The sequence below is a fragment of the Hevea brasiliensis genome, chromosome 15 (genome assembly GCF_030052815.1).
Source record: "Hevea brasiliensis isolate MT/VB/25A 57/8 chromosome 15, ASM3005281v1, whole genome shotgun sequence".
NCBI classification, from domain to species: Eukaryota; Viridiplantae; Streptophyta; class Magnoliopsida; order Malpighiales; family Euphorbiaceae; genus Hevea; species Hevea brasiliensis.
Window position 1 is genome coordinate 45,708,154 of NC_079507.1, and position 72,089 is coordinate 45,780,242.

General features: G+C 36.8%; 1 long non-coding RNA gene across 1 annotated transcript; it reads left to right on the forward strand.

Annotated features, from left to right (window-relative positions):
• Positions 1–5,664: 5,664 nt before the first annotated feature.
• Positions 5,665–35,979, forward strand: LOC131174136 (uncharacterized). Its single transcript, XR_009144375.1, has 3 exons — positions 5,665–6,335; positions 35,035–35,098; positions 35,687–35,979. It is a non-coding gene; the product is annotated as an uncharacterized LOC131174136 (long non-coding RNA).
• The last annotated feature ends 36,110 nt before the right edge of the window (positions 35,980–72,089 follow it).

A 72,089-nucleotide genomic window follows, 5' to 3' on the forward strand; every position in this document is an offset into this window, starting at 1 on the left:
TTATGATAGCATAATGCACCCTTTACATTCCTCTATTTCATCCATCATGAATTGATCCTATGAGTTACATACTCATTTAAAGCTCTATTCTTCTGTATGATAGAGCCTAAATACTTGAATTGATTGAATTTAGGTGCTAAAACTCCATCCAAACGAACCTCACCTCCATTCTTTCTACAATAACTAAATTCACACTACATATATTCTGTCTTACTTATGTTTAGCCTGATACTCATGCTCTCAAGAGTCCTTCTCCATAATTCAAACTTCTTATTAACTCCTTCACCAGTTTCATCCACGAAAACAATATCATCTACAAATAACATGCACCATGGGATATCAACTTGAATATGACTAGCAAGTTTATCCATAACTAAGATAAATAAGTATGGACTCAAAGTCGATACCTGATGTAAACCTACTATTATGGAAAACTCATACGTATCCTCTCTCAATATCCTTACACTTGTGATCGCCTCTTCATACTTGTCTTAAATAACATATATATACTTAAGATTGAGTTCTTTCTTCTTTAGCATCCACCAAGAACTCTTGTTGATACCTTTTCATATGCCTTTCTGTGTTAATGAATACCATGTGAAGATCCTTTTTCCTTTCCCTATATATTTCCATTAACCATTTTACTGAAAAGTTAAGCTCTATTGTAAACCTACCAAGCATAAAACCAAACTAATTCTTTAAGACCTTTGTAATGTCCCTCAATATGCACTCATTTACTCTTTTACATTGCTTCATTGTGTGACTGAAACAATTCAATACCATGGTAGTTTGTACAACTTTGGATGTTTCATTTGTTGTTGAAGATAGGAACCAAAGTTGTCACGACCCAATATATGGGCCGGACCGGCATTAGGACCTAGGCCAGCCTAAAGCCCCCGAGGCCCGTAGTAAGCCTAACTATTCCTTAACCCAACTCTAAGGCCCGTTTGGGCCCAATTTCAAGAATTCAGGACAGAGTCCGGCCATAAAATTGACCCTTTAACGGGGAGTTTTTGACTCACCCGACTTGTAAACATAATATATAATCAATTGGGGAGCTCAGCTCACCCTCCACATACTCATAATAATATAAAGTCAAATGGGAGCTCAGCTCCCTCATCCAGTCCAACATACATGCATATAATAAGTTTACAGGTTCAACCTAACAAATTATTTTACAATCCCAAATCAAAAAAATATTTCTAACACATGCAGAAATTCTAGGAGTTAACAGAATTACACAAACATAAATAAACGACCTGCGAAGAAGAAAAGCAGGTTAACCACAATAATAATCTTCCTGTAGCATGGAAAAATAATGAACAGAAGTGAGTGTTCGACTCAGAGAGTAAAATATCAATTTTAACCATAATCTCTATAACTATCTAAAACTAATGCACCCTATAGAGTAAAATGCAACAATTTCAATATTTTCACGTCATAACAGCAAAAAGGTAATATGGAGCACTCACACACCCGATAAGGTCAAACAATACATATATGGGAGCTGATCCCCTATACAGCCCTCTTAATCCAACCTTTGCCAGCGAAGAACTCAAGCCAGACTTTCGGTTAAATAAACCAAATCGGGGTCCCAGTGAAGAACTCAAACTGTGTCTACCTCAAAGGACCGGGTCCCAGCAAAAATCTCAAGCCGTGTCTACCCGTCCTATCCATAGCCAACACCATACCACACGCACACCAACTCACGCACACTGCTCCAAATTACCACAATAACATCCATAGCACTTTAACAGTTGTGAATGCAACATAAAGCGTGCTTAGAGTTTAACTACATAGATACATATTTATAAGTGATGCACAGGCATGCTTGAACATATAATAATATCGAAATTACAATTAAAATTAATATTTTACTTACAGACTTAACCGCAGTCATTGTGGCAACTGGGTGGAGGAGGAAGGCTATCCCGGCTCACCTGACAATTTTATTACAATCATTTAATAAATTTGACTCAATATAAACAAAGAAAAAGATCAAAGATGTCCTAAGTCGTGCCGAAAATCCGGCAGAGTCTCCCCTATACCTAGGACCTACCCAACTTGCAAATGGGTTTAAAACGCACTTCTATATTCATAAACCATACATCCACAACTCAATCACATCACACAGCCCCTCCTGGGCCCATCCAAACAATCAGTAATCACAATATGTAAAATTACAGTTTAGCCCTCATAATTTAACCCTTTTGCAAAAACTACCAAAATGAATTCCAAAAATTCTAAAACTTTGCCTCGCGGCCCTTGGCATCATTACTAAGCTAATGCAAAAGGAATTATAATTTTTTGAGCTACCACGAATATTTTATGAATTTTTTAATCCAATTCAAGCATTAGAAAATTACAAAAAAGCAAGGTTCGGGTTTACCTATGTCGATTCCGACTCCGGGGACGCGCTCAGGACGTCTGACAACGGTGGGGTAGCCAAAATCTCAATCCAATTCCAAGACTTTTCGGTAGCCGGTCTGTCTGGCCGAAAATTCACAGACCCGGGCAACCGTCGAATTTCCGAGAATTGAAGGTACCTACATGAAGCCCACAACACGGGGGTTACTATATAATTTTTACGAAATTTTCTAAGCTCATTTAATGCTCAAAAAAATACTATAAAGTTTTGTGAGACCCAGCGAAAAACGGTGTCGAAAAATTTTGAAATTTATATTACCGCGAAGCTCTCGATGAGTGGAGCACTCTGGTACTCTCGGTTTTCTCTGGGGTTCACGGTTTGCGATAAATCTAGCAAAAAAATTGAAATAGGCTAAAACTTCCCAGATAAAAATTGGGCAAACCGCTCGATGGATTTTGGTGTTCTTGGTGTCAATAGAAGCTCTCGAGGTGTAGATGGTGTTCAATACAAGACCCGGCCCAATCGGTGGCCGGATCAGCCGGATTATGGCCAGGACGCTGAAGCAATGCACTGCGCATCGGGGGTCTTCGCGCGCGCTTTATCGGATTTCCAGGCTGCGGTCGGCGAGGAGGGAAGGGCAAGGTGGCACCCCGGCGAGCTAGGGAGGCTGGGGCGGTGGCTGGCCAGCGTGGGGAGGAGGGAGGAGAGAGAAAATGTGAGGGGAAGGTGGGATGTCAGGTGCGCGCAAGGGAGAAAGAAGAAGAAAAAGAAAAGACCAGTCCGATTCGATCAGTTCTATTCGGTCTGGTTCGATTCGGCCGGTCTGATTCAAGATACAAAATTTTGAATTTTTACTCTGCCTTGGGTTCAAAAATGAGGCCCAAAAATTCCAAAAAAATTCTAGAAAACTCAGAAAATTTGTAGAGTTCAAATATATTTTTAGTTTTTACATGTGGTCTTTAAATTAATTTTTAAAAATCATCAAAGTTTCATAATTTCGAAAAATCGAACTTGATTTTTAAAATCCAAAAAATTTCAAATAATTTCCTAAAATTTAAATAATTTAAAATATTAATATTTACTCATAAAATAATAAATTTAAAATTAGGGGTGTTACAAAAGTACTCTTCCTCCATTCATTTGTAATATTTCCTAATATTAGTATATACCACTGAATAACTTCGTTAGCCAAGCTACTCCAACCTCCCTAAGGTAATTCCATACTTCTATAGGGATACCATTTGCACCGCAATCTGTCCCTATCTTCATATTTTTTAAAGCCTCTTTGACTTTGACAAATATAAATTTGCAAGTGTAGTTAAGATTCTTCTTTATCAAAGGAACATTAAGATCAATAAAATCATTCTCATGACTCACATTGAACTACTTATCCGAGTAATATCTCCATCTCTCTTTAATCTCCTGATTTATTGACAAAACTTGTTGATTATCATCCTTAATGAACTTGACTTGGTTCAGGCCTCTACTCTTCTTTTCCTTAAGCTGTGTTAGCTTATACATCTTCTTCTCCTCCTCCCATGTCCTTAACTTTTGGCAAAAAGTGGCTAGAAATTTTCCACAAGCCTCAGTAACCACTTGCTTAGCTTCGTTCATTGCAAACTTATATTTCTTGAAGGCTTCTCCATCTTTTTCCACTATGTAACTTTATATACCATTTCCTTTTCATTTTAATAGCCTTTTGAACCTCCACACTACACCATAAATACTCTTGTAAATATGGTCCTCTACCTTTGTGTTCATCTAGTATATCCCCTATTGCTTTCTTAATGCAACTTGTCATTTCCTTCCATGTGATATCAACGTCTTCATCTGCAATCCAAACCATTTCTTTCAATAGCTTCTCTTTGAAAGCTATTTCGTTTGTGCCTTTTAGGTTCCACCAACAAGTTCTGGGCTACATATTTCTCTTTTCCTTCCTTTCCCCATTCTTAATTTTCACATCTAAAACCACTATCCGGCGCTAAGTGGTTAGAGCCTCACCAGGAATAACTTTGTAATCTTTACATAGAGTTTTATCTCCTCTCCTAGTGAGAAAGAAATCTATTTTGCTATAGCCACCTCCACTTTTAAGGGTAATCAACTATGATTCCCTTGTTTTTCTTGAAAAAAAAGGTGCTTGCCAAAGAGATAATCCTATCACCAATTGTCCTCACTTCCACCACCTTGTCTTTAAGTCCATGTTCTACTATGATTCCTCAACTCCAGAATACCACAACTTATAACTTCTACTAACATTCTCTCTAACCTTTTCCCCATCCATTTAGTTTCTTTGAAGGCAATCTTATATGTTAACCATCATCCTTTTCATAGTATCACAAGCTCTATTGACTTTCTAGTTAAGGATCCTAGGTTCCAACTATCTAGGCAAATCCTACACTCTTGGACTAGCTTCCCTACCCATACCTGTCCATCAAGATGTGGGAACCCTTTCCTATTCTTATTTTGCGCCACACTTGAGCGCCAATGAATTGGGACTAACTTCCAACTACCTAAACAATTCCTACACTCCTGGACTAGCTTTCTTACCCACACCTGTCCATCAAGATGTGGGAACTCTTGCCTATACTCTGACACACTTGAGCAACAATGTGACGAAACCCCTTACTCATTTAATATTATACCCGAGTGCTAATGTAACGTGCGCCAAAGCGAGCACACCCAAACGTCTATATCATATGGATCATATCATGAGAAATGACTGAGTTTTACAATAGTTGTTAACCTATCGAAACCTTCCTCTTTTTTTTGGCTTAGAACTAGCTATGTTTTGCTGAACTTAGATAGGCCAAGTTATAAAATTATAAATTATGTATTATAAGCTTCTTTCATGAATTGCAATATTATTTTTGAATTATTAATAATTAATGTAATCTTTAAATTAATATTTTTCTCATGATTTTATTATAAATATTACATCAAGCATAGAAATACAATATTCATTTCATATATAAATATTAAAAAATTTCTCACGTATTATTGCAGTAATTAAATTTAATATATATATATATATATATAATAAAATTAATATAAATTGATTACCAATTAAAAATGTGCTTAGCAATTACTAACGAGCTAGAGCGCACATAACAACCTAAATTTTTAAGTTAATAAAACAACATCTTTTATTAATAATAGTGATATTACTATATTCTATTAATATTTTAAGAATATAATTTTTATTTAAAGAAATTATTTTGATGAAAATAATAATAGTACTACTACTCTTTTACTATTATTTTACTAATTTTCAAAAGGAAAAAGCCAATTAAAGCCAATTAAAACAATTCCCTGACTTTCTCCCTTCCTTCCTCTGTTTTCCTAACCTATGAAGACCAGATGCCACCGACAATAGATTTAGGGACACATATGAGTTCTGCCACAAACCTAAGTAGCAGTGACGGCAATGGACACGACTTTTTTCTGATGGTGCAATGGAGGCAGTAATTTCGACGCTTTTTTGATCATTTTGAGCACTGAATGGCCGCGTTTTGAATGGCGACAGAACCCCCTTGATCCCAGCTTCCTTTCTCAACCAACCTCAACTCAAACAGCAGTACGAGAAGAGAGAAAACTAGAGTTTTCCAGTAATATCCTGATCAACTAGTAACCAGTTTGGACAATCAGACTTAAAGATGACAACCCTTATACCTCAGGTTTCAATTTAAAACCAACTACGCGTTGATTGGACACCGAAAGACACAGTTTAAATTAGCCAATTTTCCCCAATCGAAGTGGAGTTTTAGGGGACGGACTTTGGATTTTGCCATCAATGGCTTTTGGGCATCTCAAAAGTGCCTTGATCGGCAAAATTTCACCGACATCCAGATTGGATTTTTAGCTTGACCGAGGAGCTCAGTGGACCATCCCAGAAAGTGGTTGTGCTTACAAGCGATCATACAATTTTTCAAATGCTCCAAATGGATTCCCGATAGCTACATCACTTGAGGTAAACCCAAATTCCAACTCTTTACCTTTACCTAAATAATGAGATAACTCGATATTAAATAAAATATTTTTTTATTGGTAAAATAATTAAAATGAATTATAATGACTCAAGACGATGTGAAGGACCCAAGAATATTATTAAAAATTTTCAAAGGACAAATAATAATCATTAGGCGATTGTGAAGTTTAGGTACTGAACTCTTCAATAAAATTTTTATTTTTATTTAAAAAATATTTTTAAAATATTATATTTTTTAAAATATAAAATTAATTAATTAATTTTATTAAAATAAAAAAAATTAAATAATAATTTAATTGACACTAAAATTCTTAATTATAATAAAAAATTTGATACAAAAATTAAAGAGTTTTACAAAAGTAATATATAAAAATTAAATAATAATTTTTATTATATTATATAATATATTTAATTCTAATATATATATATATATATATATATATAAAAGAAATTAAAATATAATTAAAGAATTTTGAGCTCCGTGATGACTTGGTCCGACATGGGATAAGTTTGCCCCACAAAACTGTATTATCGTAGACCTGAAAAGTTAAAACTAAGTCCGTCTCCAAGTCATTTAACTGCAGACTTTATTTAATGTTAGTCAAATGCAATAATATTATGTATCCAAAGAGGGTCTACCTCAGAAAATTGCTGTTCAAAAAAATTCAATATTTTAAATATAAAATTAAAAAATATATATTTTTATAAAATATCATTGTAAATGTTACTAAAAAATATAATTTAAAAAGATTTATTTTATTATTTTAAAATTTTATGACTAATATATGTAAAATTCAATTTTAAACTAATTTTTAATTTTTAATTATATAAAAATATTTTTTCTCAGTAACAATTTCATTAATAATACCAAATATAGTTATACAGTCTTCCATATGGAAAAAAATAAATGATCTATAGTTTTTTCAATGATTTAGATTCCGTTTGTTTAACAAAAAATAATTTTTATATTTTTTAACATTTAGAACATTCAAAAAAATTAATCAATAAAAAATATTTTCTAAATAAATAAGAAAATTAAGTTATTTTTAAAGTAAAAAAGTTATTTTTTATGTTTTAAATTTTGGTAATCTTATTAAAATATGAAAATATTTATATATATATATATATATATATATATATATATGAAATAAATAAATAAAATTAATTTAATATTATATTTAAATTATAAAAATTATTCTCATGAAAAAAAATATTTTTTATAAAAATATTTTTTATATATAAATTATTTTTTGTAAAATAAACAAAACTTAGCACTGATATTTTCTTTTGATTCTCACCAAACACAATTCCCTAACATAATAATAATTAAAAAAAAACATAAAATCAGCACAAACCAAACGACTGAAATGTCAGTGGACTTTGAAAGAGTGAAGCTAGGTTGCAAGTTGCAATCATATTCTTTTGTTTATTAAAAGTCAGTATTGGGCATTTGAAGATATTGTGGGAACACTATATATCTAAAGTCATGGTTTGCGTTTTTTTCAATATGCTGTAGCCAATAGTTGTTTGTGCGATGTCTCTGTCGACTGTGAAGAATCACCTCACTAAGTATTGGTCACGTGCGAACGAAAATTCTTTCTTTGGATTTTGGAAAAATTAATCAAGAAATTAATTAATGAGAAGAAAAGTAAGGAAATTTATTAGAAATGTCTCTTAATTTTGATGTGATAAGAACCTTATTGATAATGTCAAGATATATCTAGATGATTGCTGCTTGTATTACTGTTTGCTTGATAAGTAAAGAGTGTTTCAGTTTCCTACGTTCTTACCTATATCTTACTGTTCATATAATCGATCAATAAAAAATTATTAATATATATTTATATGTGAATTTTATATATTATAATTTTAACTAATATATTATTTATAAATTATTTGATTTTTATACACTCAAATGTAAAAAACGTCTCACTCATCAGGTGTTATTACATTAATTCACTTTATCTTTGAAAATTGGTGCAGGTTCCCAATATTAACTCCTAAGTTTCTCATAAAGTTATAAATTAACAACAACTAAGCTTTAATTACAAATTAATTGGATCCGCTATATAGATTTTTTTTTATAATTTAGTTTTATTAGACGCCAAGTCCGTATTAATATTCAAAGTTTGTAAATTCTTTGATACAACTTCCTTTTACGTCGTCTAAGTCTTCACCTTGCCCTTCTCCTTCTCCTTCATTCACCTACTAACATATCATACTTTTGTACTAGAATATTTGTTTCTTTATGTTGAAAGTGACAAAACTATGTTAATCGACCTTTTCTCATTTTATGCATTCTCTGACAAATGTGATCATTCTTAATCTTATTCATTGTTGTGTTACTTTTAACATGCACATTTTTTGCAGACTCATCTTGTGGTTATGTTGTGCTTTAGATGTCCAATATTCATTCCCATATAACATAACTAGTATGACCACAATCCTATAGAATTTACCTTAATCAACCAATTCTTATGATCACATGATACATCGGTCACATTCCTCCATTTCATCTATCATGTATTGATCCTATGAGTTACATGCTCATTTAAAACTCTATTATTCTATATGATAGAACCTAGACACTTGAATTGATTGAATTTAGGCACTAAAACTCCATCCAAGCAAACGTCACCTCCATTGTAACACCCCCGTTTGCATAGCCTGGTAGATTTCACTGTTCCGGTGACCGGAGTTGGTCCGGACAATTAAGGAGATTAGAACCACACTTAAGACAATTAGAGAAGCCATAAACACAAATAATTAGTAATGTTCAATTAGTTGAGTATAAATAAGAAAAACAGAACAGAAGAAGTTAAACGAGCCGAGAGTCACAGCGATGGGTGACCTTCTCGGGAAAGACTGCGAAGCCATTTTAAACTCAAATTTCGAACCGTAAAAAGTGACGTTGCAGTCCTTAAGACCCTTATGAACACAGTGAAAAAGAGAAAATCACGAAGAAGAACTGTTAAGCCAGTCAAATAATTAGGTCAGCGAGCCAGAAGAAATATGGAATTAATTACAAACCGAGATGAACCGGCGAGGGGCAATTTGGTCAATTGACCCCGAGAGCTGACTCCTGACCTAACTGTCAAATAAAATCGGAGAAAAGAAAATTTCGGAATCGAAAATTAAATTAAAGAACTAATAGAAAAAAAAAGAAAAAAGAAGGAAAATGAAAAAGGTGTAGGGAAATGACATCATGCATGACATCATGCATGATGCCATAAATCCCATAATTAATAATTTGATTAAATGGATTTTTGGGTCTTCCATAAGGCAAAAGACATAAAGAAAGAAAAGAAAAAAATAAAAATAAAACACAAAGTCTTCTTCTTCAAAACGTCACTTTCCCTCTCCCTCATATCTCCATAGTTAAACCTCCATTAAAGCTTGTCTTCAAGCTTTGAAACCCTTACCAAATCCCAACTTCTTCTATAATCACTCCATAAAACCTTATTCCCTTCCCTTGAGAAAGAAATTTAACAAGAAAGAAAGAAGAAAAGAGGAGAAAAATTGAAGATTGGATATCAAAGTTGAGGTAAGCACATCAAATTGAAAGTTTGAGATTAATTGTTGTGTTTTTAGCTTGAATAACTTAGAAAAATGCTTAAAATGAAATAAAAATTTGTTGAGGGACCATGAATGATTTTCAGCCAGCATGTATATGGGAGTATATTTGCATGGTTTGATGGATTTAATTGGGTATGTAAACGTTAGTTAGTTGAATGACTATGGTTAGAGGCATGGAATCAAGTAAATGCATGAGGTTAGTGAATTAGGGTTTGGACATTAGGGTTTAGAGACCAAAAATGTGAAAAACTTGTAAATGGTGTCTTTGACCTAATGTGAAGTGAAAAATGGTCATTTGTGACCAAGTGAGGTGTGTTAGAAGTGTTGGAATTAAAAACCAATTCGGATTGGATAAGGTCATGTCTTTGCAAAGATGACCAAAATTTCCTTTGAGGGACCAAAAATGAAATTTTACAAGTCCAATGGATATGGGACCAATTGGGGATGAAAATAGGCACTAAATGACACAATTTTCATTTCGGAAGTCTGCCCAAAAAGTGACTAAAACCTAGTGAACAAAGTGACCGAAGTTTAGAAATTGCAGGCTGCCTTGCACAACCTGACCAAATGAATAGTGTTTGTTCATTTAGTCATAACTTGAGCTAGACAGGTCAAAATGATCTGAAATTTTACTAGTGGTTAGATGAGATATAGACCTAAAACTTTCATGAAGAACACCAACCAAAATTATGCCATTAACCCAATCAAATTACTGATCCAATTTGGGTCACTGAATCTGCAGACTGCAGATTTGCCATTTGAACAGTAAAGTTTCAATGGCTACAACTCTCTCTAGAAAACTCCGATTTAGGTGATTCTTGAACCGATGGAAACCTAAGGCATAGTAGAACATTTCATATGAAGAAAGTTAGACCAAATTGTCGCAAGGTGTTTTGCGGTCGCCTGGACGAACACTCACCGAAGTGGGAAAAGTGAGGAGTCGCCACTTTAATTTTAAGGGAAATTAAAGAAAACCATTTGTGAAAGTAAGTTAACATGAAACCACTTCAAAAACAGAGATTCTAAGTTCGGGTTCCATAAACGGGTAGGGAAGGTGTTAGGCACCCCACCTCGTCCCTCAATGAGGGTAAGCAGATTTAACTTCACGTTCTTCATAGTTAGGAGGATTTGAATGGAAATGTTAATCCTTTTGACAAAAAGGAATATTTGATTTTTCACTAATCCGGATTACCCAGATACATAAGTAAATGAGACAACCTTAGTGAGTTGCTGTTGCGTATTAATTTTATTTCAGGGGGGATCATCTTACGTATTTATTGAAATTTAATTTAGGAATCGGATAAGAACTCTCTTCCGATCTCCTTAAAATATTTATTAAAATTTTTAGGCTTGAGAATCGGATAAGAACTCTCCTCCGATCTCTTTGAAATATTTATTAAAATTCTTAGGTTGAGAATCGGATAAGAACTCTCCTCCGATCTCCTTTTTCAAAATATTTGTTACAATTTTTAAGTGAGAATCGGATAAGAACTCTCCTCCGACCTCTATTAAATATTTATTAAAAATTTTAGGTGAGGATCGAATAAGAACTCTCCTCCGACCTCTGTTAAATATTTATGGAAATTTCGGGTGAGGATCGGATAAGAACTCTCCTCCGACCTCTGTTAAATATTTATGGAAATTTCGGGCGAGGATCGGATAAGAACTCTCCTCCGACCTCTATTAAACATTTAAATGGGGACCGGATAAGGACTTTTCCGATCTCTCGAGGTTTAATTACAGCTACGCATCATAAGAACCTGAGACTAAGAGTTCCGGCATTCAAAGATGCCAAGGGTCGGAATAAGGCTTCTTTTAACTTGTTGGTACCTTGTGACCAGACATAGGATACCAGACTAAATTTTACCGATCTCCTATGTAATTACCTTACCAGTACCTTTTTATACCTAATCCGTTCTGTTTATTTATCTGAAATTTAGTTTCATTCCGCTTTATGACGTCATACTGAATCACCTTCTATGTTAGCCTAGTGATTCAACTCTATTATTTTCTTGAGGTATTATTCAGGCCTTCTATTTTACAGAAACACTTAAGACACAGCTACCTACATTTTATCGAACTACTTATACGCTACTTGAGATGAGGACTCTCGCATTTAGAAGTAGCAAAGCTTAACAAAAGGAATGGACCAGTTGACAAAGAAAGTAAACTTCGAGAATAACCTTCATTACACCATATAAATTTGACGAAGATTACAAACATAAAAGTAAAGGGAATGCGTAAAATAAAGAGAGCTTTTAGTGAAACGGAGATATAAACACTCACCTGTAAGGAGCCGAACCTACTGAATTAATCGCAGAACGTAATAGGAGCGCGGGCTGTTTAGCCTGAAGGCTGAAGCTCTCCTAGAAACGAAGGATGCTTAGCTAAACTGCAATCAGGTTTAAACAACCAAGTTGAATGGAGTTGAGCTTGGAGAATGAGTATGGAAATAAAGATAACAAAGAACTGAAAGTAAGAGCGTCACAGGATAATGAATGAACTGAAAATGGAGAGTTCCAGTATTTCATGAATCCCTTTTGCAAGAAAACACTTTAGAAAACTGGTTTCAAAAGTTTTTCCTTATCAAAAGCTTAAAAACAGCAGAGTAACGAGCTGAATTAAATTTCAGAGTTCTTCCGCTATAGTAACTACCTCTCTTTTTTGCCCGTCCCTTGAACAGTTTTCATGCAGGTATTTATAGGAACCGGGTGCTTCCCCTGAAGGGCGAGGATCTATTTTGAGGGAGATGGAGGGTTAGGATTTCGAAGGACATGATCTGAGGCTCAGGAATTAAAAAGGATCAAAACGGACGGCCGAGATCCCCTTCAGAATATTTGTACTTTTCCTCGTCTAATCAGACGGTCCCAAATTCTCTTATCCGGGGCGATCCGAGGGCTGAGAATAAAAGGCGCTGGTCTTGTCATCTTCTTCTTTGATCCAAGGGCTCTGGACTCGTCCTTACAAATGAGATCAACGGTGGAGATTGAGATGTACAGCACTGTCATGACATATTCTGGCACTTGTCAGGAATGCGGGCGATTCTGAGGCGTGCGGTGGGGATCTCGTCTGCCACGCTTTAACTACCTGGACTCTGATTATGACGACGGTTAGCGAAAGTTTGTCTTATTCTTTTTGCTATCCGACCTCCTTTCTTTTTCGATCTTCCTAACACGCACTTTTCCGATCTTTCATGCCGGTCTCCCTTCTACCGATCTTTACCACACCGGTCTTCCTTTTAGCGGGTTTGGTCCAGTCAAAGCATTTACTTCCCTCATTTCTCGAGGCGTCCGCCTCGTTTTCTGCTTGTAATAAATGCTCAAATTTTTCCTATATATACCTTCAACCGGTAAGCCCTACCTCATTTGACTTTCTCCCCTATTCTCCTCATTCTTCCTATTCTAGCTGCTCCGGCAACAATCCCGGACAAGATGACAGTTTTTAATCTTTTTCCTGTTGCCCTTTTTGTTCCTCGCTTGAAAATTTACGATCCCGGTGATCAAAAAATCATGATGACCTTATCTGATGATAGTGAGAGAACTGGACTAATTAACCGATCTGGATCGAGGACCTCGATCATACCGATATCGAATCGTTCGCCCGATATAATCGGCGAACTGATTTTGGGCAAGAATACTGCTAATATTCCCCTCAACGCCGGTGTTTGCTCTTTGGCGTTCATCTGGTTCCTCTCCACACTGGGTGTTCCGACAGCGGCTCGGTTTCGAGCGGTAACTTTGATGATGACCTCTCTCATTCTCATGGGAGTCATAGTCCCCTCAGCCGGTCTCCTAGTCAAACACATCTTTTGACTCAGCCACGAGACTAGGCTTTGATATAGGCCTTTTAGATAGGATGTTCCACCGATCTCTAGAGATCGCCCTTATGATGTAATCAGACCTTTAATGTAATCCGATCTCTAGAGATCTCCCAAATGATGTAATTTGATCTTTAATGTAATCTGATCTCCAGAGATCGCCCAAATGATGTAATTTGATCTTTTGGAAATAAAATTTATTTTGTCAATTATCACTTTATTATTATTGATTGTTCTCCGATCTCTAGTGTGTTTATCCGATTTGGTCTCCAACTGAACAGCCCTTATCCGATCCGCACTTCAGAACGTTTGCCTTAATTAGCCGATCCCTAACTAGCCAGTCTCTCCTTATGGAATTTTGGAATATTCATGAGACGTGTCAGACAGCTGGCGAGTCCCGCTAACCGATGCACTGCCTGGAACATCGTGAGCATTAAATGCTCGGACGACTATAAATAGGGGTGGGGGTTAGCCAGTTGCTCCCTTATGTCATTTTCAATCTCTCACGGACAACTTCAAAATTCTCTCGTTTTCTCAAGTTTTTCTGACACCGATCAGACTCCGGTAAGAGTTTTGATCCTTCTTTTTGTTTAAATTCTTTATTTCTTTTGAAAATGAGTGGCGCTGAGGGTTAGAGAGCGACGAGCCCTCCTTCCATTCAGTTCTCGTGGTCGTCTGATGAAGTAGAGGTGGTAGGGCCAAGCGCGCGACCCGAACCTCCTAGGGTTTCCGTTCCAGCTCGGGGGCAAGCAGCATCATCGAGGCATGTACCTTCTTCGGGGAGGGAAACTCTTCCCATGGACAAGTTGCCATCGGTCCTTCAAGAAACCAATCTGCAGTCGTTCAGCCAGGAGTATAACATTCGACCTGATTCCTACGAATTGATTAAGTGTCATGGCGATCTTCGTGCCGATCACTTCTTCGAGGAGAACGATATGATCGTGGTCTACGACGAACAATTAAAGGCCGGTCTGCGATTCCCTTTGGACGACTTCTTCAAAGAAGTTTTGAAATATCACCAAGTGTGCATCGCTCAAGTTCACCCGAATTCGTGGCTGATCTTGGTAGCCTTTCGAGGCCTCTATCGAGCTAAGGGACTCCGTCCTACAGCTAAGGTATTTGCCGAACTGCATAGGTTGACTCGTCGGAAGGACGACGAGTATTGGTTCTTCCAGGCGAAACCCCATTGTGGACTTTTTATCGACCTACCTTCCTCCCTAAAGAATTGGAAGAACCGCTTCTTTATCCTGAGGAGCAAAATTCCGAACAGCTTTGAGGGCTTCCCCCGCAGGTGGCTGCACCAAGGTCCCCTACTACCGAAACGCATCACACTAAATAGAGAAGAAGGCCTGATGGTGATGGAGCTAAAGGAATAGGTGGGCAGAGAGAAGTTCTCTTGCTTGGATGCAGTGACGGCTGAGCTGCATCATTGGACTCTGCAGCTGGTCATTGGCCAAGATCGCGGGCTTCAGCTCTCTGATCTCGGCATCGGTATTTTCTATATCTCAGATCTTTGGACCTTAGCGATCTCACTGACCTCTTCTTTGTGCAGGTATGGCAAGCGGCGAAGCCTCTAAGGAGAGCCGGAAGCGAAAGAGAGAGATCTCCCGGAAGGTACGGGAGATGAAGCATTCTGAGCTGCTTCAAATGCCTGGTCATGAGCCCGGGGAAATACAAGAAGGCTCGTCTCAACCTTCTGGGCCTCCGGTCATAGAAGTGGTCCGATCTCCTCCTCGCCAAGAAGAGCCGCCTCCACCTCTTCTAGTCGCTCCAAGTGCGGAAGGGGGTCCTTCTCAACCTCCTGTAAGGTCCCTTTCCCGCGGTGCCCAAGTCTTGATCCACTCACTGGAGAAGAATCGCACGGTTTGAGAAAACCCTGGTTTCGTTAAGGTCTTGGCATCCTCCATCTGCCTTCGAGAAGATTGGGATAGGCTGTCTCCGGATAACCTTGATGACATCTTGACCAGATCTATGAGCCTGAATGTGGAGTGTTTGGTGAACCAGCACATGGTCTGGGAGAAGGCTCATCGCCTGGGTAAGGAAGTCGAGAGGATGGGTCATGAGGTGTCTTCTCTTTGATCCCAACTTTCGTCCGCTCAGGACTACATATCCCAAATTGAGGGACGAATGAAGTTTTATGAGGACAAGCTGGCCGAGCAAGCTCATGTTCTGGCTGAGCGAGATCGTGTTCTCGAGGAAGTTCAGGCGCTCCGAGCTGATGAAGCTGCTCAACTCGCTCATCTTGCTGTGGAGCTTAAGGCGAAAGAAGAAGAAATGGTGACTGGAGTGGCCGGCGCTTATGTGAATGCTCACAGAGATCTCCTGGATGAGCTCAAGAAGCGTTATCCTGAGGAGGACTTCTCCTGGATGGCCAATCTGGCTCCCGAGGACGAGGGTGAGGGTAGCGAAGAGGAGGCTGAAGGTGAGAGAGAAAATGAACTACATGTAGTTCAGGCTGGGGGATCACCCCCAGCCGAATGACTTGTATAAATTTTGAAATGAAATGAAAGTTCACCTTTTGTTCAATGATTGATTGTGATCGGAAAGTTTCTAAATTGTGTAAGCACTTGATTGTTTGAACATATTAGAATGACAACTGAAAGTGATTATTAATCTAAGTATAGGAGATCGGAAAACACAATATGCATGAGATCAGTTACGAAACGGGACTTAATTAAATTTAGAAATTTGGCTTTGAACACTTAAGATCGGGATCATCTTTAAACCGAGTCGAAACCTTTATCATTCTCAAATTTTTAAATGAGAGACCGGCAATAAGACTGGTGGTACGAAGGCCTTATGTTGGTTCAATCTTATTTGACAAGAAAGATCGAAAATATAATTAAATAATCAGGGGACTCGGGAATTGGTTTGAGGGATCGGTGAGGCTTTAAATGACCTGGAGACTTGATATTAATTAAATTCCTTTTGAGGGGAGATCGGAAGTGTGGTCGGTTGGCAAAGGGGATTGTGTTGGGGATCGGCTTCAAAGTTTATTAATTTCGGGGGGATCGGCCAAAATCTGGTGTCGACAGCTGCCCCTCTTTACATAATTTCTATTAAAGGGAAAAATTTTCCCGTGAAGGAATTATGTAAAGATTCAGACCCATATTTTGGGCGGTTAGGTATTCAAGGTTAGGAAGCTAAAGCCTACTTAAGTTAGTGACCTAGAGATTGGTAACCGGAGTTAAAATGCTAGAAAATTAAAAATCAACTTGGATCAAGGAACCAGAGGTTGATAACAGGAAATTTAAAATGCTGGAAAATTAAAATCAACTTAGATCAAGGAACCAGAGGTTGATAACAGGAAATTTAAAATGCTGAAAAATAAAATCAACTTAGATCAAGGAACCAAAGGTTGATAACAGGAAATTTAAAATGCTGGAAAATTAAAATCAACTTAGATCAAGTAACCAGAGGTTGATAACAGGAAATTTAAAATGCTGGAAATTAAAATCAACTTAGATCAAGGAACTAGAGGTTGATAACAGGAATTTTAACTGCTGGAAATTAAAATCAACTTAGATCAAGCAACCAGAGGTTGATAACAGGAAATTTAAAATGCTGGAAATTAAAATCAACTTAGATCAAGGAACCAGAGGTTGATAACAGGAAATTTAAAATACTGGAAATTAAAATCAACTTAGATCAAGGAACCAGAGGTTGATAACAGGAAATTTAAATGCTGGAAATTAAAATCAACTTAGATCAAGGAACTAGAGGTTAATAACAGGAAATTTAAAATGCTGGAAAATTAAAATCAACTTACAAAGCAAGTCTAATCTCGATGCGAGAAGTTCCCCCCTGATGAAGTGTACTTAACAAGATCCCGAAGGCCAATGATTAATGGAGGACGAGTCACAAGACTTGACCTACGACCTCCTTTCTTCGAACGCTCCTTTTCTGTTCTTGACTTTCTTCTTACTTTACGAAAAGCGCCCTTGCGGGTTTTCACTTTTCCTTTCGCCCATTTGACTAGAAGCGCCTTTTCAGGTTTTCACCTCTAGTTTTTTTTTTTTTTTAGGCCATTCCCTGCAAATCTCATAGCAAAGTACGTGAGGTTATCAATTTCAAATCCTAATCTTATAGCAAAATTTTAAATGATTAATAGCGCATTAGATAAAGAGATTGAAGAAGGATAAGATTAAAAAGTGAGTATATGGGAGAACAAAAGCAAAGTGAATAAAGTATAACTTTATTATGGTTGTGAGAAACAAAGGTACAGTTTTAAAGGGTACAGGGGTAAATCTCACATATTCATTGTAGTTAGCTGTAAAATCCCTTAACTGTCATTTTTCAAGTACTCTGAAGCCTCATGCCATGACGGTTTATTTCCATCCTCGGTTTCATAACCCATTCCTTATTTCTCCCTTTTGGTTCTTGGGATGCCCTTCTGGGTTTTCACCCCTAGACTTTTGTTTGCTCTTTCAGGACGCCCTTTCGGGTTTTCATCCTTCACTCTTTTTACAGAAAGTGCCCTTCGAGGGTTTTCACATTCTTTCACACATTTTGCTAGGAGGGCCCTTTCAGGTTTTCACCCCTACTTTTTTTTTTTTAGGCATAGTATCTCTTGACGGTGTCAGTATTCACAGGTTTTGGAAATTCTTCACCATCCATATGGGTCAAGATCAAGGCCCTACCAGAAAATGCCTTTTTAACCACATAGGGTCCCTCATAGGTTGGTGACCATTTACCTCGAGGATCATTTTGATTTAGGAGAACTTTCTTCAGAACTAGGTCCCCAGGTTGAAACTCGCGAGGGCGAACACTTTTGTCAAATGCCCTAGCCATTCTTCTCTAGTATAACTGCCCATGACACATTGCTGCTAACCTCTTCTCATCCAGTAAGTTTAATTGGTCCAACCTTGACTGGACCCATTCCACCTCATCAATCCCGATTCCTTCAGAATCCTTAGGGAAGGAATTTCAACTTCGATAGGTAATATAGCCTCCATCCCATAAACCAGCGAATAAGGGGTTGCCCCAGTTGATGTTCTTACGGAAGTCCGGTATGCGTGAAGGGCGTAAGGGAGCATATCATGCCAATCCCTATAAGTGATCGTCATTTTCTGAATTATTCTTTTGAGATTTTTGTTTGCGGCTTCCACCGCTCCATTCATCTGGGGACGGTATGGGGAGGAATTGAGATGTTGAATCTTGTATTGATCACATAACTTCTAGATCTTTGGACCATTCAAGTTCTTGGCGTTGTCAGTGACGATTTTATTGGGGAGGCCGTGCCGGCAGATGATATTATTTCTGAAGAATTTGAGAAATGTGTTCTGTGTAATGTGAGCATATGATGTCGCTTCGACCCATTTAGAGAAATAATCGATAGCCACCAGGATAAATCTATGCCCATTGGATGCCTTAGGGTTGATGGGACCAATCACATCGATGCCCCATATTGCGAAAGGCCATGGTGAGACGAGGTTGAACAATTGGTGAGGCGGAACATTTATCGGATCCGCGTATATTTGAAACTTATGGCATTTTCGGAAATACTCGACGCAATCCTTTTCCATGGTAGTCCAAAAATATCCTCGTCTCGTGATTTGCTTAGCCATCATGTGTCCATTGGCATGGGTTGAGCAGTTTCCCTCATGAGTCTCGAAAAGGATTCTCTTTGCCTCTTTTGCATCCACACATCTCAGCAATTCGCCGTTAGAGCTTCTTTTGTATAAGGTTTCTCCACTGGGGAAGTATCCCAATGCTAATCTCCGAATCATCCTGTTTTCGTTTTTGCTTGCCCCTGGAGGGAATCCTCTGGTTCTGATGTAGAGCAAGATGTCATGGTACCAAGGTTTACCATCAGGTTCTTCTTCGATCATGAAGCAGTAAGCCGGCTCACTTCTTGCTTTAATCTTTAACACCTGAGTCGTTTGCCCTTCTTCCATTTGAGCCATAACAGCCAGGGTGGCCAAGGCATCTGCAAATTGATTTTTGTCTCGACTAAGGTGAGTGAAAGAGATTTCTTCGAATTTCTTAATCAGCTCTAGTAAGTACTTCTGATAGGGGATTAGCTTCGGATCCTTAGTTTGCCATTCTCCCTTGACTTGGTAAATGATCAGAGCTGAGTCTCCATACACCTCCAACTTTCTGATTTTCATTTCGATAGTATCTTGTAGACCCATTACGCAAGCTTCATATTCTGCGATGTTGTTGGTGCAGTCAAATCTCAACTTGATAGCTATCGGAAAGTGTTTTCCATCCAGGGATACCAATACAGCTCCGATTCCATTACCAGACAAATTGACAGCTCCGTCGAAATACATTTCCCAAACATCAGCTGGCTCTTCTTCTTCGCAGTCTACTTCATTAATATGCTCATCAGGGAACTCAAAATCCAAAGCTTCATAATCTTGGATAGGGTTTTCTGCTAGGAGATCAGCGATCACGCTACCTTTCACTGCTTTTCAGGTCATATAGACAATGTCATACTGGGAGAGTATGACCTGCCACTTGGCTATCCTTCCTGGCACGAATGGGCTTTCGAATACATACTTGATAGGATCCATTCTGGAAATGAGCCATGTCTTGTGATTCAACATGTAGTGATTGAGGCGATTCGCTGTCCAAGCTAGTGCGCAGCAAGTTTTCTCTAGGAAAGAATACCTTGACTCACAATCATTGAACTTTTTGCTCAGGTAATAAATAGCTCTTTCCTTCCGTCTAGTATCATCATGTTGCCCCAAAACACATCCCATCGAGTTTTGTTGGACTGCCATATACAGGATCAGAGGCCTTCCTGCCACTGGTGGAACCAACACTAGTGGGTTTGACAGGTAATGCTTGATTTTCTCGAAAGCTTCTTGATAAATCGAATCCCATTGAGTGGTGTTGTTCTTTCGGAGTAGTCTAAAAATAGGCTCAGCCTTAGCGGTGAGATTGGAAATAAACCTTGATATGTAATTCAATTTCCCTAAGAAACTGCGCACCTCCCTTTCTGTTTTTGGGGATGGCATCTCTTGAATGGCTCGGACTTTGTCCAGATCAACTTCTATTCCCTTCTCGCTTACTATGAATCCCAACAATTTCCCAGATCTAGCTCCGAATATGCACTTGGCAGGGTTCAGTTTCAGCTGATATTTCCTGAGTCTCTCGAATACTTTCTCATCACCTGCACATGGCTCTCCTCTCCCCAGGATTTAATGATCATATCATCCACGTACACCTCCACTTCCTTATGCATCATATCGTGGAATAATGTGACCATGGCGCGTTGATAGGTGGCTCCAGCATTCTTTAGCCCGAAAGGCATGACCCGATAACAAAATACCCCCCATTGAGTGATAAAAGCAGTTTTCTCCTTGTCTCCCTCATCCATTGGGATTTGATTATACCCTGATGCCCCATCTATACACGAACATCTGCCCAATCCCGCAGCATTGTCTACTAACACATTAATGTGAGGGAGAGGGAAATCATCTTTCAAGCTCGCCTTATTAAGATCCCTGTAGTCAACGCACACCCTAACTCTCCCATCCTTCTTCATTACCGGGACAACGTTAGGGATCCATTGGGGATATTTGACTACTTCCAGGAACCCAGCATCATACTGTTTCTTGACCTCATCCCTAACTTTAAGCATCGTGTCAGGGTTCATTCTTCTTAGCTTCTGCTTTACCGGGATTGTCCCCGAAATTAGAGGAATTTTGTGTGTCACTATCTGGGGGTCCAAACCAACCATATCATCATAGCTCCAGGAAAACACGTCCAGGAATTCTTTGAGCAAACTGATCACATCTCCCAATTCTTCACTATCCACAACCTTAAGTTCCCTTTTCACTCCTTCTATGCCTAAGTTTATGGTGCGCGTTTCGTCTCCACAAGGCACTAGGGAAGGTTCATCCCTTTCATCCCTTTCTTCTTTGAGCTCTACCTCAGAATCACTTGAAGTAATGGCAATTATGGGGATTTCAAAATTAACCAGAGGAATTTCTGAGTCTATTGAATTATTGGGTGTTAATTGAGGAATGGTCCTAAATAAACGAAAATAGAATATATTATAAGGATGGAATTCAAATGGAAAGAAAAAGAGAATTGGATATAAATGCGCTATTAATTCATTAAGATTTATGACATAAGAAAAGGGCCCATTTACAATGTTACACTTGCCACTATGGACAAAATGATCAAGTGTAGATAACCAAAGGTACTTTACTCGAAATTAAGTATAGGGATGTCCTCTGCTGTCCAGTTGTCTAGTTCTTGCCCCTCAGCTATTGGCGAGACCAGAGCCTCATACAAGGAATCTAGGTGGATGACGTCGATGGATGGTTCATCAGGTGATTCTTCAACCTCTGTCGGATTTTCGATGACCGGTTTAGTGAAGACCTCTGTGATTCTCGGGACTAGTTTCATTTTCCCGATTTTCTGGTCAAATCTCTGATCTCGAAGTCTATTCCTCATCCAGAATCGTCCATCCATGAGGGCATCTTCCTCATATCCCAAACCGCAACGGCCCACCTTCTGGATAGCCGGTATGGGTTCAACAATTCCTTGTAATGTGGCGCCTAGGCCTTTGCCTTCTTCATATCCATTCTTCGACATTATCTTGGCTACCATAGCCATAGCCCCTTCATTTCTGGTTTCTTGTAATTCGAGGGCCTGGAAAGAGCTTTCCAATGACTCCTCGACAGCTTCCACATAAGGAAGTGATTGTGGCTTGGCAACCAATATGGCTTCTTTCCCTTTCACAGTGATGATCTTGCCGTCCATAATGTACTTTATCTTTTGATGCAAAGTTGAAGGAACGGCATTCGCTGAATGGATCCACGGCCTCCCCAGCAACATAGTGTAGGCCGGTTCAATGTTCATCACTTGGAATGTGACGTTGAAGGTGCATGCGCCAATCTGGAGTGGCAAGTCGATGTCTCCCAACACTTCTCTTCTTGTACTGTCAAAGGCTCTTACCACCATAGCACACTGACGTATATTTGATTGGTCAACTGGCAGTCTAGCCAAGGTAGCACTAGGCAGTACGTTGAGTGCTGATCCATTATCAATAAGGACCTTGGCCACTATACAACCTTTGCATTTCACTGTCACATGGAGGGCTTTAGTGTGTGCCAAGCCTGCAGGATCTATCTCTTCTTTAGAAAAGGTAACAAAACTGGATGCCTGGATTTGTCCCATTATTTTCTCGAATTGCCCCGGTGTGATGTTGGGGTTCACAAAGGCCTGATCTAGGATTTTCTGCAGGGCTTGACGGTGCACCTCAGAGCTCAAAATCAGCGATAACAGTGAAATTTGGGCTGGTGTCTTTCTCAACTGTTCCACCACATCATACTCACTCTGCTTCATTATTTGGAGCAACAGCTCCTCTTCTTCTTTAGGCCCGGCGGGTTCTACTTCCCCCGTTTTCTCAATCCCATCTTCTGTACTTTGCTGTAATTCTCCCATTTTTACTTTCCCCTTCTTCTTTTCTTTTTCATCAGACCCGTAACATCTCCCACTTCGAGTTATAAACTCGACTTCTTGCTCAGGTGGGGAGAATTTTGTGGCAGCGACGGGCTGAGGATTAGGTTGGGGAGTAGTATTGCTAGTAGGTCTGGCATATGTCATTCTAAAGTGCTCATGGGAAGTGAAGCACGGTTTTGGAGGTGCCAGAGGTGGAGCAAGATTAGGAGCCGACGTACTGCTCGATGCTCCTTGGGTAAAAACTTGGAAGTTATAATTCCAAGGTATGGCATGAGTATTGGTGACAGGAAGCTGGGGCGGGGTTCGGATAATTGTTACTGGTGGTGAGGCCACTGGAGGTGAGAAGGTGATTCTGGGTTTGGGGGTTGAGGTATTCTGGCCAAACCTGGCGGTGTTTACTTCGCCCTCCACTTTCGATCTCCTTTGGCATCTTAAAATTCGGAGGGATAGCAAGTTCTAGACCTTTTGCCGGAATCCCTCACAGTCTCGCAGCTCATGATCAGCTGCCCCTCCATGGTAAGGGCATCCCGTACCCTTTTCTGATCCTGATACCTGAGGGCAAAGGTAACCTTCCCTCATCGCCATGGCAAAAATTTCCTCAAAGTGGGGAATCAGCTCGTCTACCTCTGGTATCGACCTCTCCCCGTCTGATTCTATCATGTTTATACCATTGCCTGTATTATGATTAGGCAACAGGTTTGAGGTAACATTTGGGAGAGAACCATTCCCTTCAATCTTCAACCACTCGTTCCGGATTAAAGCGTGCACTCTCCCTCTGAGTGCCCCGCAGTTGTCAGTTGAATGCCCTTGTGCCCCTCCATGATATTCACAACAGGCAGTGGCATCATACCACCTGGGGTATGGTGGCTGAATTGGGTCTAGGGGAACTGGTACTATCTGGTTTATACCGACGAGGTATCGGTATATTTCACTGAGTGGGAGGGGAAGAGGCGGATCATAATTTCTTGGTGGTCTGGGGTTATTTTGAGGTGGTCTGGGTTGGGTAGGTGGAGGAGGAGGTCTAGGCTGGTAATTTGTAGGTGGTGGGTATTGCAAGCGTGGGTGTGGATAATTAGGAAAAAGAGGTGGAATGTTTGCAACTGTTTGGCCATGAGGGGGAGGACATGGCCGGTAGTTATTTTGAGGAAATGGGGAGTAATTATTTTGACGGGTGATGGAATGCACATCACCCTCCTTCTTTTTGCCAAAACTGGCAGTTTTCTTCGCAGGATTCTCAGTCAACTCCTGCAACCGTCCCATCCTTAAATTAGCTTCTATCCTTTCACCGGCTTGGATGATGTCAGAGAAGCTGTTGGAGGTATTCCCAATCATTAGGTTGAAGTAAGGAGCCTTCAGTGTTTCGATGAATAGGGAGCAGAGTTCATTGTCGGTCACTGGAGGATATACTTCTACAGCCTTCTCCCTCCATCTTTGGGCATACTCTTTGAAGCTTTCTCTGTCCCTCTGCACCAAGTTTTGGAGATCTCTCCTCGTGGGGGCCACGTCGCAGTTGAACTTATATTGCTTCAGGAAAGCATCAGCTAAATCCTTCCAGGAGCGGAGTTTGCTTCTATCCAACTGAATGCACCATCTCAGGGCTGCTCCGGAGAGGCTCTCGTGGAAGAAGTGAATTAGAAGTCTGTCATCTTCTGTCAAGGCAGACATTTTGGCAATGTAGGTTGCCAGGTGAATGCGGGGGTCTGAGTTCCCGGTGTACTTGTCGAAGTCCGGGACTTTGAATTTGGGTGGCACCACCACATCTGGCACCAATCTAAGTGATGCCACATCGACTGAACCATACATGTTTAGTCCCTCTATTGCTCTCAGTCTTTCCTCTAGAGCAGACAGTTTTTCATTTTCCTTGGTCTTATTTTCTCCTCCTACTGCAAAAGATACTCCCCCAGCTGGGAAATGAGAAGTGGAGTGAACCGGAGGGATCAGTATTGGAGGGTATGGATCGGCATTTGAGACGGCTGGGTAATGGGAAAAAGGTGGGTCATTATTTATAGTAGCCGGATTGACAGTGATTGTCGGATCCGGGATAGATGACTGAAAAGTAAAAGAAGTTAAAGCTTGATGCGGATCATTCGTTGTAGGTGGTGGGGGAGGTAATGGTAGGTTAGGTTCTGAAGCTGATTTATTTTGGGACATCTCCCTCATTAGCCTCATGAGTTCTGAGACCTGGTCTTTCAGCTCGGATACTTGCCCTTGTAAGTTCTGTACTTGTTCCTGATCTTCCGTTATCTTTTTTGTTCAGGATCTTGTTAAGTACACTCGCTTGGGTTGAACTGTGTGCTTGATCAGACTTGCCTTGTTTGAAGCAATATTGATTTTCTGTAAGGAAATAAATAAAAGCTTTTAGTGAATTTTGAATTTCATAAAAACTAAAGGTCCTGGTTCGAACAAAGGATACAGTGGCATTTGGGAGCCAAAATGAAATCTGCAGAAGGATGGTTGCATCAATTTTATCATGGCATCATTCGATAGTCTGACTGTGAATGACTGGATTGAATGCGCATTTATAATACCTGTTCATATGGCACATCCAATTTTTCGCATAACCCTAGCGAGGGGGTTCCTACGGGAGTTATACTATTCATTCATCATTTTGCTAAACAATGGCCCAAAAATCATTCTATTAACTGAATATTTATACATAGCACCCTTTACATTGGCCTAAGCTCAGGGATGTTTTTTTATAATGAGATGACATTTCCTGAGATACTCATATAACCTTTCTTCTTGTTTGGCAGGGTCGAACGCTTTCAGAGCATACTCGGATTCAGGTAGGAGTTCTTGTTTTCCCTGTGCTATCGTTCTTTCCAGCTGGTCAACATTCTCCTTCAGCTCTTGATAGAGAGCAGCTTGTCTTTCTTTTTCCTTTCTTTCCTTAGCACATTCTTTCAGGTTATCGTTGATGAGCAGTGCCTGTTCCTTCAATTCAAGCTTCTTCTTTTTGTTTTCTTGTTTATACTCTTCTACGAGTATCTCTTGGTATTTCATTTTTTCCTAAAGCTTACTATTCTGCCCTTCTACTTCTCTTATCACAGCTTGGAGAGAACCCTTTTCCTTTTCCCACCGTGCTTCTTGCTCTTCGAAGCCCATCTTTTTGGCCCTTGCATCTTCCCTGAGTCTTCTCTTTTCTTTTAAGGTTCTGCCGTTGGTCCTCTAACTGCTTTATTTGTTCTTGCAGTTGCGAGTTTTCGGTGTTTGCTTTCTGTAGTGAGTCAGCCAAATGATTATTAGCTTCTTCCGATAGGATGTTTCGGCGAGGGTCGCTGTTTTCGAATTCTGCAGTCGAGTGTTCTTGGTCCCTGTCAGCCCTCCATTTCAGATAGTCGCCCGTGGCACTCGGACCTTTAGGCGACCTCTCCATCAGAGTGATGTTTTCCCAAGATTTGCGAGCTATTTTCAACCCCTCCTCTTCCTTGAGCTCATGGTAGAAGTGACCTTGGTGGCATTCTTCTTCATTGATTCTGAACTGTGTTGAGCCGAATTGCCTCATTACTAAGGCCGGAGTGTAGCTTGTGTACCCAGTCACTCCGATTAGGGATACTGATTGATTGTTCCCCGTGCTGATCAAAATGGATTGACTTGACGTCCACAATTTCTTCCAACAATAGTTATGGCTATTGAAGCTCAAAATCCGTTCTTGCCACTGCGGCTCATCCTTCGGGCTGATTACCAATCGGGTCATTTTCTCGATGAGAGGCTGGTCAAGATACCAAGTTAATCCCTTCGTTTCCACAGGACATATATGACTAATAATCCAGAGGTGCAACAGCTGAGAACAACACTTAATGGACCCCTTGCCTTGCTGTCTACAGTAAGTGAGGGTTAAGAAAGTCTCGGCAAGTATTGCCGGTACTGGATTGACTTTCTGTTTCTCTACCGCCCGGAACATTTCCACAACACCGCAGGTTATGATTCCGGAAGGCCCAGGGAACAAGATCAAGCCGTAAATTGCTAAAGCGAGAATCAATGAAGCTTGATCCCACTGTTGATCTTGGATGCATTGATCCAACCCTTTCTTGAGGTAAGTCCAATACCATCCATGCATGTTTCCTTTGATGGTTTCTCTCACCTTTGCTTCTTCTGGTGAGATCCCCAGCATATGTACGAGCTGTTTCCAGGTCTGCCTATGTTCAAGGTGTAGGTAAATCCGATTCTGCGCCGCATAAGGGATTTCTAGCAATGCTTGATATTCTTCGATAGTGGGAGCAGTATCGATGTCGTTGAAAGAGAACACTCCAAACTTAGGGTTCCAAACTGGCAACATGGCCTTTAATGCCGGGACCTGGACCCTAACTCGCATCAAGGTTGCAATCCTCCCGTATTTCTTGTCAAATTGTGCTTTGACCTGATCGGGAAACGACTTCCAACCATCGGCCAGACTCTCGAGACTGTTCATCCTGACTTCAATCTTGCTCAGGTCCAATGGAGGTAATGAGCTAATATCCCTTTGTGGGGGCACTGAGCTATGAGATGATTCGGGCCACGGTTTAGCATTCTGTTCTGATTTAAGAACTTCTTCTGCCGACTGACTCGAGGATGCCATGTTAAAAATTATGCTTATCCTTTTACAGACCTTATTTTGGTGATGCCTGCAGGAAAAAAACTAGTTAGCGGGATAAATTCAGGTAATCTTGAATTATACTGTTAGCAGAGTGACGCCTACACATTTATCAAAGTAGGAAAATGTGTAGGTTTTCTTAACAGTATGATTCAAGATTACTCTTAAAAATAAGAACAAAATAAAATAAATAGAATAGGGTAAGAGTAAGTATGCCCCCTTTGTCTTAAAGTAAAGGAAAGTCCTAATACCGGCTGGGTGCTATCTAGTTGGACAGTTCTATCTTACAAGGTAGCTCGCTACGGCTTCCAACTATTATGATAGTTTAGCTCAGGGTCTAATTTTCTAAAAGCCACAGGTTCCCAAATTGCCCCTACTGTACACAGTAGAGCCCCATTCTATCCCCCACGATACTATCGGGAAAATTCCACGGGTATCACGGTGAATAGAACGAGTTTCAGTTTGAGCAGAAGCCTTCACGGATACTAACAGGGTAAAACCCACGAGTACCGCTACATGACTCCCTCCTACTTTCCTAAAAGGGTAAGAAAGCCCGGGTATAGAGCTGAAGTGTGTGAGGACATCGTGTGAGTGTTCAGTGTGTGAAGGGACACCTTTACCTCTTCCCAATTCAGGGGGATTTTTATTTTTCCTTTTTTTCCTTTTAAACGAAGAGCGTTGTAGAAAGTAAACAAGCAAGGACAAGCAAAATGGTTAGCAGAGATAACAATAATTAATATATAGAATTTCACGGAGTGAGCCCATCTAACTATGATTTGATTACAAAATTAGATATACTTTTGGACCTCTAGACCAGGTTAAGTTAGTCAAACGTCACCAGTGGAGTCGTCAAGCTGTCGCAAGGTGTTTTGCGGTCGCCTGAACGAACACTCACCAAAGTGGGAACAGTGAGGAGTCGCCACTTTAATTTTAAGGGAAATTAAAGAAAACCATTTGTGAAAGTAAGTTAACATGAAACCACTTCAAAAACAGAGATTCTAAGTTCGGGGTCCGTAAATGGGTAGGGAAGGTGTTAGGCACCCCACCTCGTCCCTCAACGAGGGTAAGCAGATTTAACTTCACGTTCTTCATAGTTAGGAGGGTTTGAATGGAAATGTTAATCCTTTTGACAAAAAGGAATATTTGATTTTTCACTAATTCGGATTACCCAGATGCATAAGTAAATGAGACGACCTTAGTGAGTTGCTGTTGCGTATTAATTTTATTTCAGGGGGGATTATTTTACGTATTTGTTGAAATTTAATTTAGGAATCGGATAAGAACTCTCTTCCGATCTCCTTAAAATATTTATTAAAATTTTTAGGCTTGAGAATCGGATAAGAACTCTCCTCCGATCTCTTTGAAATATTTTGTAAAATTCTTAGGTTGAGAATCGGATAAGAACTCTCCTCCGATCTCCTTTTTCAGAATATTTGTTAAAATTTTTAAGTGAGAATCGGATAAGAACTCTCCTCCGACCTCTATTAAATATTTATTAAAAATTTTAGGTGAGGATCGGATAAGAACTCTCCTCCGACCTCTATTAAATATTTATGGAAATTTTGGGCGAAGATCGGATAAGAACTCTCCTCCGACCTCTATTAAACATTTAAATGGGGACTGGATAAGGACTTTTCCGATCTCTCGAGGTTTAATTACAGCTACGCATCATAAGAACCTGAGACTAAGAGTTCCGGCATTCAAATATGCCAAGGGTCGGAATAAGGCTTCTTTTAACTTGTTGGTACCTTGTGACCAGACATAGGATACCAGACTAAATTTTACCGATCTCCTATGTAATTACCTTACCAGTACCTTTTTATACCTAATCCGTTCTGTTTATTTATCTGAAATTTAGTTTCATTCCGCTTTATGATGTCATACTGAATCACCTTCTATGTTAGCCTAGTGATTCAACTCTATTATTTTCTTGACGTATTATTCAGGCCTTCTATTTTACAGAAACACTTAAGACACAGCTACCTACATTTTATCGAACTACTTATATGCTACTTGAGATGAGGACTCTCGCATTTAGAAGTAGCAAAGCTTAACAAAAGGAATGGACCAGTTGACAAAGAAAGTAAACTTTGGGAATAACCTTCATTACACCATATAAATTTGGCAAAGATTACAAACATAAAAGTAAAGGGAATGCGTAAAATAAAGAGAGCTTTTAGTGAAACGGAGATATAAACACTCACCTGTAAGGAGCCGAACCTACTGAATTAATCGCAGAACGTAATAGGAGCGCGGGCTGTTTAGCCTGAAGGCTGAAGCTCGCCTAGAAATGAAGGATGCTTAGTTAAACTGCAGTCAGGTTTAAACAACCAAGTTGAATGGAGTTGAGCTTGGAGAATGAGAATGGAAATAAAGATAACAAAGAACTGAAAGTAAGAGCGTCACAGCATAATGAACGAACTGAAAATGGAGAGTTCCAGTATTTCACGAATCCCTTTTGCAAGAAAATACTTCAGAAAACTGGTTTCAAAAGTTTTTCCTTATCAAAAGCTTAAAAACAGCAGAGTAACGAACTGAATTAAATTTCAGAGTTCTTCCGCTATAGTAACTACCTCTCTTTTTTGCCCGTCCCTTGAACAGTTTTCATTCAGGTATTTATAGAAACCGGGTGCTTCCCCTGAAGGGTCAGGATCTATTTTGAGGGAGATGGAGGGTCAGGATTTTGAAGGACATGATCTGAGGCTCAGGAATTAAAGAGGATCAAAACGGACGGCCGAGATCCCCTTCAGAATATTTGTACTTTTCCTCGTCTAATCAGACGGTCCCAAATTCTCTTATCCGGGGCGATCCGAGGGCTGGGAATAAAAGGCGCCGGTCTTGTCGTCTTCTTCTTTAATCCAAGGGCTCCTGACTCGTCCTTACAAATGAGATCAACGGTGGAGATTGAGATGTACAGCACTGTCGTGACATATTCTGGCACTTGTCAGGAATGCGGGCAATTCTGAGGCATGCGGTGGGGATCTGGTCTGCCTTGCTTTAACTACCTCGGCTCTGATTATGACGACGGTTAGCGGAAGTTTGTCTTATTCTTTTTGCTATCCGACCTCCTTTCTTTTCCTATCTTCCTAACACGCTCTTTTCCGATCTTTCATTCCGGTCTCCCATCTACCGATCTTTACCACACCGGTCTTCCTTTTATCGGGTTTGGTCCAGTCAAAGCATTTATTTCCCTCATTTATCGAGGCGTCTGCCTCGTTTTCATCTTGCAATAAATGCTCAAAATTTTCCTATATATACCTTCAACCGGGAAGCCCTACCTCATTTGACTTTCTCCCCTATTCTCCTCATTTTTCCTGTTCTAGCTGCTCCGGAAAGAATCCCGGACAAGATGACCGTTTTTAATTTTTTTCCGGTTGCCCTTTTTGTTCCTCGCTTGAAAATTTACGATCCCGGTGATTGGAAAATCATGATGACCTTATCTGATGATAGTGAGAGAACTGGACCAATTAACCGATCTGGATCGAGGACCTCGATCTTACCGATCTCGAATCATTCGCCTGATATAATTGGTGAACTGATTTCGAGCGAGAAGACTGCTAATATTCCCCTTAACGCCAGTGTTTGCTCTTTGGCATTCATCTGGCTCCTCTCCACATTGGGTGTTTCGACAGCGGCTCGGTTTCGAGCGGTAACTTTGATGACGACCTCTCTCATTCTCATGGGAGTCATAGTCCCCTCAGCCGGTCTCCTGGTCAAACACATCTTTTGACTCAGCCACGAGACTAGGCTTTGACATAGGCTTTTTAGATAGGATGTTCCACCGATCTCTAGAGTTCGCCCTTATGATGTAATCAGACCTTTAATGTAATCCGATCTCTAGAGATCGCCCAAATGATGTAATTTGATCTTTAATGTAATCTGATCTCCAGAGATCGCCCAAATGATGTAATTTGATCTTTTGGAAATAAAATTTATTTTGTCAATTATCACTTTGTTATTATTGATTGTTCTCCGATCTCTAGTGTGTTTATCCGATCTGGTCTTCAACTGAACAGCCCTTATCCAATCCGCACTTCAGAACGTTTGCCTTAATTAGCCGATCCCTAACTAGCCAGTCTCTCCTTATGGAATTTTGGAATATTCGTGAGACGTGTCGCATACCGGCGAGTCCCGCTAACCGATGCACTGCCTGGAACATCGTGAGCATTAAATGCTCGGACGACTATAAATAGGGGTGGGGGTTAGCCAGTTGCTCCCTTATGTCATTTTCAATCTCTCATGGACAACTTCGAAATTCTCTCATTTTCTCAAGTTCTTCCGACACCGATCAGACTTCGGTAAGGGTTTTGATCCTTCTTTTAGTTTAAATTCTTTATTTCCTTTGAAATTGAGTGGCGCCGAGGGTCAGAGAGTGACGAGCCCTCCTTCCATTCAGTTCTCGTGGTCGTCTGACGAAGTAGAGGTGGTCGAGCCAAGCGCGCAACCCGAACCTCCTAGGGTTTCCGTTCCAGCTCGGGGGCAAGCAGCATCATCGAGGCATGTACCTTCTTCGAGGAGGGAAACTCTTCCCATGGACGAGTTGCCATCGGTTCTTCAAGAAACCGTTCTGCAGTCGTTCAGCCAGGAGTATAACATTCGACCTGATTCCTACGAATTGATTAAGTGTCACGGTGATCTTTGTGCCGATCACTTCTTCGAGGAGAACGATATGATCATGGTCTACGACGAATAATTAAAGGCCGGTCTGCGGTTCCCTTTGGACGACTTCTTTAAAGAAGTTTTGAAATATCACCAAGTGTGCATCGCTCAAGTTCACCTGAACTCGTTGAGGATCTTGGTAGCCTTCCGAGGCTCTGTCGAGCTAAGGGACTCCGTCCTACAGCTAAGGTATTCGCTGAACTGCATAGGTTGACTCGTCGGACGGACGACGAGTATTGGTTCTTCCAGGCGAAACCCCATTGTGGACTTTTTACCGACCTACCTTCCTCCCTAAAGAATTGGAAGAACCGCTTCTTTATCCTGAGGAGCAAAATTCCAAACAGCTTTGAGGGCTTCCCCCGCAGCTGGCTGCACCAAGGTCCCCTACTACCGAAACGCATCACACTAAATAGAGAAGAAGGCCTGATGGTGATGGAGCTAAGGGAACAGGCGGGCAGAGAGAAGTTCTCTTGCTTGGATGCAGTGACGGCTGAGCTGCATCATTGGACTCTGCAGCTGGTCATTGGCCAAGATCGCGGGCTTCAGCTCTCTGATCTCGGCATCGGTATTTTCTATATCTCAGATCTTTGGACCTTAGCGATCTCACTGACCTCTTCTTTGTGCAGGTATGGCAAGCGGCGAAGCCTCTAAGGAGAGCCGGAAGCGAAAGAGAGAGATCTCCCGGAAGGTACGGGAGATGAAGCATTCTGAGCTGCTTCAAATGCCTGGTCATGAGCCCGGGGAAATACAAGAAGGCTCGTCTCAACCTTCTGGGCCTCCGGTCATAGAAGTGGTTCGATCTCCTTCTCGCCGAGAAGAGCTGCCTCCACCTCCTCCAGTCGCTCTGAGTGCGGAAGGGGGTCCTTCTTAACATCCTGTAAGGTCCCTTTCCTGCGGTGCCCAAGTCTTGATCCACTCACTGGAGAAGAATCGCACGGTTCGAGAAAACCCTGGTTTCGCTGGCATCCTCCATCTGCCTTCGAGAAGATCGGGATAGGCTATCTCCGGATAACCTTGATGACATCTTGACCAGATCTATGAGCCTGAACGTGGAGTGTTTGGTGAACCAGCACATGGTCCGGGAGAAGGCTCATCACCTGGGTAAGGAAGTCGAAAGGATGGGTCATGAGGTGTCTTCTCTTCGATCCCAACTTTCGTCCGCTCAGGACTACATATCCCAAATTGAGGGACGAATGAAGTTTTATGAGGACAAGCTGGCCGAGCAAGCTCATGTTCTGGCCGAGCGAGATCGTGTTCTCGAGGAAGTTCAAGCGCTCCGAGCTGATGAAGCTGCTCAACTCGCTCATTTTGCTGAGGAGCTCAAGGCGAAAGAAGAAGAAATGGTGACCGGAGTGGCCGGCACTTATGTGAATGCTCACAGAGATCTCCTGGCTGAGCTCAAGAAGCGTTATCCCGAGGAGGACTTCTCCTGGATGGCCAACCTGGCTCCCGAGGACGAAGCTGAGGGTAGCGAAGAGGAGGCTGAAGGTGAGAGAGAAAATGAACAACATGTAGTTCAGGCTGGGGGTGATCCCCCAGCCGAATGACTTGTATAAATTTTGAAATGAAATGAAAGTTCCCCTTTTGTTCAATGATTGATTGTGATCGGAAAGTTTCTAAATTGCGTAAGCAGTTGATTGTTTGAACATATTAGAATGACAACTGAAAGTGATTATTAATCTAAGTATAGGAGATCGGAAAACACAATATGCATGAGATCGATTCTAAACGACTTAATTAAAATTAGAAATTTGGCTTTGAACACTTAAGATCGGGATCATCTTTAAACCGAGTCGAAACCTTTATCATTCTCAAATTTTTAAATGAAAGACCGACAATAAGACTGGTGGTACGAAGGCCTTATGTTGGTTCAATCTTATTTGACAAGAAAGATCGGAAATATAATTAAATGATCAGGGGACTCGGGAATTGGTTTGAGGGATCGGTGAGGCTTTAAATGACCTGGAGACTTGGTATTAATTAAATTCCTTTTGAGGGGAGATCGGAAGTGTGGTCGGTTGGCAAAGGGGATTGTGTTGGGGATTGGCTTCAAAGTTTATTAATTTCGGGGGGATCGGCCAAAATATGGTGTCGACACAAATTATGGACCTAACTTGATCAAATTGCTGAACGAAGTTGGAATTAACGATCTGCCAGAACAAAATTCTGCAACATGAACAGTAAATGTAATTTGCTTATAACTTGAGCTACAAAACTCCAATTAGGGTGATTCAAAAAGGAGAATAAACTTGAGACAATAGGGAACAATTTCTTTGAAGAAAGTTTTGTAAAATTTCAACAGTAAACTGACCAATGAAACAGTACAATTAGGGATGCAAAAACTCAAAAATTGGCAATTTTGCCTAAAAGACCTAAGTTTTGAGAAAATGACCAAAACTAACAAGTTTAGTGACCAAAATGTGGTATGTGGGTAAAGTTGGAGTTCCCATACCTATTAAGCCTTAGAAAGTCAACTATTTGACTTGAATAGTATAGTGAATAGTAACTCGAAACACAAAAATTTCGAGAACATCGAATTTAGCACGTTAGAGCTAGGTAAAAGTGAAGTTAAATTTATTTTTTGATTTATTCCAAGTTATGGTACTGAAACACTGTTAAATTGTGTTTTTCAGTTGAAAAGAATACCGGAAAAGAACCCGAGGAACCGAGTCAAGGCCAAGAGGCGACTCGCTTGAGGTTTGTGCACAACGTATACTTTTTATAATCATCTTTTGCATACTGTTTTGAATAATGTGAAATATTAGATTATGGCATTCTTATGATATTTGATTTAAATTGTGAAAGTTACTGTGTATATTTGAAATGACAATGTTTAGCAAATTGTTAAGATAAGTTTTGAAACCACAGTGTCATGACCATATATTTAAACACCTCACTAGCACGACTAGTGGGGGTAATTAGTTTCGAATTTTGATTCCTTCTCTGGAAAAGTGTTGAGGTGTGCCAGTAGAAGAGGATGTGAATGAATATCCATATATTTGAGCTAGCTAGCCTTGTGATGTGATTTCTCTTTAGCCTCTGGCTATTGAGATTCTATTTGTTTCGAATGGCATGATCTAACTGTGGGTTTTATGAAATGTGTTTTGATACTTCGAAACGAACTTGGTTTGCATTAAAATCTCATAACCCATGTTTTGTGTTTAATTCTCATGTTCAGTCAAATTTTTGAATAAATGTGATTTTAAGTTCTGCATAAAGATTATTTTAGTATGTTGTGCACCACTGAGTCCTAGTACTCAGCGATAGCTTTTATTGCTGTCGCAGATTTAGAGACTAGAGGAGCAGCAGACTGAGCTGCTGAAGATTGAGGATCATTCAACTTGAAGTCTTCGGGTATAATTTATACCCTAACTGTAAATATTTCTTTTGATGTATATATTGCACATAAATGTATGGACATGTAAAAATGGGTCTTGAGCAGCTTGCACAAAATTTGTATGAAGTTTGTAATAAAGTTTAGTTTGTGTTTCTTTTGATGTAAATTTGTAAGGATGTATATAAATTATTTTGTCTTTAATGAAATATGAGTGGAACTATTTTATTTAATTTGAATGAAATGTATTGCTAGTATTTTGAGGATTATTGAATTTTGAACTTGAGAAATTGATTGAATGATTGAGAAATTGAAGTAGTTGTTGAGAAAACATTTTTAGAAGTGCTTTTTACAGGTATTTGAAGAACTGTTTTCTCAAAATACAAAGGGAACTCTGTCAAAATTTTTATAAAATTTGCATAAAAATAAAATGGGCCAAAAATATTAACTAGTTTTAATTTTAACTAAATGTTTTAAGTACTTATTAGAAAATGCTCACCACTTATCAAAAGTAAGAAAATTGTTTTAAAATCCCTTATAGGGTACTTAATGAGTTATCGGTAGGTGAAGTTCGGTAGTTCATTAAGTATTCTACGGGATCATGTTATGCCTTATAGAGGGGTAAGGTGTGACATCCATTCCTTTTGCAATAACTAAATTCTAAATGCATATATTCTGTCTTAGTTCTATTGAGCTTAAAACTCATAATCTTAAGAGTCCTTCTCCATAATTCAAACTTCTGATTAACTCCTTCACTAGTTTCATCCACTAAGACAATATCATCTACAAATAACGTGCACCATGGGGCATTAACTTTAATATGACTTGTAAGTTCATCCATAACTAAGATAAAAAGGTATGGACTCAAAGCTGATACATGATGTAAACCCACTATTATGGGAAAGTCATTCGTATCCTCTCCCAATATCCTTACACTTGTGATCACCCTCTCATACTTGTCTTAAATAACATGTATATACTTAAGATTGAGTCCTTTCTTCTTTAGCATCCACTAAGAACCTTTTTGGATACCCGGTTATATGCTTTTCTAAGTCAACTAATACCATGTGAAGATCCTTTTTTCCTTCCCTATATATTTCTATTAACTTTTTCTCCGAAAAGTTAGGCTCTATTGTTAACTTACCAAGCATAAAACCAAACTGTTTCTTTGATAGCTCAGTAATGTCCCTCAATATGCACTGCATTACTCTTTTACATTGCTTCATCGTGTGACTCAACAAGTCAATACCATGGTAGTTTGGACAACTTTGGATGTCTCCTTTGTTCCTAAAGATAAGAACCAAAGTGCTCTTCCTTTATTCATTTGTAATATTTCCTAATATTAGTATGTGCCATTGAATAGGTTGGTTAGCCAAGCTACTCCAATCTCCCTAAGGTAATTCCATTCTTCTATAGGGATGCTATCTGCACTGCAATCTATCCCTATCTTTATATTCTTCAAAGCCTCTTTAACTTTGTCAAATCTAATTTTGCAAGTGTAGCTAAGATTCTTCTTTATCAAAGGAACATTAAGATCAGTAAAATCATTCTTATGACTTGCATTGAACTACTTATCAAATTAGTATCTCCATCTCTCTTTAATCTCCTAATCTATTAACAAAACTTATTAATTATCATCCTTAATGAACTTGACTTAGTTTAGGCCTCTACTCTTTTTTCCTTAAGCTGTGTTAGCTTATACATCTTCTTGTCCCCCTCCCATGTCCCTAACTTTTGGTATAAAGTGGCTAGAAATTTTCCATGACTCTCACTAACCGCTTTCATAGCTTCTCTCATTGCCAACTTATATTCCTTAAAGGCTTCTCCATCTTTTCCCACTGGTAAATTTGTATACCAATTCCTTTTCAGTTTAATAGCCTTTTGAAGCTCCACACTCCACCATAAATATTGTTGTAAATGTGGTCCTCTACCTTTGGGTTCATCTAGTATATCTACTATTACTTTCTTAATGCAATTTATCATTTCCCTCCATGCAATATCAATTTTGTTATCTATAATCCAAACCTTTTCTTTTAAAAGTTTCTCTTTAAAAGCTATTTGGTTTGTGCCTTTTAGGTTCACCAATAAGTTCTAGGTTACATATTTCTCTTTTCCTTCCTCTCCCCATTCTTAATTTTCACATCTAAAACAATTATCCTGTGCTAAGTGGTTAGAGCCTCACTAGGAATAACTTTGCATGTAACACCCCTATTTGCATAGCCTGGTATATTTCACTCTTCCGGTGACCGGAGTCGGTCCGGACAACTGAGGGGATTAGAACCATATCTAAGACAACTAGATAAGCCCTAAACACAAATAATTAGTAATTATCAATTAGTTAAGTATAAATAAGAAAAACAGAACACAAGAAGTTAAATGAGCCAAGAGTCACAGTGATGGGTGACCTTCTCGGGAAGGATTGCGAAGTCGATTTAAACTCAAATTTCGAACCGTAAAATGTGATACTGCAGTCCTTAGGACTATTGTAAACACAGTGGAAAAGAGAAAATCACGAAAAAGAACTGTTAAGCCAGTCAAATAATTAGGTTAGGGATCCGGAAGAAATATTGAATTAATTGCAAACCGGGTCGAACCGGTGAGGGACAATTTGGTCAATTGACCCCGAGAGCTGACATCATGACCTAACTGTCAAATAAAATCAGAGAAAAGAAAATTTCAGAATCGGGAATTAAATTAAAGAACTAATAGAAAAATTAAAAAAAAAAGAGAAAAAAAAGGAAAAGTAAAAAGTGATGACATCATGCATGACCTCATGCATGATGCAATAATTATTATAACTAAAATTTATTTTATTTAAATTTTGGTCTTCCTAAGGGATAAACTAGTAAGAGAAAAAGAAAAGAAAAAAAAAATAGAAAACACTCATCTTCCATTCCTTGCCGTCTCTCTCTTTCCCAAGCTCTCTCTTTCAAAATCCTCAATGAAAGCTTAAATTCAAGCTTTCAAACCTTCAAAGTAACCATATATTTCCCTAATTTTATTACTTAAAACTTGTTTTGACTTCTTGAAAAGAAGCTTGAGTAAGAAAGAAAGAAGAAAAGAAGAAGGGAATTGAAGATTGAAAATCAAAGTTTGAGGCTAGTGAGCAAACTTCCATTTCTTAGTTTAATTTCTATGTTTTTGGTTCAAGTAGCTTAGATTTTAACTTAAAATTAAAAGAAAATAATTGTTGGAGGACTAGAGGAAAATTTGGCCAGCTAGGGTTTGTGATGATAATATATGAATTTGATTGAATAAATAGTGTAGGTAAGTTTGAATGAGTTAAGGAAGCATGTGTATATGTGTTTAACTAGTTAAATGCAACAAATAGGTGAATTAGGGTTTGGCACCTAGGGTTTGGAATACAAAAAAGTGAGAATGTGTTAAATAGTATGTTGGACTTGGTTTGAGGTGAGAAATGGTCATTTGTGACCAATTGGAGTATGTTAAAAGTGTTGGAACCAAATGCAAATTCGGATTGCTTAGGGTCATGCTGCAGGCAGTAGGACCAAGGTCCCTTTCAGGGAGCAAAATTGAAAATTTACAAGTCCAATTGGTGTGAGGCCAATTGAGAATGAAAATAGACATAAAATGGAACATTTTTCGTTTAGGAATCATGCCAAAAAGTGACCAAAACCTAGTGAACAAATTAACCAAATCTGGACTTATGCAGTCTGACTTGTACAAAAATGACTAAATGAACAGTGTTTGTTTATTTGGCCATAACTTGAGCTAGGCAGGTCTAAATGACCTGAAATTTTATCAGTGGAAAGCTGAGATATAGACCTAAAACTTTCATGAAGAACATAAACCCAAATTGTGCTCTTAACCAAGTCATTTAGCCACCCAAAATTGGTGACCTAAAACTGCTAGAACCAGTTAGGTGCCCAGAAATCTGGGTTAAGTCTAATCCGGCAGCTATGATTCAAATAGCTATAACTTGAGCTAAAAAACTCCAATTGGAGTGATTCAAAAAGGAGAATAAAGTTAAGACAATAGGGAACATTTTCTATGAACAAAATTTTGCCAAATTCTAACAGTAAAATAACCAATGGAACAGTGCAACATAAGACACCCAAAATTGAAAATTTGCAAACTTGCCTAAAAGACTTAGAATTTGAGTAAACAATTAAAACTAACAAATTTAGTAACCAAAATATGATATGTGGGTGAAGTTGGAATTCCCATACCTATTAAGCCTTAGAAAGTCAACAAATTGACTTGAATAGTATCGTGAATAGTAACCCCGAAACACAAATTTTAAAGAACGTCAAGTTTAGCATATTAAAGTTAGGTATAAGTGAATTTAAATTTATTTTTGGACTAATGATGAGTTATGATACTGAAACACTGTGAAACTGTGTGTTTCAGTGGAAAAAAATACTAGAAAAGAACTCAAGGTGTCGAGTCAAGGCAAAAAGGCGACTCATATAAGATTTGTGCACAACGTAGAATTTCTGTAAATTTTCTTCTGCATATTGTCTTGAATAATTTGAAATATTGAATTGTGACATCATTGTGATGAAATATTTATTATGCTTTTGATTTAAATTGTTGAAAGTTATTTGTGTATATTTGAGATGGCATAAATGTTTAGTAAATTGTTAAGATAAGTTTTGAAACCACAGTGTCATGACCATATATTTGAACACGTCATTAGCATGACTAGTGGGGGAAATCAGTTTCGAATTTTGATTCCTTCTCTGGCTGAAGTGTTGAGGTGTGTGCCAGTAGAAGAAGAAAAAGAATGGGTTTCCATATATTTGAGCTAGCTAGCCTTGTGATGTGAGTTCTCATAAGCCTCTGGCTATTGAGATGATATTTGTTTCAAATGGCATGATATAACTGTGGGTTTTATGAAATTGGTTTTGACACTTCAAAATGAAATTGTTTGGATTAAAATCTCATAATTTATGTTTTGTATTTAATTCTCATGTTCAGTCCAATTTTTGAATAAATATGATTTAAATTCTGCATAAAGATTATTTTAGTATGTTGTGCATCATTGAGTCCTAGTACTCAGCGATGGCTATTATTGCTGTCACAGATATAGTGACTAGAAGAGCAGCAAAGTGAACTGCTGAGGACAGAGGAGCTACCTACTCTGAAGTCTATTGGGTATATTTTATACCCTAACTGTAAAAATTTATTTTGATGCATGTTGTAATGTATGTAAAGGTATGGACATGTAAAACTGGTCTTGAGCAGTTTGTATAAAGTTTGTAATAAATTTTAGTTTGGATTTTCCTAATGTAAATTTTTAATATGATGTATATAAATTGTTTTACATTTAATTACATATGAATGGAGGTATTTTATTTTAATTTGAATGAAAGTAATTAGTAATATTTTGGATGATATTTGAATTGGAAATTGTAGATTTGAATTTTTGGAAATTGATAAATGATGTTGAAAATGATTGGGATGGTTGTGAATTTGAAGAAGTTGTTGAGACAAATTATTGGAAGTGCTTTTTTATAGGAATTTGAAGAACTGTTTTCTCAAAATACAGACGACACTCTGTTGAAATTTCTATAAAATTTGTGGAAAAATAAAATGGGATAAAATTTTTACTAGTTTTAAACTTTGAATAAATGATTTTAATATCTATTTAGAAAAGCTCACCACTTATAAAAGTAAGAAAATTGTTTTAAAATCCCTTGTAGGGTGCTTAATGAGTTATCGGTAGGTGAAGTTCGGTAGTTCATTAGGTATTCTACAGGATCATGTTATGCCTTACATTGCAATCTTTACATAGAGTTTTGTCCCCTCTCTTAGTGAGAAAGAAATCTATTTGGTTGCAGTTACCTCCACCTTTAAGGGTAATCAACTATGATTCCCTTGTTTTTTTTGAAAAAAAGGTGTTTGCCAAAGAGATAATCCTATCACTAATTGTCTTCACTTCCAACACCTTGTCTTTAAGTCCATGTTCTATTATGATTCCTCAACTTCAGAAAACCACAACTTATAACTTGTGTTAACAATCTTTCTAACCTTTTCCCCATCCGTTTAGTTTCTTGAAGGCAATCTTATATGTCAACCCTCATCCTCTTCATAGTATCACAAACTCTATTGACTTTCTAGTTAAGGATCTTAGGTTCCAACTATGTAGTCAAATCCTACACTTTTGGACTAGCTTCCCTACCAACACCAGTCCATTAAGATGCGGGAACCCTTTCCTATTCCTATTCAGTGTCACACCTGAGCGCTAATAAGATGGGACTCCAACTACCTAGAAAAATCCTACACTCTTGGACTGGCTTTCTTACTTGCACCTGTCCATCAAGACATGGGAACCTTGCCTATTCTTTGACACCCCCGAGCGGCAATGTGACGAAACCTCTTACTCATTTAATACTACACCCGAGTGCTAATGAAACATGTGCCTAGGTGAGCACGCCCCAACATCTATATCATAAGGATCATATCATGAGAAATGAATGAGTTTCATAGCGGTTGTCAACCTACCAAAACCTTTCTCCTTTTTCTGGCTTAGAACTAGCTATGTTTTGCTAAGCTCACGTAGGTCAAGATATAAAGTTATAAATTATGTATTATAAACTTCTTTCATGAGTTGCAATATTATTTTTTGAATTATTAATAATCAATATTAATCTTTAAATTAATATTTTCTCGTGATTTTATTATAAGTATTACATCAAGCAGAGAAATACAATATTCATTTCATATATAAATATTAAGAAATTTCTCATGTACTATTGCATTAATTAAATTTAATATATATATATATATATATATATATATATATATACATACATATTAAATAAAATTTATATAAATTTATTAATAATTGAAAATGTGCTTAGCAATTAATAAGAGTGCTTATAACAACCCTAAATTTTTAAAATAATAAAACTACATCTTTTCTTAATAATAGTGATATTATTATATTCTATTAATATTTTAAGAATATTATTTTTATTTAAAGAAATTATTTTAATAATAATAATAACAATATTACTACTACTACTTTATTATTAGTTTACTATTTTTTCATAAGAAAAAGCCAATTAAAACACACCCAGCTAGCCCCTAACTCCCTCCTTCCCTGACTTTCTCCCTTCCCTTTTCTGTTTTCTAGCATGTGAAGACCAAATGCCACTGACAATGGATTCAATGACACAGATGAGTTCTGCCACATACCTAAGTAGCAGCGAGGGCAATGGAAGCAACTTTTTTCTGATGATGCAATGGAGGCAGTAATTTCAACAACTTTTTAGGTCATTTTTAGCACTAAATGGCCACATTTTGAATGGCGACAGAACCCCCTTGACCCCAACTTCCTTTCCCAACCAACCTCAACACAAACAATGATAGGAAGGGAGAGAAAACTAGAGTTTTCCAGTCATATCTTGATCAACTAGTAACCAATTTGGACAATCAAACTTAGAGATCCCAACCCTTATACCTCAAGTTTCAATTTAACATCAAATATGTGTTGATTAGACACCAAAAGAGAGATTTTAAATTAGCTAATTTTCAGCAATCGAAGTGGAGTTTTAAGGGACAGACTTCGGATTCGCCATTAATGGCTTTTGGGCATCTCATAAGTACCTTATGATTGGCAAAAATCTCAATGACTGCCAGGACCAAATTTTTAGCCTGACCGAGTAGCTTGGCGAACCACCTAGAAAGTGGTTGTGCTTACAGGTGATCATACAGTTTTTTAGATGCTCCAAATGCATTCTTGGTAGCTAAATCACTGAAGGTAAACCCAAACTCCAACTCTTTATTTTTACCTAAATAATAATATAACTCAATACTAAATAAAATATTCTTTCCTTATTAAAAATAATTAAAATGAATTAAATGACTCAAGGACAATGTGAAGGACTCCAAGAATATTTCTAGAATTTTCAAAGGACAAATAATAATCATTATATGATAGTGAAGTTTAGGAACCTGAATTAGAGTATGGACATCGAACATAGATTAGGGTTCTTGTAATGTCCAAAAAAATTCAAGTGTAGAGTATGTATATAATTAGAAAAATAAGCGAAAATGATTTGATGGAGTGCCTAATTTTCATGAATGAATTAAGATTTTATATACTATGAATAACTATAAGAAGTGAACCCAAGAAATTCACAAACATGAGATGTAGGTTAAAATAAAATTTTTCCTAGTGAATAATTATTGGAATAAATATCCATTGTGTTTTTATATTGGTGGATATATGAGATGATGTATAATTGTAACGACCCAAACTAGAAGCCATTATTAGCGCTAGGGATTGGGTCAGCTTAAGGCTGCTGGAACCCGTAACTAGCCTGAAACTTGTGGAACATGCATATATTCTTGCGTCTCACCATCTTAACGTACATCAAACCATTACTCCTTAATCTTTTCATCCATAAATAAGCATTCATAATGTAAAAATGATTTATAATTTGAACCTTAACATGCATAAGATCCAAAGTGTAATGGCTCATCATGCATACCCTCAAAAGGGTTAACACAACACATACATCATCTTAAGCAATTATTACATTTTTACTTTAATCACTAGTATAATACTATCCATTCACAAATTACATGTCCATCTATCCATACATCATACATAAAGAAGGACTAAGACTACCCCTGATGCTCTCTTTTCAAGAGCTCTTCTAGTCCTGCAACCTTGCATCTGGGGTTTAGGGGAAAAGAGTAAGCTTACACAAGCTCAGTGAGTAAACTAACCATCATTTAATTTCATTATTCATTCATACATGTGCAATGCATCATTCACATGGATTTTCACATTATAAACATTTCATGTAAGATGGACATTATCACCAATAACTCTCTAAACTTTCCTTTTAAACATGCCTTGTGTCATGTAACCAGGGCCAACTATAAGATCTCCCTTAAAAGGCAACATCAAGATCTCCTCTTAGGATTTACTTATGGATCCATAACATTACATAACATAACATGGGGGGAGTAAATGGTCATCCAATATCCATCAATGCACCAATAGCAATTTATGCAAATATGCAACATCTTTGTGTTTTAGATACATAGATCTTAAATAAATATGACATGATGCATGAGGATGCGCTTTAATTACCTGTAAATAGTTTTCATTTTATTAAGGTTAGAGTTACTCACCTCTTGAAGCCTATTATTCTCCTTACTCTAACAGAAGCTATCCTCGAATCCATACTCTTTCGAGTCCTTTAATCCCAATCCTATAAAATTGGACGCTAAAGTATTATACAAGGCTCTAAAACTCTATACATAAAACATTCTATTCTAGACCCTTAGGAACCATGAAATTAGGTTTTGGAACCTTGGAATCAAAGGAGAAAATAAGCAGGTAGAACTAAGTTCGATTGCAAAACTTTGGACTTCGATTGCCGAACTTTGGACTTTGACTGCTGTACCTTAGAACATCAAGTACCCAATTTAGGGCAATAGCCACTTCGGCTACTGAAGTCTGGGACTTTGGCTGCCGAACTTAGAAATTTCTAGATTTTTTGAGAAAATACTGTTAGTAGTATACTCTAGAGCATATCATTTAGTATGTATCTTGTACATATTTTTATTAATAAAAGGCATTTCCACTTTTCCGTTTACATAATATATTTATGTGTAATAGAAAAGGTCCATTGATATTTTGTTAGAAATATTATTCTTAAGTTGTTAAGAATATGAGTGATAATATTTCTAGCACGAAGTATCATAAATAGGTTCACAATCGAGGATACTTCATAATAAGGACATGACTTATCCAGAAAGATTGTATTCATGTTTGTTCCAAGTTATTTATATGAGATATAAATAAGATGGAATGGTGAGTCTCATGCCATATAACAAACATGATAGGCACTTATAAATGATAAGTAGGCCGAACCAGTGACACTTATGACAAGCACATGGAGTTTACTCTTGTCAATATTTTGTCATAAATCATATCAGTGCATATAATCTTTAGACCTGAGATAGCACAGTTATCTTGTATATAGGTAGTTTGAGTTTGATACTGCTTTCATACTTGTACTGTGTATGGGTATATGGGCATGTGTTGGCTCCTACTAGTTATATATGGAGGTAGGTGTTGATCAAGATGGAATCTGTTCCTCTAAGTAAATAGAGATAAAATCCTATGTTCATTTAATTGTTCTTGATGTTTCAAGTTCTGGCCAGTGACAGATAGATTTATTCGTAAAAGAGTTTCGATGAGAAAATCTTTTAATCAAGAACTGGAATTAAAAGAAAACATAATATTCATAGCAAATGGAGTTTGACATAAACCATGACTCCAGCTTGAGTTGGGATTTTGTAACAGAGAGATTTTAGTGCATGGTAACATATGATTATAGGTTCATTTAAGGTAAACCTTATTACTAATTGGGTGGCCATGGCATGCTATGCTAGGTGTTAACCATGGTCCATGAGGTTCATAAAATGATTTAGAGAAATCATTTATGGTAAGAAAGAGTTCTGATGATATTAAGAGTTGATATCATGTCTCATTGCCAATTAGTGATGAGCCTAGTAAGTCACACACATACACAAGTTATCACCTAATTAAATATGATTTAATTAATTAATTAAAGAGTTTAATTGATTAATTAAATAGGTTTGGTTTGCATTAGTTTGCAAAGTCCCTAGCATGACTTGAAACCAAATCTAGATTATTGGATGTATAATATAAGTTAAATTTATATTTAAAGTGTTTAAATATGAATTTAATTAATGAGAAATTAATTAATAGAGATTAATTAATTAATTTATATTTGATATAAATTAATTAGAAGAAGAAAAATAATTATTTTGGGTTGAGAACTCAAAATTAAGACACAGGGGCATTTTGGTCATTTTGCAGTGTGACACGTGGCACCATGAGATGGTGACACATGGCATAACACATAAGCTTGCCAAATGTTTTTTTAATCATGTAAGATGATTAAAATCAAGATTAAATATAGGTTTGACACTTGGCACAATGTGATTGGGTCACTTAAACCTAGAGCTAATCAAAGGGTGACATGTGGCAAGGGTTTAATGTGTTAACCTAGCTATTTAAGTATTGTTATGAGAAAATAAAATACAACCAGCAGCCACACTCCTTGGTCATGCCATTTTGCAGCCCTCCCTCTATTCTTCTTCATCTCTCATCAATTCAAAGAGATTAGCCATCAATCTCTTGAATTAAGAACACTAGAAATTGTTTCTAGTGTCCTGTTTACATCTCTAATATCTTAAAAGGCAGAACTTGAATTTCTAATTAATAGAAAAGGCTTTAGAAGCTGTTCAAGGGCTGCCATAGGTGTTCTTGGTGTGGACAAGCTAGAGGGACAACATCTGGTGTCCTGAAGACGAATCTCAAAGGCGCAGACACGCTGCAGTGCATCAAGAGGTTAGTGTAATCATTCTTGATTTAATCTAGGGTTCTAAAATTAATCTGATTAATTTTTAAAATCTTAAATGGCAAATACAGATAAAAAAAAACATATTAAAAGAGTTTTAATATGTTGTTTATCATTGAAATCAAATAGATAAAAATAAATCTTGCATGATGCATGTGACCCTAGGTGAAAATTTTTGAATTCAATGGTATAAACTTGTGTTTTTCACGCTTCCGTTCCTTCAATTGGTATCAGAGCCACTATATTTTCCATTTAGATTGTTGATTATAAAATTTAATTGTGTGTTTGATCATGAGATCAAAAGATTATTGCTGGTTGCAAAGCAAGGTGGCGGCATACTTGAAAAAAGACCATCAATGGTGCGCATGGTTTGGCTACCATGGGTGGTTCAAAGTTTGGCTTTTAATTCTGCAATTGTTGTATGATCTAAGGCCTATTCTTTGACTAATTAAAGTGTTTAATTAGTAGTTTTAATCACACAATTAAATTATGATTCAAATCAGAATTTTAAAAATTGTTTGAATGTGATTCAAATCTGAATTTTAAAAGTTATTTGAATGTGATTCAAATCTGAATTTTTAAAGTTGTTTGAATCATATTTAAATCTGATTTTTTAAATTTGATTGAATAAAATTCAGATCTGATTTTTTAAAAAATTTTTGAATGTGATTCAAATCTGATTTTTTAAAAAATGTTTGAATGTGATTCAAATCTGAATTTTTAAAGTTGTTTGAATGTGATTCAAATCTGAATTTTTAATTTTGTTTGAATGAGATTCAAATCTGAATTTTTAAATTTATTTGAATCATATTCAAATATGGATTTTTAAGTTGAATATGAGTTAATTATTAAATAGTGATATGCATGATGGATGATCATGGACTATAAAAGACCAATGTGATTGGATTTATTTCTTTTATGTTTCTTTGGGATTGTAAATTAATTAATTTATTTTAATTTATTTTGGGCATGTATTATTAAGTTTGTAATAATTTTTGGGTTGTAATTTCATTTATTTAAGTTCTTGTAAATTCGCCTTGGTATGCCAAGGATTACTACGTAATATTGGATTGCAAGAAGTTCAAGGAGGTCAAGAGCATTGGTGGGACCAGTGGGAGGAATTCAAGATCAAGTGTTGATTATGTACTCCTTCAGCAACTCTTGTAAAATGAATGAATGAAATGCACCTAGGAATGCCCTGATTCAATTCTTGGTGGCTCAGAATTGAATCCCTTAGAAAGTCCATGATCATACCATATTTACTGCTTATCCATGAATGCATGAGATGTATGGGAATGTATGCAATTATATGATATATGCATGCTAAATGGATAATGTGCAAAGTGAGACCTTAATAGTAATTAGAATGACTATAAAATCTTCCAAACAAATGATTAAGTTGGAAATGCTATAATTAAAGTAATTATAACATAGGCCCTCCATTGGGGCAATTATTTTAAGAAATTTTAAATAGTTGCATGAGATGCAATTAATTTAAGAGATTTTCTTAAGAATAATTGTTAAGCATGAGATGTTGTAAATATGTAAATGGTTTAGTGGCCAATATTGGATGTACCTGAGGACATTAAAATTATTTACATAATTACTGGCTCAATGGGATCAACTTAACTAATGCAAGATAAGTCAATAATGGATGTACCTGAGATTTTGAGCATTAGGGGCTAGGTAAAGGATTAAACCTCACATGAGATGTGATGGGCAAGGAGTTGCTCACTTATAGTTTATTGTAATTCCAATAATGGATGTACCTGAGGATGATCAATAGAATTATAAGAATTCAATCACCCACTAGAAATCCATCCAACTAGGATTTCCGTTTTCTACTTTGGAAGTGTAGGATTCGCTAAGTTAGTGGGAGGACCAATTTGATTAAAAGACCATAATCATTTTGGTTAATTACATGATACATTTACTAATTAATCTGGTTATTTTCTGCAGTTAATTTTCTGATAAAAATGAGCACAAAACAACCACCACCATCCAATATCCTTGCAAGCATACTTGATCACAATAGGTTGACAGGACCTAATCTGTCTGATTGGCTAAGAAATTTGAAACTTGTCCTGAACCTTGAACATATAGGATATGTTCTAGATTCAAATGTTCCTGGTCCCTTACCTCCAGAGGCCACACAAAAGGAACATGATACTTTAGACAAGTGGAAGGAGCATGATATGAGAGCTAAGTGTTACATGCTTGCTTCCATGAGTAATGAGTTACAGAAGCAACATGAGAACATGCAGAGTGCGAGTGAGATCCTCCTTCACCTACAAGAGTTGTATGGTGAGCACAACAGGAATGCTAGGTATGAGATATCTAGACAGCTATTCCGTATGAGGATGTCTGAGGGACAGAATGTTGGGGATCATGTCCACAAGATGATTCGGCTGATTGAGCAGTTGGAACATCTTGACTTCAACATGGATTTCCAACTACAGATGGATTTGATCCTTCAGTCCCTTCCTGAGTCTTTTGGAAATTTTGTGACAAATTTCCAGATGACTAAACAGGAATACACCTTAGCTGGTTTACTCAACATGCTGGTTATTGCCCAAAAGAATATGCCAGGCAATAAAGGAAAAAAGGTAGCTTTGGTTGCATCTTCTTCTGCTGGAAAGTCCAACAAGAAGAAGGGTAATAGGAAAAAAAAACCTCAGATTCTAGTTCCTTCCAAGAAAATAGCTAAACAGAAAAGGAAGACTAAAGCTGATGGAGGCAAAGGAAAGTGTTTCCATCGCCAAAGGATGGGCACCGGAAAGGAACTGCCCAAAGTATCTTGCTTCTCTGAAGGACAATAAGGATAGACCTTCGAAAGGTATGTCCATATCCTATTATTTAGATTATGATGATACTCATAGTTCATCTACAGCTTGGGTTTTAGATATTTGGTGCCGCTTCACATTTCTAATGATATGCGGGAACTAGCAAACAAGAGCACTTGTGTTCTCAAGATATTAGAGTCCGGATTGGCAATGGCTCAATTGTTGAAGCTTTAGCCATAGGATCTAAATCTTTTTACATGTTTGGACATGTTTTGTGTTTAGATAATATTTTATATGTACCTGATGCTTTTAAGAACATCATTTCTAGATCTAGTTTGACTAGAAATGGCTATGAATTCCAGTTCACTGATGATGTTTGCAATATTTATTTTGGAAATAAATATGTTGGTTCGGATTATATGAATGATGGTCTTTATTATTTGGATAATAATGACAAACACAAATTGAATGCAAGTGATCTAAAAGAATGCAATGCCATGGTGAAAACCAACTCAAGTTCAAAATATATTTGGCACTTAAGGTTATGTCATGTTGCAGAAGATAGGATTGCAAAACTGGAGAAAATGGGGATTCTATCCTCATTGGGCTCTGAGCCTACTCCAACTTGTGAATCTTGCCTTCAGGGTAAAATGACTAGATCACCCTTTGTTGGACAAGGGCTAAGAGCTGAAAATATTTTGGAGCTAATACATAGTGATGTATGTGGTCCATTTAAAGAAATGGCTAGAGGGGGTTTTCATTATTTTATTACCTTTACTGATGATAAATCAAGGTTTGGGTATTTGTATTTGATGAAATACAAACATGAATCTTTTGAAAAGTTCAAAGAATTTAAATCTGAAGTAGAAAATCAAACAGGAAAGAATATTAAAGCTCTTCGATCAGATCGTGGAGGTGAATATTTGAAATCTTGAATTTGATGAATACTTGAGAGAGCATGGCATTGTTTCTCACCGACTCTCCAAGAATGCCACACTGAATGGTGTATCTCGAAGGAGAAATCGTACCCTATTGGATATGGTACGTAGTATGATGAGCTATATTGATATGCCAATCTTCTTTTGGGGATTTGCATTAGAATCAGCTTTGTATATTCTGAATAGGATTCCATCAAAATTAGTTTCTTCCACACCTTATGAGATATGGCATGGAAGAAAACCAAGTCTTAAGCATGTTAAGATTTGGGGTTGTCCAGCTTATATCAAAAAGCTGAACACTGATAAATTGGAGACCAGATCAGAAAAAGGTCGATTTGTTGGATATCCAAAAGATAGTTTTGGATATTATTTTTATTTGCCTACTTCACAAAAGGTTGTGATAAGTAGAGATGCCACATTTCTTGAACAACAGTTTGTTCAAGAAGGAGGCAAAGGAAGGCAAATAGTTAGAATTGGAGAATTCTGACCAACCAACAGATCAGATGGATATAGATCCATCTAGTCAACCAATACCCGTTGATGAAACATCTACAGCTGTTCCTCGTAGAACAACCAGGGTATCTCACCCACCAATGAGATATGGTTTTCTTCATGAAGAAGAATAAGAGTTGTCTACTCATGAAGAAGTAGATCATGGAGATGATCCACTTACCCATGAAGAAGCTATATCAGATATAGACTCTTCAAAATGGATTGAAGCTATGAAATCCGAGATCGATTCCATGTATAAGAATCAAGTTTGGGATCTTGTTGACCTACCTGAAGGTATTATACCTATAGGGAACAAATGGGTTTTCAAGAAGAAAATTGGTTCTAATGGAAAGGTAGAGACCTATAAGGCAAGGCTAGTAGCGAAAGGGTTTCGCCAAAGGCAAGGAATCGACTATGAGGAGACTTTCTCGCCTGTTGCCATGCTTAAATCAATTAGGATTTTATTAGTAATAGCTGCATACTATGATTATGAGATTTGGCAGATGGATGTCAAAACAGCTTTTCTCAATGGATACATTGAAGAAAACATTTTCATGGAACAACCTAGGGGATTTGAATCCCAAGATGGTTCCAAGGTATGCAAGCTAAAGCGATCCATTTATGGGTTGAAACAAGCTTCGAGGAGTTGGAACATTCGTTTTGATGAAGCCATTAAATCCTTTGGTTTTATCGAAAATGAGGATGAGCCATGTGTATATAAGAAGGTTAGTGACAGTGCAATCACTTTCCTTGTCTTATATGTGGATGACATTCTGTTGATGGGTAATGACACAGGTATGTTGACGACTATAAAGGTATGGTTGTCAAATACATTCTCCATGAAAGACTTAGGGGAGGCAACCTATATTCTTGGGATTCGCATCTATAGAGATAGAGCGAAAAGAATAATTGGTTTATCCCAAAGTCTATACTTGGAAAAAGGTGTTAAAGAGGTTTAACATGCTTGATTCCAAGGGAGGATTGTTACCAGTGAGACATGGTATCCATCTTTCTAAAGAGATGTCTCCAAGACACCTGAAGAAAGAGATAAGATGGCCAGGATTCCATATGCTTCGGCTGTTGGAAGTTTAATGTATGCAATGTTGTGTACTAGGCCGGATATCGCATATGCTATTAGTTTGACTAGCAGGTATCAATCCAATCCAGGTTTGGAACACTGGATAGCTGTCAAGAATATTCTTAAGTACTTGAGAAGAACTAAGGATTTATTCTTGATTTATGGAGGTGGAGACTTGCAATTGGATGGTTATACTGATTCTGATTTCCAATCAGATATCGATGATAGAAAGTCTACCTCTGGATATGTGTTCATTTGTAATGGAGATGCGATCGGTTGGAAGAGTTCCAAGCAGAGCACGATTGCAGATTCCACTACGTAGGTGAGTATATTCTCGCATTAGATGCCGCAAAGGAAGTCGTTTGGATAAAGAAGTTCGTGATGTAACTTACAGAGTTCCTTCCATTGAGTCGCCAGCCCACTACATCGTGACAATAATGGAGCGATCATCTGAGCTAAGGAACTAAGGTCTCACCAGAAATCCAAACACATAGAAATGCGCTACCACATTATCAGAGAAATAGTTGGGCGAGGCGATGTAGCCATGCAGAAAATAGCATCAGCTGAAAATCCAGCTGATCCATTCACTAAGCCTATGTCACAGACTCAGTTAGACCGACATCTTGAGAAGATAGGTCTAAGATATTGTAATGAATGGCTCTAGTGCTAGTGGGAGATTGTTAGTAGTATGCTCTAGAGCATATCATTTAGTATGTATCTTGTACATATTTTTATTAATAAAAGGCATTTCCACTTTTCCGTTTACATAATATATTTATGTGTAATAGAAAAGGTCCATTGATATTTTGTTAGAAATATTATTCTTAAGTTGTTAAGAATATGAGTGATAATATTTCTAGCACGAAGTATCATAAATAGGTTCACAATCGAGGATACTTCATAATAAGGACATGACTTATCCAGAAAGATTGTATTCATGTTTGTTCCAAGTTATTTATATGAGATATAAATAAGATGGAATGGTGAGTCTCATGCCATATAACAAACATGATAGGCACTTATAAATGATAAGTAGGCGAACCGGTGACACTTATGACAAGCACATGGAGTTTACTCTTGTCAATGTTTTGTCATAAATCATATCGATGCATATAATCTTTAGACACGAGATAGCACAGTTATCTTGTATATAGGTAGTTTGAGTTTGATCTCGCTTTCATACTTGTACTGTGTATGGGTATATGGGCATGTGTTGGCTCCTACTAGTTATATATGGAGGTAGGTGTTGATCAAGATGGAATCTGTTCCTCTAAGTAAATAGAGATAAAATCCTATGTTCATTTAATTGTTCTTGATGTTTCAAGTTCTGCCAGACAGATAGATTTATTCGTAAAAGAGTTTCGATGAGAAAATCTTTTAATCAAGAACTGGAATTAAAAGAGAACATAATATTCATAGCAAATGGAGTTTGACATAAACCATGACTCCAGCTTGAGTTGGGATTTTGTAACAGAGAGATTCTAGTGCATGGTAACATATGATTATAGGTTCATTTAAGGTAAACCTTATTACTAATTGGGTGGCCATGGCATGCTATGCTAGGTGTTAACCATGGTCCATGAGGTTCATAAAATGATTTAGAGAAATCATTTATGGTAAGAAAGAGTTCTGATGATATTAAGAGTTGATATCATGTCTCATTGCCAATTAGTGATGAGCCTAGTAAGTCACACACATACACAAGTTATCACCTAATTAAATATGATTTAATTAATTAATTAAAAAGTTTAATTGATTAATTAAATAGGTTTGGTTTGCATTAGTTTGCAAAGTCCCTAGCATGACTTGAAACCAAATCTAGATTATTGAATGTATAATATAAGTTAAATTTATATTTAAAGTGTTTAAATATGAATTTAATTATTGAGAAATTAATTAATAGAGATTAATTAATTAATTTATATTTGATATAAATTAATTAGAAGAAGAAAAATAATTATTTTGGGTTGAGAACTCAAAATTAAGACACATGGGCATTTTGGTCATTTTGCAGTGTGACACGTGGCACCATGAGATGGTGACACATGGCATAACACATAAGCTTGCCAAATTTTTTTTTTAATCATGTAAGATGATTAAAATCAAGATTAAATATATGTTTGACACTTGGCACAATGTGATTGGGTCACTTAAACCTAGAGCTAATCAAAGGGTGACATGTGGCAAGGGTTTAATGTGTTAACCTAGCTATTTAAGTATTGTTATGAGAAAATAAAATACAACCAGCAGCCACACTCCTTGGTCACGCCATTTTTCAGCCCTCCCTTTATTCTTCTTCATCTCTCATCAATTCAAAGAGATTAGCCATCAATCTCTTGAATTAAGAACACTAGAAATTGTTTCTAGTGTCCTGTTTACATCTCTAATATCTTAAAAGGCAGAACATGAATTTTTAATTAAGAGAAAAGGCTTTAGAAGCTGTTCAAGGGCTGCCATAGGTGTTCTTGGTGTGGACAAGCTAGAGGGACAACATCTGGTGTTCTGAAGACGAATCTCAAAGGCGCAGACACGCTGCAGTGCATCAAGAGGTTAGTGTAATCGTTCTTGATTTAATCTAGGGTTCTAAAATTAATCTGATTAATTTTTAAAAATCTTAAATGGCAAATACAGATAAAAAAAAAACATATTAAAAGAGTTTTAATATGTTGTTTATCATTGAAATCAAATAGATAAAAATAAATCTTGCATGATGCATGTGACCCTAGGTTAAAATTTTTGAATTCAATGGTATAAACTTGTGTTTTTCACGCTTCCTTTCCTACAATTACAAGCTTCACCTATCAAACCTCTTGCTTTCGATAGCTGAACCTGGGAATTTCCAGAATTCCCAATTTGAAAACTTGCAGATCCTTCTCCTAAAAGCCTCAAAACTCATTTTAAGGTTCCAAAACACAAATTTATCATATATGCACATCTCTAGGGCCTAGAACAACTAGAAAATATGGTTAAACCCACATACATTCATCAAAACTCAAATCCTAGGTTTCCCCCAAACTCAACATGCTTAAATTTAATCAAAACTTAACTTAAAATAACTTTTCATGAAATTAAAGCTTTAAAAGCCTAATTCCTCATTAACTCTCTTAGATCTATCTATTAAATTAAGAAGAAAAGAAGATAACCTCTTTTCTTGAAGCTTAGAGAGAATCAAAATTTCAAAAACTTGAATCTAGTTTTCCATACTTCTAAATGAAAGAATCCACCTCTAAATCTTCAAAAACCCAAGAAGATCTCTTTAAAGAGCTCCTTGTATGCCCCAATATTTGAGAGAGAGAGGAAAGAAAGAAACCTAAGTGTTTTGGGCAGGAGATGAACTGAGATCCCTTTTATACCCTCTCTATTGAGGGACTTTAGGCAACTTTCGACTACCAGAAGTTCAACTTTCAGCTACCAAAGTCGATTCTACCTAAATAGACATCCAGACTAAAAAAGGGACTTCAGCTACCGAAAGTATGTCTTTTGGCTGCTAAAGTTCCTTCTGCCCAAAATAACTTCTTTAAAACTTTTAAAGAATAAAACCCTTAAAACATTTTTTCATTCTTAAATACATTTTGAACATTTAAAATACACATACATGAACATATTTTACATCTTACCGCCACTCCCTTATCAGTGAAGTTTTACTCTTCACCAGAATATTTTGTCAAGGATAGGTATTTTGATATTGGAAAATGACAGATGTTACAATAACTATGCAAGAGTTTAAGGATTTAGTGTTGCCAAATTTGATTGAATCCTGTACTTGGTGGAAAGGAAATAAATGTTAAATGAAGGCTTAAAATAGATGATAGAGAAAATAAAAATGAAGTTGATGGAGTTACTTTTAATAATGCCAGAATCAAGGATTCAATGTAAGAAAATTCAATCATAAGGAAGGAGTTAAAAGGTAAATTTCCATTACTTCTACTAAGTTAACACTTGTTAATATTGGGACCCAATGTTAAAGTATATAAAACAGAGAAGAAAAGAAGGGCTAGCCTGCCATGAACCAAACTACTTCTCTCACCTTTTCTCTTTACTTCTCTTATTCCTCCCTTGCTCAAGTACTTTTTCTTCTTTCTTCCTCTCTTAAAACAATAGCTCTCCTCAACCAAGCCATCATTTCGTTTGTAATGCCCCGAATTTCTTAAGCTCTGAATGGTACCATTTTCAGTCAGTGAATAGTACTATTCAAAGCCAGTTTGAGAACTAAAAATAAGATGAAAAATAATTGAAAATAGGCAGAATAAAAATCAAGTAACCATTGGGTTATGGAAATATCGGTATTAATGAAAAAGTTGGACTATAACCTGATGACGGGTGTTTTGGTCAATTTACCCCTAGAGTTGATTTTTTATCAAAATATCAATTAAATTAAGTGAAATTAATATAATAAAATATGAAGAAAATTTTGATAAAAATTTTACTAAAAGTGTGTAATTAAATGAAGGAAAGAAAAGAAATGAAAACTTAATTAAAATTATGACATAAGCATGACCTAATTAAAAAGGAGGATAAATATAAATAGTAAAAGACAAAAATCAATTATTAAAAAAGCCATCTTCTTCCCTCATCTCCCCTTCTTGCCGCCCACTCTCCCCTTTTCCCTTTCCTTCATTTTTGTCTTCCAAAGCTCCAATTCCTTGAGATTTCTACCATAAATTCCATAGTCCCTTGAATTAAAACTTACTTTCTGACCTAGCTAGAGTGATTGGAAGCAAAAGAAAAAAGAGAAATTGAAGATTAGAAACTTAAAGAATTGGGCATTTGAAGTTAGTGCTATCTCTACCTTTCTTTCTTCTTCTATCAAATAAATTGGGTTGAATGGTCAGAAAATTACATGAAAATTTGAAGGAATAATGCATGGATTTGTGAATTGTGAGTTAGGGTTTTGGAGAAATTGGTGGTTTTGATGTGTTAAATTGAAATTATACTTGAATTCTAGCTTGGGTAAAGTGATATACATGAATGGTATGTTAGATTGCATGGGATTAGCATGAAATTTAGGAATTAGGAAATTAGGGTTTTGTAAAATTAGGGATTTTATGCTATGGCATGAAATTAATGTTTTTGAGGCCAAATATTGACCAAATTATATATGTTGAGTATGAAATGAAGTTGTTGTTGAGTGAAATTAATGGAATTGGAAATTGGTTAATATGCTGAATTTTGGACCTCTGAGTCCAGCAGCTTTGGATAAGCATAAGTGGAGTTATATAGCTCCAATAGGTGTGAAGCCAATTGGACATGAAACCTAAGACATAATGCCATAATTTTAATGAAGGAAGCCTGCCTAAAAAATGACCATAGGTTACCCTAATTCTACCTTGAATCTGGAATGGTAATTCTGGATTGCAGCAGGATTGGCCACATGAACAGTAATCTTTAAATTATCATAACTCACTCTAGAAAACTCCAAATGACCTTATTCTTGAACCCATGGAAACTTGAGACATAGGAGAACATTTCATATGCAGAACTTAAGGCCAAATTATGAACTTAACACAACTAAATTGCTGGACAAAGTTGGATCAGTAAATCTGCCTGCACCTGAACCAAACCTGGAAATCCTGAATTTTGGATATCTAACCAGATTTGGGGAAAACGACATAACTCAAGCTATAAAACTCCAAATGTAGAAATTCCAAAGCCAAAATTCTCATAATACATAGAACTAAAACTTTCCTCTTTTAACCAGCACTCAGATCTTAGAGCAACTTAGTGAAATTGTTAGGACAAAATAGGACAAAAATGCTAGAAATTCTAAAATCCAACAGACCGCTTTATGACCTCTAGATATTTAACAGGTCATAACTTCTGCTAGAAAACTCCAATTGAGGTGAATCAAATTGATTTGAAAACTTAAGACAAGGACTAAAACTTTGTTTTAGGAACTTGAATAAAAAATTGAGCCTAAGATGCTCGGATTTGGGATGCAAAACTCGGTAGAAATTCTGGCAGCAAGAGACCTACAGAAATGAGTGTGTGAACAGTAGTTAGACATTTGACCATATCTAGAGCTACAAAACTCCAAATTGAATGATTCAAAAAGGGAATTAAATTTAAGACATAAAGGAACAACCTCCATGAAGGAAATGTGGCCAAACAGATTTTGCATCTTAGCCAAATTGCTAGGAAAATTTATAACCCCAATTCTGAAAATTCTTGAATTTTTCGCAAATGACTTAAAATGTGAACATAACTTAATGTAAATCGTTTAATGATCACATGAACCATATGAACATGTCATTGGGACTTATATTCCTATCATGAATAGTGTACTAATGCTATGAAGCATGAATAACACAAGTGATAAGATATTGAAATTTATGAACACATAAGGACATTAAATTGCCCTTGTATGCCTAGACTTATATGTGTGAGTTGGATTGATTGACATGTCAATCAGGGACTACCAATGCAGTACTGCCCATGGCTTTTTAGTCTATCTCATGGATGATCATTGAAAGGCAATGTATGCCTAACATGGTTATTCTTCTGGCTTTTTTGCCTGCCTGTTGGCTTTATGCCCTACATGATTATTCTGACTTCATGCCTGCCCGCTGGCTTTACTCCTGACAGATGTATACATGATAGACATATGGGTGCCTAACTAGTATATTGCCATATATCTAGTTTTTAACAGTCTGTCATAGGTTGCTTGGGCAATGAAATGAGTTAATTTGACTAAATACCAAACAAATAAACGGAGAAGAACAATAAACTATAAAACACTCATAACTCATGAAATGCATTTCTATTATGACATTAAACATATGAAATATGTGTTTCTATTTATTTAGTTTATTTTCATTACATTATTGCACCACTAAGCAATATGCTTAGAGTGTTGGTTTTCCACGTGTAGGTACTAGAGACGGAGCTCAGTAATGATCAGATCTGCAGTAGGAGAGTGGTCACCTCAGCTGTTCACAAAAAGTGTGCTCTATACTTCAATTTTTTTTTTTTAATAAAAAGGTATGAAAGTCATTAATATTGATGTAGTAAATGGGCTAAAGCCCATACATAAATGGCTTAAAAAGGCCTAATCAATAGGCTAGTAAAAAATGAAACCCAAGCCTGTAATAAAACACCCACCAATCTAAACAGAAAACCTAAACCCAGCTCTTTAAAGGCCTAAGCCCATCACTGAAACCCTAGTGGGGGTAGGAAAACACAGAAGAAGAAAATAGGAAATGCAACGTCTTCATTTCCTCTCCGACCATCATCGGGACTTTTAGTTGCCAAGAAAAGAACATGGCCATTGAAGGCAAATACCGATTAGAAAGACCCAAAGATAGCATCCACAATGATGGATCAAGCTAGGCTAGGATTGAAGACAAACCATAAAACAGAGAAACATGGATGAGCGATGATCATACAGCCATGATCCAAACGTCATGAGAATTGATTAACTAGTTTACACTGTTAGACCTCAGAGGCCAGCGATAACACTGATCGCCAAGCATCCCACTCAATACCCACTTAGTCACCAATGAATGGGGAACAAACACTTGCGCCTCTAAACAGTCTAAACAAAAGCAAGGTAATAGCTAAACCTTCATCCTTTAACATAAACACCTGCATCCAAGGAAACCAACCAAACAACACAACATAACATGGTAGACTAATGACCCATCCTCACCGATCAGCTCTGGGTCTACCTCTAAAAAAACATCACATAGAACCTCATTTATAAAAGGGAGGACACAACCCAAGTTCTGGACAAGGCAGGAGGTTCCCCCTACCCAAATGGGGCAGAGGGAACTACTGGACGATAATCAAAATGGAGACCCATTGTCTCAGATGAAAAATAGAGAAAAATGAGAGAATAACAGGGTTTTTTGTGGTGTTATAGCCTTCCTCTATACTTGAATTGGAGGAATATGTGTTTACCTATGAAATTGAGCCTTGTGTGGTATAGTAAAAAAGGATATGACATGCTTAAGTCACTAGAGGTATGTGTGCATAGCTGAGATATGCCACTGCTTAGGACCTTGTTCTATCACTTGTGTTAAGATCTGATGAAACTATAAAGACTTGCAAATGGCTACTAAAAAGGTAGTTTTAAATAAAGGTAATAAATTTGTCAAGTCAAGTGAAGAGAGTTTGAGTCATTTCGATCTGTTAGTTACTTTGACTTATTCATTGAGTCACTACAGAAAAAGGATTTTAGGTCAATTTATAGGTTATTAATTTATAATACCCCTATTTGCATAGCCTGGTATATTTCACTATCTCGGTGACCGGTGTCGGTCCGGACAATTAAGGGGATTAGAATCACATCTAAGACAACTAGATAAGCCCCAAACACAAATAATTAGTAATTGTCAATTAGTTAAGTATAAATAAGAAAAACAAAACACAAGAAGTTAAATGAGCAGAGAGTCATAGCGATGGGTGACCTTCTTGGGAAGGACTACGAGGTCGATTTAAACTCAAATTTAGAATCGTAAAATGTGATGCCGCGGCCTTTAGGACTATTGCGAACATAGTGGAAAAGAGAAAATCACGAAAAAAAAAACTTTTAAGCCAGTCAAATAATTAGGTCAGAGATTCAGAAGAAATATTGAATTATTTACAAACCGAATCGAACCGGCGAGGGGTAATTTGGTCAATTCACACCTAGAACTGATACCTGACCTAATTGTTCAATAAAATTAGAGAAAAGAAAATTTTGGGACCAAGAATTAAATTAAAGAACTAATAAAAAAATAAATGAAAAAGAAAAAGAAAGAAAAGAAAAAGTTTATTTGCATCATGCATGACATAAGCATGATACAATAAATCTAATATTTAAAAATTGAAATTTGGGATAAATCCTAACAATTAAAAGACAAAAATAAAAAGAAAAAAAATTTTCATTCTTCTTCTTCAAAGTAAAAAACGTCGATCTCTCTCTACCTCTCTCTTTCTCCTTAGTTCCACCATTGATGAACCTAAAAGCTCTTACAAACCTTACACTTTCACCCTAAAATTAGTAGCTCTCTCAACAAAACTTTGATAATCAAGCTTGGACAAGAGATTAGGCACAAGAAAGAGAAGAAAATTTGAAGAATTAAAAGGATAGAAAAGCTTCACACAAGGTTAGTAATTGAAACTTGAAAATTTGTAGTTAAATGATTATGTTTTAGTTTAGTTAACTTAGATTTTAACTTAAATCCAAACATAAATAATTATTGAGGGACCAAATATAAAATTCATCCAGCTAGGGTTAGGGTTTGATATGGATGAATTTGATGGTTTTGAATAGTTATTTGAGGTGAATTAGGTGTGTAGAACATGAACACACACTTTAAATTGCATTAGATTGAGCTTTGTGTGTAGCTAGGGTTTTAAGCATGTAAAAAATTGAAGAAAATTTTGAGAATTGGACAAATGATGTTATTGACCTTATTTGAGTTGAGAAATGGTCAATTATGACCATTTGTGATGTGTATGAATTGTTGGAAACAAGTTTAAATTCGGATTAGAGAGGATCAATCTGCAGGCAGCATGACCTAAGTCTCCTTTCAGGGACCAAAACTGAAAATTTATAAGTCCAATTGTTATGAGACTAATTGGGAATGAAAATAGACACAAAATTGAACATTTTTAATTTAGGAATTATGCCCAAAAAGTGACCAAAACCTAGTGAACAAATTGACCAAATCTGGAATTGGCAATCTGACCTGTACTAAAAATGATCAAATGAACAGTATTTATTCATTTAGCTATAACTTGGGCTAGAAAGGTCTAAATGACCTGAAATTTTACCAGTGGAAATTTGAGTTATAGACCTAAAACTTTTATGAAGAACACAAACCCAAATTATGCCCTTAACCAAGTCATTTGGCTACCCAAAGTTGGTGACCTAAAATTGCCAGAACCAGAATTTGCCCAGAAAATCTAGGTTAAGTCCAATCTGGCAGCCATGATTCAAATGGCTATAACTTGAGCTACAAAACTCTAATTGGAGTGATTCAAAAATGAGAATAAAGTTAAGACAATAGGAAACATTTTCTATGAAGAAAATTTTGCCAAATTCTAACAGCAAAATGACCAATGGAACAGTGCCACATAAGACACAAAAACTGAAAATTTACAAATTTACCTAAAAGACTTAAGTTTTGAGAAAACAACCAAAACCAATAAAATTGGTGACCAAAATGTGGTATTTGAGTATAGTTGGAATTTCCATACCTATTAAGCCTTAAAAAGTCAACAAATTGACTTGAATAGTATTGTGAATAGTAACCCCGAAATATAAAATTTAAAGAACGCCAAGTTTATCATATTAAAGCTAGGTATAAGTGAATTTGAATTTATTTTTGGAATTTTGATGAGTTATGATACTGAAACACTGTGAAACTGTGTGTTTCAGTGGAAAAGAATATCGGGAAAGAACCCGAGGGATCGAGTCAAGGCCAAGAGGCGACTCGCTTAAGGTTTGTGCACAACATCAATATGCTTTAAAATTCATTTACAAAGTGCATGAAATGTGTATTATGCTTTTTCTTTGAATTGTTGAAAGCTTATTTGTGTATGTTTGAAATGGCAATAAATGTTTAGTAAATTATTAAGATAAGTTTTGAAACCACAGTGTCATGACCATATATTTGAACACCTCATTAGCATGACAAGTGGGGGAAATCAGTTTTGAATTTTGATTCCTTCTCTGGCTGAAGTGTTGAGGTGTGTGCCAGTAGAAGAAGAAAAAGAATGGGTTCCCATATATTTGAGCTAGCTAGCCTTGTATTGTGACTTCTCCTTAGCCTCTGGCTATTGAGATGATATTTGTTTCGAATGGCATGATATAACTGTATATTTTTATGAAATTTGTTTTAAGACTTTTGCAATGAATTGTTTGGATTAAAATCTTATAAATCATGTTTTGAATTTATATTTCATGTTTAGTTTAATTTTTGAATAAATATGATTTAAATTTTGCATAAAGATTATTTTAGTATGTTGTGCACCACTGAGTCCTAGTACTCAGTGATGGCTGTTATTGCTGTCACAGGTATAGAGACTAGAGGAGCAGCAGAGTGAGCTACTGAGGATTAAGAAGCTACCTACTTTGAAGTTATCGGGTATATTTTATACCCATAATGTAAAAACTATTTTGATATATGTAAATGTATGTAACTGTATGGACATGAAAAATTATTTATGAACAGTTGTATAAAGTTTGTAATAAATATTGGTTTGAATTTCTCTTAATGTAAATTTTTGTAATGATGTATATAAATTTTTTTATCTTTAATAAAATATGAATGGAATTATTTTGTTTTAGTTTGAATGAAAGTGAATTATAGTATTTTGATGATATTGAATTTTCGAAATTGAGAAATGATGTTGAATTTGGTTGGGATGGTGTTGATTTGATGAAGTTGTTGAGATAAATCTTTGGAAGTGTTTTTTATAGGTATTTGAAGAACTATTTTCTCAAAATACAGACGGCACTCTGCCGAAATTTTTATAAAATTTGCGAAATAATAAAATGGGACAAAAATCTTAACTAGTTTTCAAACTCTAATTAAATGTTTGGATACTTATTAGAAAATGCTCACCACTTATAAAAAGTAAAAAAATTATTTAAAAATCCCTTGTAGGGTACTTAATGAGTTATCGGTAGGTGAAGTTCGATAGTTCATTAGGTATTCTACGGGATCATGTTATGCCTTACAGAGGGGTAAGGTGTGACATAATTAGTCAAAATTTAATTTCTTAAAACAATTTATTTTTATTAATTTAATTTTGGAGTAAAAATATGAGATATTTAGGCCAATCAAAATGAATTAGCTTCATGTCGAATCATATCAAACATTGAATTAACCCTCAATTGAACTATTAATTTTTACGAATCATTTAGGATTTTATGTGAGTTAAAATGAGTTATAAGCCATTTAAAATGAATTCTAAGCCACTTTGAGTCATGAGAATTCAGATCATATTAGCAAGTCGAGTTAATTTTATTAGCAAGTGGAGTCAATTTTTCATCTCTAAATTTAACAAAGCGATTATAGAATAGTATTGTAAAATTGGTCAAAGGCTCTACAAATGGATGACATTAAAATTATTGTTCTTTCCTCTATATCCTATGTTTGGGAGTTTTTATTGCATAGGAAATGAAAGTATAATTTTGTCAATAGGATAGGAAAACCAAAGAAATGAAAATTTAAATAATTTATCATGTTAGATAGTCACAAAAAAATTAGAAAAAGACTTTTAGTATTAAGGGCAGAATAGTCATATTTGTAAAATATTTTTAATGCTACGAAAGGGATAACTCATATTCCCTTAATTTTAATAAAAAAATAAAGTGAGATTTGAGAAGTGTTGTGATGTTGGTCAAAGCCTTTTCAAAATAATGTTGTGGTGGTTATCACTATTTCCTTTGTACATTTGTACCTTATATTTGAGAGTTTTTATTGCAAACGCAACTCTTTCCTTTGTACCCTATGTTTGAGAGCTTTTATTCAAAGGAAAAGAAAATATAGTGTTTAGTCAATGGGAAAGGAAAACAAAATAAATGAAAGTTAAACAATTTCCCATGTTTGGAAGTTATAAGAGATAATGAAAAGATTTTAATCATTAAGAGTAGAATTGTCATACTCAAAAATTATTTTTCATGTTACTATCATGACTTAATCTAATGGACTGTGACCATCATTTGGGACTTGATTTAGTATAAGACCCTCAAAGCTCATAGTAAGCCTAAACTCATAATCTAGCCCATAAGGGAACGTCTGAAACCAAGAATTCAAATGGACATAGTCTAGCCATTAATTAAGCAAACCAATAAGGAGTCAAACTCACCCACCTGTAAATAGAACAACTATTGCATTGGGAAGCACAACTCACCATCAACTCATTAGACAGGGCAACAAGCAGCATCAAATATCTAAAACATGCATTAGTCAATAAACGAAAGAGCTCTGCTCAATCTCTATGTCCATACATAATCACAAATTACAAATATAAATATAGCCTAGTTGGGGAGCCTAGCTCAACCCTTATACAATCATCCATCACATGTTATACACACCTAAAATTAAATATTGCACAAGTCACCACAAATTATTTAAAGAGTAACATGAAATAGATTACATATCAATAATAACAAACCTGTAAGGAAAAGAAGCATGTAAACCTTTAACAATAAATACTGCTCTTCCTGTCACCTTAAAAAAATAATTGAATAGGAATGAACATTTGCCTCAAAGATTTTATATATTGAATATAATTATAATTTATATAACTACTTGGGAGTCCTTATATAAAATGTAGACCAAGCAAATATTTAAATAACAATCCTTGTATAAAATGGAAACCAAGCAAAGATTCAAATAAAACTCTCAATATTCATATGACAAGATAATTTAGACACTCACCCTTCCATATTCATGACATATACATGTATAGGAGTTGATCCCTAACTTAGTCACTCAATCCATAAACCTAACTGGAGAGCAGAGGCTACAATATGTGTGTGTGTGTGTGTGTGTGTATGTGTGTGTGTGTAAGCTCCAAACTATCCTAAGCCATAGACCAAAAGCTTTCAGAGCTTGATTGACATAAATCAATAAATGAAGGCCAGAACATAGATAAACAGAGGAGAGAATATTCTAATCTAAAACATAAAGGAAAAAAGAACAGAAAAGAAAAGAGGAAGAAAAAAATGTGGTCTATGCTCTTAAAAAAAACTCTTTTTTATTTTTTTACTTTTTGAAGGAAATTTGCAATTAAACGTTTACATTTTTGAAAAGTCTTAAACCTAGTCCAAAGTTCTTCATTTAGACCCTTAATTATTATTATTATTATTATTATTATTATTATTATTATTATTATTATTATTATTATTAGACCTTTTTAATATTTAATATTTAAAATATCAATACAGTAATGGTAGGACTTAAAATTACATAAATAAAAATAAATGAATCAATAAAAAATATTAAAAACTATAATTAAATTCCTAGACATTCAATTTAAATTCCCTAATTTAAATACATAAAAATTCAAAAGTTTGAGACAATACAGTTTTTCCACCTTAAGGAAATTCTTGAATTTCAAAAAATAAGTGAGGAAATGCAATAGATAAATTTCAAATCGGGAAGATCACATATGGAATAAGTATGGGTTTTTGTTCTACATATGCCACCTTGAACTTCCAAAGACAATCCTCCCTAACTAACTCCACCACAACACCTAAACCATTAGTGATCTGCTTGGATTGAAGTTGATGGATTTGGTGGTCAACGATAGCCACTAGTTGCTCTTTATAATTTAGGTCCTTATTTATCTCAAGTATGCCGAACCATAGCATGTGTGAAGGATCGAGAACATATTTCCTCAATATGGAGATGTGAGACGCAAGGTGAATATGGAAAAACTATGGTGGAAACTCCTAGTGATACATAATTACTTCAACCCTTCCAATAACCTCTGATGGCCTTACATACCTAGGTGTTAACTTACCATCCTTGTCATATCTCATCACTCTTTTCATTGGGCAAAATTTTAAGAACACAATCATTCATAGCAAATTCCATATTTCTCCTCTTTATATTCCCATAAAACTTTTGTTTGGTAAAGGCTATCTTAATCGTTCATGGATTAAGGATACCTTCTCAGTATTGTACAAAACCAACCAAGTCCATATCATGTACACTTACACTTGCCTCTATCTAACCTAAAAGATTCCTGCACTTCCTACCACATAGTGTCTCATTGCTAGGGTGTCATTCTTATACTCGAGTGGCTACTATTGTTACAAGCAAATTGAATTTCAACTGGTTGCCAATTACATCTTGTAATTTCCTCTAAAACTTAAAAGTGAACTAATGTCTTATGTCTGATATGATGCAAACTATAACTCCGTGCAAGCTAACTCTCCTATCAATTTAAAACTTTCCATATTATGCAACTAAATAAGTAGTCTTCATAGGTAAAAGTAAGCTGAGTTGGTTAATAACTCTGCTATTATACCCAAATAAAGTCATAATATTTGTGGTGTGTGGCAACTAGTCATAAAGCCCATAGTGACTCTTTCTTATTTCTAACTTAGAATATGAATCTTTTGAAGCTTTCTCGACTATCTCTAGTATTCAAAGTTAATCTTAGGACAAGTTAAGCACTTGGACACAAAATTTGCAATAAACTTTTTCATACCACTCCACTAATACATCTTTCACATCATGGTACATCTTGTGGATCACAAATGAATGTTATAGACTATGTAGTGTGCCTCTCTCATTATCTCTTCCCTTAAATTATCTATATCTAGCTCATATACCTTGGAAGCCTATAAAAGAGTACAATTTCCATCCAATCTAAAGTTATAGTCTTCACATTAATATAACTTTCCACTCCTTATCAACTTTGGCCCTTATGCTATGAGACCCTAATCAAATCCTGAAGATTTAGCTGTACCCTAAAATGAGTCAAATCTTGAAGATTTAGTTGTACCCTAAAATGAGCTATGGTGAATTTGAAACTGATATTACTAATACTAAACCTTAAACCATTAACTCTTGTAACTCTTATGTCTATAGTATCCTTTCTACCATGAAATATGCTAAACTACTTAAAGTTTTCATGCTTAAGGCATATGCCATTACATTATCCTTACCAAGATAATATTGAATGGTGCAACCATAATCCTTTAGGACTTCCATCCATCTCCTCTTTCTCAAATTCATTTCTCCATTAAAAAAAATGTACTTTAAACTCTCATTTAGTGTAGTTCTCGCATGTTTCTACCTACAAGCAAAGTCCCAATATCTTTAGTGTGAAAACTATAACTGCATCTCTAGTAATCAATCGGGTAGCCCTTCTTAAGCTTTTTTTCAACTATTGTATTGGATATGCTACCACATTGCCATACTACATCAAACACACCCCAAAATAACCATAGAAGTAGCATAATACACTATGTATCCACCTCAATTAATTGGTAGAGTTAACACATAACTCTATGTCAAACAATCCTTAAGCTTCTTAAGGCTCTCCTTATAAACATCTAACTGCACAAACCTAACATTCTTCTATATCAACCAAGTTAAAAGAGTGACAATCATATACAAAGCTTTGATAATCACCTGCTAGACCCCAAAAACTATGCACCTTTGTGATTGACAAGTCTTAGCTAGTGATGCTGTTATAAAAATCTCTATGAGTATGGATCCATAAAATAGGAGAGCATAGGGTAAGTTAGTTGACCACTGCTCTGATGCCTAATTCAGCATTAGGAACTAGAGAATGAGAGAGAAGAATTGAGAGAAAGGTTAGATCTTGCTTGCCTATCAATCCTCATATATATATAGGCATCAGTTAGACTCTCATTGGGATTAGGAGTGTTATATTATGATAAGGGCTAATCTCTGAATATCTTAGACTATCTTATTGATAGAGTCCTTATTGATCTAGGAGTCATCTTTGGATTAGGACTCTAACTCATCAAGCAAGTATCTCATAGTCATGTTTGAAGAGAGGGAGATCTCCAGTCTCTTGGTTACATGTCCGAATGCCCCTTTTGGCTGCTGGGTGATTGGTGGATCACCCATTTGGGCAAACATGTGGCAAGTGAGTACTGTTTAGGCAAATGTCACTTGAGCAAGTAGCATCATTAGTCCCCTCCCCAACCTATCCAAATCTTTAGGTTCAGTTATTTTGAAGCTTTAAATGAATAGCGGTGATGGTGCCACCTCATCATGATGTGATTTAAGGATAAGGTATTGGACGTCTAGGGAGTCTAATGGTTCTTGACCTTCGAGCTTCCATAAGCGTCTTCTTAGTATTCAAGGTTATTAAATTACAGCCTATATATGTTAGAGGGGGCATTCCCTTCCCATTTTATTTTTTCTCTTATTCTTGCTTTTGAGAGCTTTTAGCTTGTTCTTCATTGGTTCTTGGATTCTCACCGAAAATCTTTATCATTTTCTTGCTAGAATTTATTTAAGGTAATTTATTCTTCTTTTCTTGCTATGGAATCTCCCCAAGACTTTTAAGAAATGCACAGCAATGGATATGTGCATACCTTTTCGAGCGATGAGTCGAATGTTAACCCTAAGGTGGCTAAAGGCACATCTGAGCATTCAACTATTGAAGATGAAAGTAGTCTTCCTCTTGTGGTGAGCTAGAGCATAAACCTACAATTAGAGGTGGGCAATGGTTAAATGCCCAACTGGGATGAGAGGGTCAAGTAGAAAGGCACCAGCTAGGGCGATCGATGATAATGGTCTGATTGCATTGATTCAACCAAAATTGAGGCATCTAGCTATTCATTCAATCTTGTAAAAGTATAATATGCTAGATGGGTATATATTCCATCATGTATGGGAGGATTTTAGGGTGCACAATCCTGCCTCTTACCCTAACTTCTTTGTGACATACAAGGAGACGTTCAAGGCTAGCTTATGTCTGCCTCTTCACTGTTTTAACTGAAGTATTATAATTTTTCAATGTCTACATTGCCTAATTGGCACCCAACAGTTGGAGGACACTTGTTACCTTTAGGGGCTTATGCCACCAAAACAATATTAAATGTAGGGTGAGGATCTTTGCTAGCTTTTTCTAATTACTAGATTGTCCAAGCCATGATTTTAATTATTTCTAAGCCAAGAAAGGTTGTCACCTTTTCAAAGGTCTTCCCTCTTTTTGTGAAGATATGGAAGAATAAGATTTTCTTCCAGGGCAAGCTATAGGAGTAAATTGGGGGAATTTCCCCTTTTCTTAGTCATTGAATGTGAAGTTAAGGAAAGGGAGCTTAGACTATCCGAGCATTAATTAATCGCGACTGCTGAGCTTAAAAGTTTGGCTTATTTTCCTGTGGCCGCTTTGATTGCTTAGGAGGTAAACATCTATTAGGGCTTAGTGGAGAGAAGAATTCCTATAGTGAGACTAGTGGTGGAGGGTGAACTTGCTAGGAATATGCCTCAAAAGTCTGAGTGATTGGGTACATCCACAAACTTTTCCTTATATGACTAATAGACTTACTAATTGTCCTTTCTTAGTGTAAATATGGCTATATTAAGTGAAAAAGAAAGAAGAGCATTAACTGCTCGAGTTTCAAGGAAGAGAAAAAGCAAGGAGAGGAGCTTTACTGATCGAGCCTCATTCCCAGCAGGTAAGGGACAAAGGTCAATATTCTATTATGCTTGATGCACCTTAAACTAATGTCATGGTTGCCAATCGTATTGGTGATAATAGTCCGATGGTGCCTTCATCGCCATCCTTTTTTATCCCTTCCCACTCTCAAGGTTTGGATGTAGATTTGGCAAAGTTCAAATATATAAAGGATAACTATGCACTCACTGGTTTATTCGCCAAGAAACTGTTTCTTTTGGACGATCATCTCTATTTTGACCGTGAGGTCGATGATGACCTTTTCCTGAAGATAGCGAGCTAGAGGCATTATCTGCCACCCAAATGGTTCGAGAGAAGCTCAAGCTACTGAAGGGAAGTTATGGGGAGATGCAGTTCCAATATAACCTCACCAAAATGGCGATGAAGGATGTAAATCATAAGAACTAAGTGCTAAAAAGGTTTCTAAATGCTACTAAGGGGTGAGTGGGTGAGCTATAGGCTAAGCTCGAGTCTGTTCGGGCCATTCATACTTAGAAAGTTGAAAAACTCAATGCCCATAGGAGGGATCAAAAGGAGGCTACCATGGATAAATTGGCAGACACATACTTGGACTTGCAGATGGCCTGATGGCTAGTATCTCTAAAAGGCATTTGGGTAAAGACTTTGGTTGGGTGAAGGACTTGTGTTTTGGAGGTGTTGATTTGCCACTATGGGTGATGATGAGGAGGAGAATGCTGACCTAGAAGTTAATGATGCTAAGGAGTAGGGATGGCTAGTGACTTTTAATGTATGGGCGGTTGCCTCTCTTTTTGTTATGTACTTCTCATCTATCTCATACATATTTTTGGTAAATGAAAATGAATAGTTTCTGTGGAACATCTCTTGTACATTTTTTACTTCAGCATTTCTTTGTATATTTTTTTATTTAAACCAACATCTAATTATTCCTTAAGGATTTACGAATTGCCTGGGCAAGCGAGGGTAGGTTTTAGTTGGGAAAGCAACTTGGTGGGATGGGCGAGTGAGTTCTAGGCCCATTGCCAAATGGATGCATGCCTTAGTTGACTTAGATAGGTGGATATGGATGAATGCCTTTTAGGGGGGCTAGTGTTAAGCTCATTAGGCAGGTCGATAAATGCCTTTGTTAATTAGGCAAGCAAATAGATGCCTTATGGGCGAGCTAGTGTTTCAGCCCATTAGGCAGGCAAATGAATGCCTTAGTTAAATTGGTAGGCAGATAGATGCCTTATGGGTGGACGAGTGTTCAAACCCATTAGGAAACTAGATGAATGCCTTAGTTAAATTAAGTCGATGAATAGATGCCCTATGAGCAGGCAAGTGTCCGAGCCTATTAGGCAAGCATATGAACGCCTTAGTTAAATTAAGTAGGTGAAAAGACGTTTTATGGGCAAGTAAGTGTTCAAGCCCATTAGGCAGGCAGATGAATACCTTAGTTAAATTAGGAAGGCTGATAGATGCTTTATTGACGAGCAAGTGTTCAAGCTTGTTAAGAAGGCAGATAAATGCCTTAGTTAAATTAGGAAGGCGAATAAACGCCTTATTAGCGGTCGAATATTCAAGCCCATTAGGTAGGCGAATGAATGCCTTAGTTA